This window comes from Schistocerca americana, chromosome 3 (assembly GCF_021461395.2).
Source record: "Schistocerca americana isolate TAMUIC-IGC-003095 chromosome 3, iqSchAmer2.1, whole genome shotgun sequence".
NCBI classification, from domain to species: domain Eukaryota; kingdom Metazoa; phylum Arthropoda; class Insecta; order Orthoptera; family Acrididae; genus Schistocerca; species Schistocerca americana.
In genome coordinates this window covers 529,161,233-529,233,321 of record NC_060121.1, presented here as the reverse complement: position 1 = coordinate 529,233,321, position 72,089 = coordinate 529,161,233, and the positions used below count along the sequence as shown (strand labels likewise).

The 72,089-nt window shown below is 43.3% G+C and overlaps 1 protein-coding gene across 1 annotated transcript; it reads left to right on the top strand.

Moving 5' to 3' along the window:
- The first annotated feature begins 17,262 nt into the window (after positions 1–17,262).
- On the top strand, positions 17,263–59,690 carry LOC124606199 (cuticle protein 16.5-like). The gene is made up of 4 exons (XM_047138168.1): positions 17,263–17,382; positions 22,338–22,581; positions 56,561–56,670; positions 59,387–59,690. Exons 1-4 carry the CDS (start codon positions 17,371–17,373, stop codon positions 59,636–59,638), a joined length of 618 nt encoding a protein of 205 aa, XP_046994124.1. The 5' UTR covers positions 17,263–17,370; the 3' UTR covers positions 59,639–59,690.
- The last annotated feature ends 12,399 nt before the right edge of the window (positions 59,691–72,089 follow it).

Sequence of the window (72,089 nt, the reverse complement as noted above, 5' to 3'; positions counted from 1 at the left end):
GGATTATCCCACTGTCACGTATATTAATATGTTTCTGCAGATAGCTGGTCCTCTGGGCTACCCAAAATGTGGGGGTGGGGGAAGCGATCTCTGCTTTGGACTATCTGCGCTGAATATCAGCCTTCAGCACTAAATACTTTTATGGCCTCGCCTTGCCCTTTTAATCTACTTCTACATCTCCCCTTCCAGCTTATAAGTTTCAGGTCTATAGAAAATAACAAAGGTCTCACCGTAATGAAAGGAGGAAAGGGAAGAAAGAATAAACTGGGCAATCACTGGTAGACCTGAATTTTGTCTGTGGTTATGATGAAGAGATCGACTACTCTGGCCAAGTGGATGAGTATTTAAAATCACGATATATGTAGCATGACAGTTTTAGGTAACTGCCACATAACAGTAGATAACAGTGAGTCACATTCTTCCAATATTCTGGAGAGGCTGAAACGTAGCAGTCCATTGAAACCGATTTAAAAAACACGTGTTTTTCGTCCATAAACAGTAATTTGTGACTTATGGGTGTAGGTAAACATGTACTGGTGGAATGGATACAAAGAAACCAGTTACTATATTATAATTTTATTGAAAGGTGTAGGTCCTGTAATTGGTAGGAACATTCCCCGAACCATGAACCTTTTTTAATTAATAAAAAAATAGTAAGAGTATTGTTAACACAACATATCTGACCATTTATACACGGTTAAGTTATTATAAACTTGTAAATTCAATTTTGTATTTACCCTATAAGAGCTATTGTAGTTATTGAAATGCGTCATTAGTTTTAAATTGAGAGCTTTAATTGTAATTTTGTTAAAGACCCCTTTTTTAACAATACCGAGTATGAGGATTGTTCGGAATCATATATATAGGGGCAGCCATGTTAGCAGAGGAGGTCATTGTATGAGATGAGTTCGTGCACGTAACATGTACGCCATTTTTAACATAAAGTTATCTGAAACAAAAAAATGTAAGTTTCGCTTATTTCGACTTAACAGTCAAGTACAGCGGACAACATGTACCACGGGGTGACTTGCAGCGGCGGATCAAGACATTGAGGATGAGTACACCCAGTTATAATTTATAACAATATAAATTAATAGTAGCTTTTTCATGACAGAAACTTTTCAAGGCACAGATGCGATACCCCTAACAGCACAGTACGGGAAACCACCGGGTATGACTTCAGGTCATAGCTGATAGTGATTGAGGAAACTCTGACGGGAAAAGAGTACGTCACACACCCTGCGTCCTCATACGTCACCTCCCATGCGACGTTATTGTGGTACCACTTTCCAACAGGACTTTGTTCGTCTACACATGGCATGTGTCTCTAAGAACTGTCTGTGTGATTCTGAGGTACGTCCGTGGTCAGTAAAATGGTAAGACCGTCCTCGATAGAACATGTGTGGAAACAGCTGAGAAGCACAAGTCTGCCCCAGTGCCAGTGTCCATGACATCAAGGACCAGTTACAACAGTTGCTGGTCATCTTGCCTCAAGAAAGAAAACAACGTATTTATGACACCCACTCCAGCCGAACTGCTGAGTGCATACAGGACAGAGAGGGGTGTAACGTCATGTTGATAAGTAGGCTCAAACTTCCAAGTTCTCTGTAAAGTGGTCGCGAAAATGTGACCACTGAAATCACACCACCTGTTCTCTAAGTCAGACGTATTTAATTTCGTTTCGTCCTCCGCTTCTTCTCTCAGGAAATTTACAAGAATCCACTTCTCAGATTGACCGCCACCAACACAGCCACAAAATGGACATTGTCGATACACACCACGATCGTGTCAACAACGTTGAACGAGGGTGATCTTAACAGAAGTCAGTGATCCAGCGTTGCAGAAAAGTCTATGAATTTGATCGTCTCCTGGACAGTTAGAGGAGTAACTTTATTTTTCAAGACGGTAATTAAGTTTTTCAGACTACCTCTCGTATGCACATGTCCTCTGCACCCCATTTTGCAAGAGAGCGTTACTTTTGATGTACACTACTGGCCATTAAAATTGCTACACCACGAAGATGAGGTGCTACAGAAGCGAAATTTAACCAACAGGAAGAAGATGCTGTGATATGCAAATGATTAGCTTTTCAGAGCATTCACAAAAGGTTGGCGCCGGTAGTGACACCTATAACGTGCAGACACGTGAAAAGTTTCCAACCGATTTCTCACACACAAACAGCTGTTGATCGGCGTTGCCTGGTGAAACGTTGTTGTGATGCCTCGTGTAAGGAGGAGAAATGCGTACCATCACGTTTGCGACTTTGATGAAGGTCGGATTGTAGCCTATCGCGATTGCGGTTTATCGTATCACGCGACATTGCTGCTCGCGTTGGTCCAGATCCAATGACTGTTAGCAGAATATGGAATCGGTGGGTTCAGGAGGGTAATACGGAACGCCGTGCTGGATCCCAACGGCCTCGTATCACTAGCAGTCGAGATGACAGTTATCTTATCCGCATGGCTGTAACGGATCATGCAGTCACGTCTCGATCCCTGAGTCAACAGATGGGGACGTTTGCAAGACAACAACAATCTGCACCAACAGTTCGACGACGTTTGCAGCAGAAGGGACTATCAGCTCGGAGACCATGGCTGCGGTTACCCTTGACGCTGCATCACAGACAGGAGCGCCTGCGATGGTGTACTCAACGATGAACCTGAGTGCACGAATTGCAAAACGTCATTTTTTCGGATGAATCCAGGTTCTGTTTACAGCATCATGATGGTCGCATCCGTGTTTGGCGACACCGCGGCGAACGCACTTTGGAAGCTGTATTCGTCATCGCCATACTGGCGTATCACCCTGCGTGATGGTATGGGGTGCCATTGGTTACACATCTCGGTCACCTCTTGCTCGCGTTGACGGCACTTTGAACAGTGGACGTTACATTTCAGATGTGTTACGGCCCGTGACTCTACCCTTCATTCGATACCTGCGAAACGCTACATTTCAGCAGGATAATGCACGACCGCGTGTTGCAGGTCCAGTACGGGCCTTTCTGGATACAGAAAATGTTCGACTGCTGCCCTGGCCAGCACATTCTCCAGATCTCTCACCAACTAAAAATGTCTGGTCAATGGTGGCCGAGCAACTAGGTCGTCACAGTGCGCCAGTCAGTACTCTTGATGAACTGTGGTATCGTGTTGAAGCTGCATGGGCAGCTGTACCTGTACACGCCATCCAAGCTCTGTTTGACTCAATGCCCAGGCGTATCAAGGCAGTTATTACGGCCAGAGGTGGTTGTTCTGGGTACTGATTTCTCAGGATCTATGCACCCAAATTGCGTGAAAATGTAATCACACGTCAGTTCTAGTATAATATATTTGTCCAATGAATACCCGATTATCTGCATTTCTTCTTGGTGTAGCAATTTTAATGGTCAGTAGTGTAATTTCTAGACACCGTTTTGATTCAGCCGTACTTTGTAGTGTAATCCTATTGGTGATTTGTGCACGAAATATGCCGTTATATCTTGACACTTTTTTAGCTGCTGAACAGCAGTTGAGTAATATCGGGATATTAGGGAAGTGGGATGATTCAAGTATTCCACCGGTCTACATCTGGTAATAATGGCATAGGTCAGCTTTGACGTCGTCTGTATTGGATAACCCGTTGCATCGATGCTCTGACCTCTGGAATGGATGTACATAAATGTATAGAAGGGAATTACAAGCGCGCCGCCTGGCTGCCGGATATCTCGGGCACGGGTGCGCTCGCGCTGTGTTTCGTGATCGGTGTGTGGGCGGCGCGGCGCGGCGGCGGTGCCGGCAGGGCCGCTGCTCCACCGCCCACGCGCACGCCGGCCGGCCACACCTGTTGCTGCCGGCAGCAGCTGCCGCCCGCCACCGCGGCCGTCGCACGCACAGCACACGCGATTGCGCACGCGCGCGGACCTGCGGCAGAGACAAAGGCCACCCGCGCGCTCGCCTGGGACGCTTTATCTGTGCGTTTAGCTCCGGGTAAGGCCCTGCAAATAAACGATAGAAATTACACTGCTGGCACGTTAGAATTATAACACCGGGACGGATAGCAAATAACGAAATAGTACTAAATGTGCATACGCACTATAGAATGGGCATGGTCAATCTTTGGTGACTCGCAACCTACTCATACAATACAGATCTTTATAGTGAGCTTTCCGATGCAGAGAAGAATTCTGTCTGGATCTCGTGCAGCTCAAGTCACGTGATCTCGGAACGAAGCATTTCAGCCTCTATAAGCTTAGCGTAGTTTGAGTGTTATTGCTTCGCTGGTGCAGACAGATCACCTCGTGTACGTGATTTATAGGCATACACTACTAGCCATTAAAATTGGTACACCACGATGACAAATGCTGTGAAATGCAAATGATTAGCTTTTCAGAGCATTTACACAAGGTTGGCTCCGGTAGCGACACCTATAACGTGCTGACATGAGGAAAGTTTCCAAGCGATTTCTCAAACACAAACAGCAGTTGACCATCGTTGCCTGGTGAAACGTTGTTGTGATCCTCGTGTAACGAGAAGAAATGCGTTCCATCACGTTTCCGACTTTGATAAACGTCGGATTGTAGCCTATCGCGATTGCGTTTTATCGTATCGCGACATTGCTGCTGGCGTTGGTCGAGATCCATGACTGTTAGCAGAATATGGAATCGATGGGTTCAGGAGGGTAATACGGAACGCCGTGCTGGATCCTAACGGCCTCGTATCACTAGCAGTCGAGATGACAGGCATTTAATCCGTATGGTTGTAACGGATCGTGCAGCCTCGTCTCGATCCCTGAGTCAATAGATGGGGGCGTTTGCAAGACAACAACCATCTGCACGAACAGTTCGAAGACGTTTGCAGCAGCATGGACTATCAACTTGAAGACTATGGCTGCGGTTACCCTTGACGCTGCATCACAGACAGGAGCACCTGCGATTGAGTACTCAACGACGAACCTGGGTGCAAGAATGGCAAAACGTCATTTTTTCGGGTGAATCCAGGTTCTGTTTAGAGCATCATGATGGTCGCATCAGTGTTTGACGACATCGCGGTGAACGCACATTGCAAGCGTGTATTCGTCATCGCCATACTGGCGTATCACCCGGCGTGATAGTATGGCGTGCCATTGGTTACACGTCTCGGTCACCTTTTGTTCGCATTGACGGCACTTTGAACAGTGGACGTTACATTTAAGATGTGCTACGACCCGTGGGTCTACCCTTCATTCGATCCCTGCGAAACGCTACATTTCAACAGGATAATGCACGACCGCATGTTGCAGGTCCTGTAGGGCCTTTCTGGACACAGAAAATGTTCGACTGCTGCCCTGCCCAGCACATTCTCCAGATCTCTCACCAATTGGAAACGTCTGGTCAATGGTGGCCGAGCAAATGGTTCGTCACAATACGCCAGGCGCTACTCTTGATGAACTGTGGTATCGTGTTGAAGCTGCATGGGCAGCTGTACCTGTACACGCCATCCAAGCTCTGTTTGACTCAATGCCCAGGCGTATTAAGGCCGTTATTACGGCCAGAGGTGGTTGTTCTTGGTACTGATTTCTCAGGATCTATACACCCACATCGCGTGAAAATGTAATCACATGTCAGTTCTAGCATAATATATGCGTCCAATTAATACCCGTTTACCATCTGCATTTCTTCTTGGTGTAGCAATTTTAATGGCCAGTAGTGTATTAACAATCTGATACCTGAAACTGAAGTTAGCTTAAGTATGTAAGAAGCAAGAGTATCGTACTTTTTCGCCACAGTGACACAGTTCAGATTCCACTTTATTTAGGCTTTTTTCGGTTAGGTGGACATTTGACATGCAACAATATTTTTTTACGTTTCTTGTCCACTGATTCATTCTGTCATATCTATGTTCTAATTAATGACACTGAATAGTGTGTCACGAAAAGACGACGCATTTGGAATTATGAAATTGTTAAAGTAAATAAGAGATTTACGTCACTATTTACAACGCTATTTACACCATTTATTTTAATTTTTGTTTATTCACTCTTGTGATTTTTACAGGGAAGTAAAATGTACAAAACAATTTTCTCCAGCTCATCAGAAACTTAAAACCATACACTCTGCACCAAGAAAATGAAAAATACAAGATCAAACCTCGAATTTTGAACCAATAAAAGAAGCGACAGGCAACAATAATTTTTTTACGTTTTTTATTGCACTTACTCATATTGTCGCATCTATTTTAATGAATTACGTTACAATGACACTGTATAGAGAGCCGAAACGACACAAAAAAAGCTATGAAAAGATAACTTCGTTTGTACCCCAGGGAAGCATGTTGGATCCATTGTTACTCATGTTATGTATTATTGACCTGTCGGACAATATAAACAGTAATCTCAACCTTTTCACAGATGATGCAGTTGCCTATAATGAAGCACGGTCTGAAAAACTGAACAAATATTCAGTGAAATCTTTGATAAGATTTCAAACTCGTGCAAGGATTGGCATCTTGCTTTAAATGTTCAGAAATATAAAATTGTGTGTTTCACAACATGAAAAAATACGATCATATAGGCTCAGTCGTGGGTAAGGCAGGTAGCAGACTTCCTTTTCTTAGTAGAATGCTTCGGAAATGCAATCAGTCTCCAAAAGAGTTTGCTTACAAATAACTCGCGTGACCAGTCCTAGAATATTGCACAAGTGGGTGGGACCATACCAGATAGGATTCACAGGAGTACTCAACATATACACAGAAGGGCAGCACGAATGATAACAGGTTTGTTCGATCTGAGGGGGAGTGTCATAGAGATACTGAAGAAACTTAACTGGCAGGCTCTTGAAGCTGGACGTAAACTGTCACGAGAAAGCGTACTGATAGCATTTCAGGAATCCACTTTGAATGATGACTCTACATATCGCCACCATAGTGATCGTGAGTAGAAGATTAGATTAATTACACCACCTTAGGCATTCAAACAATCACTATTCCTGCACTCTATACGTAAATGGAACGGAAAGGGCTTAATGACGGGTGCAATGTAACATACCCTCTTCCACGTACTTCACAAAGGTTTGCAGAGTCTGTAGATGTATATGCAGGAACTGCATCGTGTATGCACTCTCTGGCGTCTCAAATTCCTCAAATATTTTGTTGGATATTCGATCTGTCATTTTCGGAAGAAAGACATATTCCCGTCTACGCTAACATGTGCAGCAAAAGGAGTCTATGCAACATTACGAAAAGTGATTCGGTACACAGAGTGTACCAGAAAAACAATGTTGTTCTGTAGATGTGTGATATGTCCGCTGTTTTTCTTTGGCTTTACTGTATTTCTGCTGCCAAGACAGTCAGTGGAAGCTCGTTTTATATTTACATACGCCACATCCACAGTCCAGACATGCGTAGCAGGGATCTTAGCCTAGAAGAAAAGGCTTGGCCCGATAAAAGATGTGAAACGATGATTAAGAATAACTTAGTAACGCAACGGATAACGCGGATGTTCATCTGCCAGGCTTGTAAAGGCTTGTGAAAGTGACGTCATAAAAGTGTAGTAGTCACTCCGTTCTCTGCGCTCGCTGGTGATATTGTACTTAATCTTCAGCATTCTTCTGTAGCACCACATTTCGAAAGCTCCTATTCTCTTCTTGTCCAAACTATTTATCGTCCATGATTCACTTCCATACATGGTTACACTCCATACAAATACTTTCAGAAACGACTTCCTGACACTTAAATCTATACTCGATGTTAACAAATTTCTCTTCTGCAGAAACGCTTTCCTTGCCATTGCCAGTCTACATTTTATATCCTCCCTACTTCGACCATCATCAGTTATTTTGCTCCCCAAATAGCTAAACTCCTTTACTACTTTGTCTCATTTCCTAATCTAATTCCCTCAGCATCGCCCGACTTAATTCGGCTACATTCCATTATCCTCGTTTTGCTTTTGTTGATGTTCATCTTATACCCTCCTTTCAAGGCACTGTCCATTCCGTTAAACTGCTCTTCCAAGTCCTTTGCTGTCTCTGACAGAATTACAATGTCATCGGCGAACCTCAAAGTTTTTATTTCTTCTCCCTGGATTTTAATACCTACTTCAAATTTTTCTTTTGTTTCCTATACTGCTTGCTCAATATACAGATTGAATAACATCGGTGAGAGGCTACAACCCTGTCGCACCTTTAACACTAATGAAAGAGTTTCAACACAAATGTTTCATCATCATAGTATCCCTAGGAAAACCATGCTGCAAGGTATGTTGACCAAGCATTTTGACCTTTAAGAGAAAAACACAGGCCATGTGTTATTGGTCTTTTTTCACAATTTTTTTGTCGGACCTTCACCGTTAAGAAGAAATTTTTAATTTCTGTCTCCTAGAAAGTACTGAACGTAGTCACAAATATGATCCCAAACTCGGTAAGGTAATTTGTTCACTAAACTTCAATGTGGAACTGTACCGAGGGCCTTCCGAAAGTCCACGACCACGGCATCAAAATGGTCGCCTCCGCCAAAGGCGTTCTGGAACAGAGCGAGCATGTTTCGCGACATTTCTCATCCATATTGGTTCTTAAAGAGGAGATGTTCATTCACCAATAACGTTACAATGCGTCAGCAAAGAATAAGTTACGTAATTCTACAACAGATTGATGTCAACGATCCACGCATATAATTAAGTATATCAGTTCGGTAATTCTTCTTGAAAAATGGAATGACCTGTGCTTTTTTCCCATCGCTTTGTGCCCCTCCTTGTTCCACCGACCTTTGATAAACCACGGCTAGAAGCGGAGCGACCTGTTTAGCATAACGTTTGTGGATTCTGAAACGAGTCCCATCCCGGCCAGATGCCTTTCCACTATTAAGCGATTGTAGTTGATTTCATATTCCGTAATGCCTCATATCAACAACTGTCATTTCAGCGTTAGCGTGACTACTGATAGGGGGAACATTATTAAGATCTTTTGCGGAAAACAATGTAGGAATACGGAATTCTTTAGTTCGGGCTTCTCTCTCTTATCTTGCGTTTCTGCGACATTATGGTGACGGAGCTATTAAATAGGTCATTTTGTTCTAATTACTGAATTCATGTAAAACCAAACTTCTCAGAATTTTTAGTCAGTTCGGTTGGCAAAACTTTACTTTCGAATTCATTGGACGCATCTTGCCTTGCAGTCCTTCTCATTTTGATTTGGTGCGGCTTTTGTTTGTCATCTAGACTGTGGCTTCACTTAATTCTGTAATGAAGCTCTCTCTCTCTCTCTACTTTCAAAATAACATTCTAAAACAGTTATTGTTTTACGGTGGGTTTTTTTCCAACTCTTACATCCTTACTCGGTACGTACTCTTGACAACACAAAAACAGGCTGGCCGAAATCGCTTCCAGAGTTAAAGCCCGGTATAGCACTAACTTGAGTGAGACGGAATGTCATATTTTTTTGTTTTGCATGGGAGTATACAAAAATGGAAATATATCCTCAAAATTTATAGGAAACCGATTCTGTCAGTAGTCCAGATCTCTTCCAAGAAGAGCAAAATCTTTCGTGCAGTTACAATATGTTGATATTATATTTAAAGTGCATGTTATCTGAGTAGACACAAGTTCCTAAATGGTCACCGCAGCTGAATAAACAACATGCAGGCTTTATACACACATCAAAAAAAGTTTTGATCACCTCGGTTCCAAGAAAATTGGAATAGAGATCAACATAAACATCATTTCCGGCCCTTTTATTGCGCATCAAAACCTCACAGTGCATGTTGTACCACCATACAGGAAAAGCTTCAGAGGTGGTGGCCCAGATTGCTGTACACGCCGGTACCTCTAATACACAGTAGCACGTCCTCTTGCATTTATGCATGCCTGTCTGTATTCGTCGTGGCATACAACCCACAAGTTCATCAAGGCACTTTTGGTCCAGATTGTCCCACTCCTCAAAGACGATTCAGGTGTAGATCCCTCAGAGTGGTTAGTGGGTCACGTCGGCAATAAACAGCCTCTTTCAATCTATCCCAGGCATGTTCGATAGGGTTGATGCCTGGAGAACATGCTGGCCACTCTAGTCGAGCGAAGTCGTTATCCTAAAGGAAGTCATTCACAGGATGTGCGCGATGGGGGCACGAATTGTTGTCCATGAACACGAATGCCTCGTCAATATGCTGCCGATATGGTTGTACTATCGGTCGGAGAATGGCATTCACGTATCGCACAGCCGTTAAGGCGCCTTCCATGACCACCAGCGGCGTACGTCGGCCCCACATAATGCCACCCCAAAACAGCAGGGAACCTTCACCTTGCTGCACTCGCTGGACAGTGTGTCTAAGGCCTTCAGCCTGACCGGGATCTCTCCTAACACATCTCCGGCGATTGTCTGGTTGAAGACATATGCGACACTAATCGGTAAAAAGAACGTGATGCCAATCCTGAACGGTCCATTCGGCATGTTTTTGGGCTCATCTGTACCGCGCTGCATGGTGTCGTCGTTCCAAAGATGGACCTCGCCATGGACGTCGGGAGTGAAGTTGCGCATCACGCAGCCTACTGCGTACAGTCTGAGTCGTAACACGACGTCCTGTGTCTGCACGAAAAGAATTATTCAACATGGTGGTGCTGCTGGCAGGGTTCCTCCGAGCCATGATCATAGGTAGCGGTCATCCACAGCAGTAGTAGCCCTTGGGCGGCCTGAGCGAGGGATGTCATCGACAATTCCTGTCTTTCTGTATCTCCTCCATGTCCGAACAACATCGCTTTGGTTCACTCCGAGACGCCTGGACACTTCCCTTGTTGAGAGCCCTTCCTGGCACAAAGTAACAATGCGAGCGGACGCGATCGAACAGCGGTATTGACCGTCTAGGCATGGTTAACTACAGACAACACGAGCCGTGTACCTCCTTCCTGATGGAATGACTGGAACTGATCGGCTGTCGGACCCCCTCCGTGTAATAGGCGCTGCTCATACATAGTTGTTTACATCTTAGGGTGGGTTTAGTTTAATCTCTGAACAATCAAAGGGACTATGTCTGTGATACAATATCCACAGTCAACGTCTAGTTTCAGGAGTTCTGGGAACTGTTGTGATGCAAAACTTTTCATGTGTATGTGTAAAGAGAATAATGTTCGAATCCATTTGAATTTTTTGTTTTACTATGAGGGACACATTCTTCTGGTTTAATAATTTGTTGTCTTTGCAGCCATCAATTGAAACACATTTCGATGACGCGCAGCTAGTTTCCCACAGAAGATGCGCCGGATTTTTGGCTAGAAATCAGAAGCTACTTCTGAACGACAAAGATCTACCTAGCTTTGGAAATTTAAATTTGCTGCTTCCATCTCACATAATACGTGATAAGTGTTCATAGAGTTTCAAAATTTTTGAATGTCTGGAGCAATAACAGTGGAATTGTAGGCATCAGTTGCAAATTGTAAGATCTATTAAAACACCTTTACCATGGTTTCAGCGTTTATGAAAACGTTTTCTTCAAAAGGAAGTACAGACAATTGGATTACATGTTGCGTCAGTGAGATACAAAATTTGATGTCTGTAATAAATTAAAACACGCGGTTGTTGGAAATTGGAAATTTGTGGTAAGGTCTTATAGGACCAAACTGCTGAGGTCGTGTACTTTTCCTTGACGTTAGTTAATTTTCAGTCATTTTAGTGCCGATCACTTTAGTGTCCCATTTATTACTTGTTTTTCCCCGCATTTTTCCAGGCCTGGCTCACTCAGCAGTCATGCTTTATTTCTTCATTGATTGTCCTCGGTGTCGGCGTACTGCGTTGCTACACGGGCTGAAAAATTGGTTTCGTAATTTTGACTACTGGAAATAATGTAGCTGACAGGTGCAATTATGCGTTTCACAGTTGTTTACTTTTACTGTTCAGAACCCCCCCCCCCCCCCCCCCCCCCCGCAATATTATACAGTTATGTGACCAGTGCACTATTGTTTAACTTTCGATAAGCCTCATATACTGCTACAATAGTTTCCTGTTGAACATCTATGAGCAGTAAGAACCTAACCACATAGTTCTCAGTTCTTGAAGAATAAAGAGGTACATATGGAATAGACGTTGTCATTGTTTAAACACACGGCTTAATTGTGTTATACTTATTTCACAATTAAGATGATGCAATGTTGTAGTTCTAAACAACAAAGGTTTCTTGTCTGAAACTCGGCCATAGACTGACTGTCTCGGGACCAAAAATCGGGCCCTTACATAGCCTCACAATAATAGGTGCTGAAGCTAAACATCGTTTGTAGTTGAATTTACAGAAACTACAATTAAAACTTAACTCATTAAATAAACTGAATACATCAAAAATTGGTTACTTTTAACAGTTTCTTCTACTACAAAGCTTAAGCCGAATTATTTGTTTAAATCATGAAATTAACTTATATAGTCATGCAAACAATACTCTTGACAAAACTGTTAATTACTTTGGTATTAATTAAGGGCTGGTTTTGCTAACATGTTTTCGAATAGAGCCAAATAGATCCTTTAAGAATACCTTTATTTGTTCCTCCAAATGTTTATGACCTAGCTATCCACGGTGAAGGCGAAGAAGAATTACAGGAAATGTCGAATAGAATGAACAGTGTAATGAGTACAGAATATAGACCGAGAATAAGCCGAATAAATACGAAAGTAATGGTGAGAAGAAGCAGAAATGAGAATAACGAGAAAATTACATCAAAATAGGTGATCACGAATTAGATGAAGAAAAATAACCTATGACGGAGGAAGCAAGGACGACATAAAAAGAATACTATCACAGGAAAGGAGGGCATTCCCGACCTAGAGAAGTCTACTGGCATCAATTATAGGAATTAATGCCAGGAGGAAATTTCTGAGAATATACGTTTAGAGCACAGCATTGAGTGGACAGTGAGAAAGTCGGAAGAAGAGAATCGAATTATTTGTGAGGCGGTGATACAGACGAATGTTGAAAATAAAGCGGATCGACAAGGTAAGGAATGAGGAAGTTGTCCGCAGAATCAGCGAAGGGAGACAAGAAGAAGGGCCAGCATGCAAGAACATGTGTTCAGACATGAGGGAATTGCGTTCGTGGTACTAGAGTGAGCTGTAGAAGCTAAAACCGCACAGGAGACGGAGACGAATACATCCAGCAAATAATTGAGGACGTAGGGCGAAAATGCCACTCTAATATGAACAGGTTAACGCACGACAACAGTTCGTGGCGGGCCGCATCAAACCAGTCAGGTGAAATAGAAAAAAGCATATGTGTGCAAACTTGAAGTTCGTTGTTCAGTCAGATAGTCAGCCCATGATGCATATGTTAGTGAATCAGTTTCTCATTAATGCATCCGGATAGCAGGCACCTTAAGTACATCCCACACTAGTTTACTAAATGTTTCCAGGAGCTTCTAACGATCTAAAGTCCTTCTTTGTTCAATTCATTCTTATTTGGTACCCTTGTATGTCACGTGGAGCACATACGGAAAATTTTATTCTTTCTTGTATCAATGTTTAGTGTTTGTGTCGAAATAATTACAAATTGAACTTAAGCTCCAATGATTACCTGGATTCCCGAGTCAGTGACAAATTCAAGTTTAAAGATAGGTCGCATTTTGTGCATTCAGCGTTCTGCGCTTAGAGTATGAACAAACAGCCTTCTTCTGCCTTCAGCGGAAACGTTAGTCAACGCGATGCATAATTTCAATCTGTGTAAACATTTTCAGAATTACAGTCAGCAGGATCCTTTTCCTATTACTTGCACACTTTACCGGTTACGTAGTAAGTTACGGTGCAGAAATTCAGAAACTGCTGATCATATTACGTACGGTGCGATTGTTTACGATCTTCGTATGTCAGGATTTGTGCAGAATGGCGTTGTACAGAATGCTATCATGATCCACCGGCAACGCCTGACAACATGCGTCAGCGCATTGTTAATGCATGTGCGAACATTACGGAAGGCGAACTACTCGCTGTTGAGATGAATGTCGTTACACGTATTGCCAAATGCATTCAGGTTGACGGATATCATTTTGAGCATTTATTGCATTAATGTGGTATTTACAGGTAATGATGCTGTAACAGCATGCGTTCTCAGAAATGATAATTTCACAAAGGTACATTTATCACATTGGAACAACCGAAAACAATGTTCAAACGTACCTACGTTCTGTATTTCAATTTAAAAAACCTACCTGTTACCAAATGTTCGTCTAAAATTGTGAACCATATGTTTGTGACAATTACAGTACCATCTATCACAAAGCGAAAAAAGTGGTCCAACTAAAACATTCATATTTCTTTACGTACTACACGAATATGTAATAAAAATAGGGGTTCCTATTTAAAAAAAAACGCAGTTGATATCCGTTTGACCCATGGCAGCATCATTTAGCGGGCCACCCATAGCGCCATCTGGATTCTCCCTTCAAGCTGGACAAGTTTCGTTCTGTGTAGTTTTCTCGTTTGACGCTTATTTCGTGAGGTATTTGGCCCGGTCACGATCAATGGACCACCCTGCATAGTGACAACAGTGTACACTGGTTGCTAGGCTGGCCACTACAAAGTTCGTAATAGCTAACCTAAATAAAGATAAACACTAGTAGTTAGACGGTGTCTGTCGTTGTTCGCTTTATTCAAATTATACCATGGTGATGTTACAAACTGCCAGAGATGTTGGACAAGGGCGAATGTATCAATCTGAGGAAAGGGAGGATACTTTCAGAGGTGGTTGTACAGAACAAAACCAGAAAAAAATGTGTAGTAAACTTGGGCTCTAAAGTGGATAACTTAAGAACTACGAGGACTTGCTCATCTTCGGTACTGTGAAACACATCTCTTTCAGTGCAATATCTTTGGTTTCTATATTTCTGATGTGAATACCTGTTCATATTCAAAATGGTTCAAATGGCTCTGAGCACTATGAGACTTAACATCTGAGGCCATCAGTCCCCTAGAACTGAGAACTACTTAAACCTAGCTAACCTAAGGACATCACACACATCCATGCCCGAGGCAGGATTCGAACCTGCGACCGCATCGGCCGTTCGGCCGTATCGGCCTAGAACCACTCGGCCACAATGGCCGGCCCTGTTCATATCCCCTACTGTGAAACACAGCTCTACTACAAACAAGTGCCCCAAGCTCTAAGGTATACCTTTCAGAGACCATACTACCATCTCTCAAAGTTGCGTACCCTACAGTCTTAGCAACAACAGTACGGGTACACGGATTCCAGATTTTCGCTTATAACACTCGACTCCGTCGTTTCCCGACCTATGTCCCTTAACTCAAATTGATACATGCACCCTTCTGAATTATCCCTGAAAGTTCGTAACACCATCACAGTGTCACCGTGTATATGGTTGTGCAGATATTCCAGACTTTGAAATTAAAGGTCGTTGATGAAATTGACCAAAGATGGCAATTTTGGATTTATTTTTTATTTGTTAGTACACCTCATGGACAATAAGTTCCCAAAGTTTCAATTTTTAAATCGCATCCGAAGGGCCTGAAAATTAATTAAAAGTGTGACGCGGCCTCCCTGCCACGCCCACGTTTTGAAGCAGCACTTCAATAGCAGCTCAGTGAACAACGATTCTTTGTATAACTTTCAACCAAACGTGTGCGAGATACAACTAGAAGGCCGTGATACATACTCTTTGGTTTTATAGATCATCTTTGGCCGATCCTGCACTTTTCAGAAGGTGGGTTCAAGGGAAAACTCAAAATCCAAATGAGTCTCTAAATTCACTCATATGGAAACGATACCCTAATGACACATTTGCATCTGCTACAGTTGTCCGAATTGCAACTTATAATGCAGTTATTGTATATAATGATGGGAACGTCGGGAGGATGAAGGTATTAGAAAGAATGGGCTTCAAGAAAGGAAATTTTACTCAAGACATCCTGAGAAACAGAGATTAACAGCGCGTCTCTGCAGCTGAAAAGTCAGTTGAAGACCTGGTAAAGGAAAGAAGACAGACAACAAGAAACCAGAAGAGAAGCCTTGAAGGGAAAGACGACGCAGAGTACAAATGTGGCGCCTTCTGAAGAAGTGACATAAGGAAAAAAGTTAGGTTGAACTTTGGTTGGTTCAAATGGCTCTGAGCATTATGGGACTTAACATCTGAGGTCATCAGTCCCCTAGAACAAAACTACATAAACTTAACTAACCTAAGGACATCACACACATCCATGCCCTAGACAGGACTCGAACCTGCGACCGTAGCGGTCGCGCGGTTCCAAACTGAAGCGCTTAGAACCGCTCGGCCACCAGCGGCCGGCGGTTGAACTTTAAATTGCGTTTCCTGAAATGTTTGTTTTTTAAAGCTTATGGTTTTTTTTCTAAGATTCTATGAATGCTCAAATTATGAAATTTTGTACACATATTTCTGTAAAACTAATAAACGTCTCAAAAGCAAATTTTGAAATTCTGATTTAAAGCTGAGATATGTGGCAAAGTGCTTGGAATTTTACATAAATTTAAAATTGCACTTGTGGAATTATAATTAAAAAAAGTATGAAAATCCTTCTATTTGACCTATTCCAAAAACTTCATGAGAGAAGCTTACAACATATAAAGAGATGAAACAAAGAAATTTTTGTAGAAAACTCTTGAATACCTTCTGAGAAAAAGGAACATACATTATTTTTTTAAAATAAAACTTCAAAATTCATTAAAAAGTTATATATATGTAATCAAAGGAGTTTATATGTAAATGTGTTACTTTCATGTAAAGTGTGGTACAAAATTTCATTGCCACATCTCCAAAACTGTGGATTTGGTGCATTTTTCAAATAGTGTGTGTTTTTCATGGACGTCCCCCCTTAACTTCACTTTCGAAGCTGCGAAAAAAAAGTTTTGATAACTGTTTCCATAATTTACAACGCTACGAGCAAATCGTGAGAAATTAATGAACTAAGGCTTTAACGTAAATTTAAGAAACACAGATAAAGTATTACATACGCATAAAACAACATATTACTATCAACTGTGTCAGTCTCAGCAAAACTTCCAAGTAGAAACCCTAGTTAAGTGCCCGAGTCTGCGTAATAGACTCTGAATGGACAACGCCTCTCACATTGAGAAACGTATAGAACAACATATTACTATCAAATATCAGACTGAGTACAACTGATGTACGAGCAAACAAAAACCGCTGAAGGCATCGTATTATGCTTTGTTTGCCGCCTGTTATTGAACAGCGTGCAAGAGATCCTAAGCTGTGTCACTATCGAAAACTACACACATGTACGCTAAGGAGCAGTGACGTGGCTGTCCGGGTTCGACCGTGTATGGCCCACCTGATGGGCGTATCCGGCAAGTGCTCGGCTGATGGCAATGAGGCAGGTCCGTGGTGGGGCCGTGGGCAAGTATAAAAACCGGCGGGAGACTGGTCCCGGCACAGTAGTCGCCAGCCGCTGACATCACCACACCTCACAACATGTACAAGCTGGTGAGTGCCCCCAGAGATAGCTGCTATGCACGTATTTTCATCAGTCCTCTGACTGGATGACATGGCCAGCCACGAATTCGTCTCCTATGCAAGTCTCTTCATCTAAGAGTAACACTACCATCAAAGTCCCTGGTCTCTTTGCTAGTAATTTTCTAACTCTTTCCCTGCAAGTTTTATCCTTTACAGTTTCTTTAAGTAACAGATATTACTCCTTGATGTCTTAACGCACAAAGGGATACCCAAAATAAACCGAACTTATTTTTCTAACTTACTTATTCACATTTATGCACAAACCTTCAATCTTCTTCAACGTACTCTCCACTTGCACTTATACACATGTCTAATCTTTCAGTCCAATTTTCAAAACATTGCTTAAATCCATATTTTGCGATGCTTGACAGCGCGTCCGTCGTTTTCTCTTCGCCTCAGTAACATCATAGAAACGCTTTTCTGTCTAGTCTCTTTTCATCCTAGGAAGAAAAACACGTCTTACGGGGCACGGTCAGGTGAATATGTTGGGGGGGGGGGGGCAAGGAACAGGAAACACACAATTTTTGGTCAAGAACTGTCGTATAGAGGCGGCTGTGTGAGTAGGGGCATTGTCATGATGGAAAGATCACCCACCTCACTGCGAAAAATCAAGCGGCTTCCGTTGCACATTGTTCTGCAATCTTTTCAAAACTTCCAAGTTGAGACTCTGGTTAAATGTCTGATCCTGCGGAATAAACTATGAATGGAAAACTCCTCACACACTGAGAAAACAAATCAGCATTGTTTTAATGTTTGATTTCACTTGATGAGCTTTCTTGCGGCGAGGCGAATTTGAAGTCTTCCACTGGCTTGATTGTTGCTTTGATTCAGGATCGTAAGCATAGGAGCATAAGTTTCGTCACCTGTTATAAATTTTGAAAAAAAGTTTGGCTCATTTCGGTACTCTTCTTTCAAAACTCAGCATGCTTCAATGCGACCTCGCTTTTATTCAGCAGTCAGCAGTCGTGGCGACGAATTTGGCAAACACCTTTTTCATCCCAAACTCTTCTGTCGCAGTTTGCTCCACGGAATTTCCGGCAGCTCTACAATTACTTCAATGGTCCATCGTCAATCTTCGTTTATGACTGCACGAATGTTTTCAACATTTTCATGTGTTCGGGAACTGGAAGGACGACCAGAACGACCGTTGTCATCAACTGACATTTCACAATTTTTGAAACGTAAGAACCACTGAAGCACTTAAGTTTTCCCACAGCATCATCCTTGTACGGCGGTTCTAACATTTCAAGAGCTTCTGTTCCTCTTTTCCCAAGCGAAAAGTAGAATTTTGCTAATAAATAGTTCAAATGGTTCTGAGCACTATGGGACTTAACATCTGAAGTCATCAGTCCCCTAGACCTTAGAACCACTTAAACCTAACTAACCTAAGGACATCACACACATCCATGCCCGAGGCAGGATTCGAATCTGTGACCGGAGCGGTCGCGCGGTTCCGGACTGAAGCGCCTAGAGCCGCTCGGCCCGAGCGGCCGGCTAGAATTTTGCTTCCGCACTCTTTTCACGAAAATAAGCTTTTCCAAAACCGACAATCATACAATACAGTTGTCACTATAAACTCGCCGAAACTAGTCCTGACCTTCTTCAGCGACGTCACTCGGATTACCGACTCTGAAATTTTCGCTCTATGTGCTCTTTGTGACAAAACGCAGTAATATAAAAACTCTGCCCACCAAAAAATTAGTTCGGTTTCTCTTAGGTACCCTCTCGTACGTCCTCTCATCTTGCCTTTCTTCTTGTCAGTGTTTTCCACATCTTTCTCTCTTTCCTGATTTTCCACTAAACTTCCATCTATCTTATCAGTCCATATAATGTTCAACACCCTTCTATAACACCACATTTCAAAAGCTCGGATTCTTTTTTTATCCAGTTTTTCTCACTTCATGATTATCTATACACTGCTGTGCTTCTTCCTCAAATGAAGACCGATGTTTGATTTTAGAAGACTTCTTTTTGCCAGGAATGCTCCCTTTTTCAGTGCTTGTTATTTTTCTTCAATGTAGAATTCTTTCACGTCTTCTGATTCATGGTCACCAGTTTTCTTACGTTAGATTCATCGTTTAACTCATTTCTGCTTCTCCTCCTTATCGTCGTCTTCCTTTGGCTTACTCTCTCAGTCCATAGTCTACGCTAATTAGTTATCACGTCTGCTTTGCTATACTGGTGGTTGGGTGCATGACATCTGTCTGAGAGTCTGATGGTACGTGACAAGATTGCACAAACCAATTTGCATAGCCGTTTGGTTGCCACTTACCCTAGAATATTTAGAAATTCTGAAGGAATGTTACCTATGTGTTCGCGATATTTGATTGTAAACTTTCCAAAACTCTGTTGAACTCTGGTTTCAATACAGGACCGCACATGTCTTCCGTTTCGACTTCTATTTCTTCTCCCGGTACGTATCAGACCTTTCCTCTCATAGATGCCATCAGTGTAGTACTTTCACCTATTAACTCAGCCCTGAGCATTTAATGTCGGATACCTTTAGCACTCTTTATCTTGACGTCTTTGCCTTTATTTCACCTAAGTTTGTTGTGGTTTTCCTAAGCACTGAATCATACCACTGAAACTACGAGATGTTTCATGTACGATCAGACCAATTAACAGACTAATGACCTGAGAATACTGTTTACACTGAATAGCTAATTTTTGTCACATACAATTTTTTTTCATTTACAACTACCTTATACATAGGCTTCAAGGGCATAGAATGTTAAGAATATTTGGAACTGTTGGAATGTCAGAAATCATTTACGTCTTTAATATAACTTTTCTCATCCGAATGTTTGATACCTTACCGTGTATGAGTGTATTAGGTGTTCCTTGTATATTGGCTTACCATCCCATGAAGCGACTGGTCTATGGGTTTATGCAGCGTAGCACATCAACTGTAGCCGGCCGCTGTGGGCGAGCGGTTCTAGGCGCTTCAGTCCGGAACCGCAGTGCTGGTGCGGTCGCAGGTTCGAATCCTGCTTCGGGCATGGATGTGTGTGATGTCCTTAGGTTAGTTAGGTTTAAGTAGTTCAAAGTCTAGGTGACTGATGACCTCAGCTGTTTAAGTCCCATGGTACTTAGAGTCATTTGAACCATCATCAACTGTACCTTGAAACTCAGGATCATTCTACTTACCGAAAGTTTCGCGAGTATCTAAAATGCCGGATCCAGCCTTGATGTAAGTGGGTTTCTGCATTCACAGTCACTTTGAGTGAAATTAATATGGTTACCTATCCGCGCCATCTCGTTGCATATGATGCGATCACAGCAGCACTCGTCAAAAAGGTTGAAATGTTTGTACAATCACTGACCACAAACAATATTGTGGATACTATTGTCATGTAATTAATCTTTTATGATCACTTTCCATACTGAATGTGGTTACATTAATAAGGGCTGCTACTATCTGTGACTCCAATGTCATCTGTGGAGCACCCACATAGCACACTTTTGACCACTTCAGCTTATGATATCGACAACAGTGTTTCCACAGGGAGGGTCGCACCCAACGTTAAAGTGTTGTGTATTGTCAAGATGTTGAGATATCTGTGACTCCAATGTCATCTGTGGAGCACCCACATAGCACACTTTTGACCACTTCAGCTTATGATATCGACAACAGTGTTTCCACAGGGAGGGTCGCACCCAACGTTAAAGTGTTGTGTATTGTCAAGATGTTGAGACGAGTATAGGCAAGCGTCAATGTGACAAAAAAGGACGTAACATTTCCGGTGTGATAACTCCTTGGTCCAGTTCCTTATAAAATTTTGGGAACGGTTAATTCCTTCCGACATATCGCATTTAATCTATTCTAGATCATGCATAATGTAACTGTTGTAGCAACAGGCCAGTATCAGGTGTAACACTAGAATACAGTTCTGCCGCTAACAACGGCTTCATCTACTGTGCGTTGTTACAATTCCTGAGACACTAGCTGATACCGGTTGCAGCAACAGTGTTGTATTCTACTATTAAATCTGAGGTATTTGAACTATTAAGTCTGAACTGGTCATACGACATTTTTCGTCCAGATGGTACAAGGTTAGCTGCAAATGGTTTTATTTGAGTCATTTTGGCTACATTAATTCACAACAAGCTCGTTTCTGAGGAATTACTATTTTCAGCTGTTCCTGTTGAGATATTATTGTATAGTATACTTACATCTGCGTATTTTGTATTTAAGTACAATGTAATATTAAACATGAAATACATAAATGTAAGTATACAATAAGATAGCATCTTAATAGGAACACTTGAAAACGGTATTTCTGCTGAAACGAGCTCATTGTGAATCAATTTAATCAATAGAAATAAAAAAATTGCAATTAACCTTGTACCTACTGACAGAAACAGTCAAATTTTGAGCTGATGCCTGCTGCAGAACAAATAGAGAAAAGTTGTTAAGTGGTTTTAAGAGTTATGTAACATGAGCTACGCCCTAACACGAAATTTTTCTTTTCTCTGCTCTGGAGTGTGCCCTTATATGAATGGTGCTAGCAGATGAAAACGGTGTGCTGCGGAGTGAAAAGTCATCCTGGAAACAATCCCCTAGCTAAGCCACCATCTCTGCTACGTCCATTCCTGCAAGAGGAAGTGCCCACAAGACATGCTGGAAAACTCTAAACTGTGGAAAGTAGGAGAAGAGATAGTGGCGGCAGTGAGACTGTAAGGGAGGGTCGTCAGTCGTGCTTGCAGAGACCTTGCCTGTGAAAAGCAAAGGCCATGTTCAGGTCACAGTCTGACACACAGTATTAATCAGCCAGAGAGTTTCAGGAAATAAACTGTTTGCTCATTGCGTAATACAACAAGATCACTGGCTTCTCCTGTGAACAATGGCGCTATTCTGTTGCACTTAATCGCTGAGAAATGCCGATGAAGAGCTGCTCTTACACACATACCCTTTGGCACTGCAGATCGTCCTCGCCGCCATGCTGGCCGTCGCCGCCGCCGCCCCCGGCTTCCTGGGCGCGCCTGCTGTCGCCTACACCGCCCCCGCGGTGGCTGCCGCCCCCGTGGCCTACGCCGCCCCCGCTGTCGTCAAGGCCGCCGTCGCCGCCCCCGCTGTGGCCTACGCCGCTCCCGCTGTAGCCTACGCCGCCCCCGCCTACCACGCCCCCGTAGCCTACGCCGCAGCTCCCGCCGTCGTCAAGACGCACTACTTCTGAGGAATGCATTTGCTGTCAACATGCCTATTTATTTACCCGACTACTTGCTGACGTGCGCGCAGCAGTGGCGTAAATAAAGTGACTTTTCTTGATAAATTATTGTGTTGTTTATTTATTGTCATATCTAAAACCCATCTTAGCTTGTAGACATTTATTCCACTTCGTACCACATAAAACCTTAAAAACACTTCCTCCTACAAAGTAAATGACACCACTCTTACTCATTATCTCTGTACAGAAAATGCACACAGAGGTTTTGTTTAATCTACAGAGAGTCATGTGATAGTATTAATGACTCTTGTTGTAAGGTTTTGTAACTATAAATAATTTAATAGGCAACACTTTGCTTTGCATAAAGCTACTTTTAACCTCTAATGACTTGCCGCCAAGGCAACGTATGTCTGAGCACTCTTGAATCTGATGAGCAAAACAAGTAAATCAAATAACCGACCTACAGTGGCTTAACTTAGGTTAATGTAAAATGTAATGTGCGTTGATCTTTGTAAGTACTGATGTGCCAGCAGTGCAAAGAAATCATGGGCATCACAAGACAGATGAAGAAGAACTCATCCCACATATTTTACAATAAGAAATTAGATAGCTGATCCCTCCTCTCTATAATTTCGAACTGGAGAGAGGCAACTGGTATAGAGAATCTCAAATATAAGCTTTCAATTTCCTACTTTCTCTTCTTTCGTGTATGTATCACACTTATAAACAAAATGGAACCATAGCAAATACGTATTGTTGAAATTTTTGGCCCTGCGTTACCATACATTATTCTAGTGTCTGCTGCTCCAGGTAATTTTTCACCTACTGATGCGTCTTGGTAGTGCATTCTTTCTGAAGCTGCAGATTAATGTTTTTTCTCACATTAGTGGATCTTTTCCAAATATTTATGAGATCTATGCCGCATAACTGACGAATCCTTTTTCTCTTTTCTAGAATCAGTATAGGAGACCGTTGAAGAACGCTATTAGAAATGGATTTATGACTTGTAAAGTAATTAAATTTGCTTGCCAGCATCTTTGTTATTACATTTTCCTAGCATAGTAATTTTGATTTCAAGCTTCCCGTTATCGTCAATTTGTCAGTCAAGTGTCTTCCACATAAACATATGCAATGGGCTATAAACAGTATCCTCAAATTCCGGATGTCTGATGTGAGTCCTTTTTTGGGAGGTTTTCCCACATGAGCTTTGTTAGTATATATTTCTCACCTTCATTTGCTTTTGTTTATTTCTTAGTACTGCCATTGACTCCATAATTTGCATTTCTCAGCAACAAAATGTCTCAAATGTAGCTAAATCTTGCACATAAAATAAATCTTATATGGCATTATCTGAAAAAAGTTTCAATGCCTCGTATGAAACTTTCATTTTAACTCCAGTTTTGCTTGAACGGTGGTCACGGACAGCAGAAATTTGTACCATCAGGTCCTTCTCAGTTTCGGCAGGGGTTTCTCGACCCTTCTCCCTTCCCCACCTCCCCCCGCTAAAAAAATCACGTCCAATCACTTCAAGCGAACAATTATCTCGTGTTCCTGTTAGTCATTCTTATCATCCATTCTGGGACTATTTGAAACCAAAATGTTTGCTGAGTTTTCCTATGCAACAGTATTAGTAACAATATACGATATAATTTATTATATCGCCCAAACATGATTCGTAGTCTCTCATTTTTCACAGAACAGCTATACCACAACATGCACGGATTCGAATCTTCCGGCTCAATACGTACCGATAATAGCCCAAATTCGATGAGGGCGAGAGCCCAAAAGTTCTTTAAGATACGCTGTATCCAGCTTGTGAGGATCTTGTATCATCGCATGTCAAAGTATTGTCATTTTGTGCAACATTCGAGAGTAAATTCATCGACCGGCTTCAGCGAAATGTCTACGTTGCAGCTAACTCTGGTACTGCCTAAGTAGAATTCCAAAGTAATCACTGCCCATTGATAATGTTTAGAATAATGCCGGGTTGTTGTTGTTGGGCGCGAGCTCTTAGCGTGGTAGTGTAGCAGGGTACAGTCTGAGTTTGCCAGAATAGCGCTGGGATTGAGACGATACGATGGGTCGCACTGTTTGGATTAAATTGCTGATTCGCTTTCAGTATGATTATCCGCGCCGTGTTTGCTCACGTTGTGGTTGAGTGTGGAGAGAAAAATGTTGTATGGCGGCACACGGAATGTTGCTACACTATACGTGTTTAGCTGCTTGTTACGAGCAGCTTTTTCGGCAATAAACTGTAAGCTCGTGATGAGCTTAAATCACTGTTCTTAATCCAACCAGTCACAATTCGCTTCAGTAAATTATAAATCATTGGAAGTCATGGAGTTGAGAGAGCCGGCAACGTCGTCGTATATTGGGACCCAATCGGCTGCCGAATTAAAAGGTGAATCCGCTCAATGCTGATTAAATCCTCTAGAGGCAGCAAATTTTGAGGCTTGACTGCTACTTTTCACCTGATATTCCACATAGCCACAGAAATTTTGATGTGGTAGTGATGTAGTGGGCTAGACGAGATGCAGAAAGATGCTTAAGTGTTCGACAGACGATGATTACCAGTATTTGTGCGATTGTAATCTCTATTTCTTGCTCTCGTATCACCGTTATTTAATTGCTATATTGGCTAAGTCAATGGACAACCAGCACTGTTACGTTTGCATTTGCTGTCTACACTGTCCAGTTTCATTAACGCGACAATCCATCAAAGGCCTGAATGAGAACCTTTTTCAGCGCGGACCACTGCGAGACGAGCAGGAAGTGACTCATTGAGGCTCCGGAAGGTACGGACTCTAGTGTCTTCGCCAGCTGCGCTAGGTTTCTCGGTTGAGGATTCATGGTGCAAAGATCCCGACAGTGATGGTTCCAGAGATTCTTGACTGAGGAGTCTGGTGATCGGGGAAGTACGGTAAACTCATCCAGGTGCTCTTCAAACAATGACGTACGATGGGAGCTGTGTGACACGTTGCCTTGTCTTCTTGGTTGATGCCTTCGTCCCGAGGAAAAAAAAACTGCATGTAGGCAAGGACATGGTTTCCAAAGATAGATGCATACTTGTGTTGATCCACGATGATGAGATCAACCAGAGGATGCCACAAAAACTTTCCCCAGACCCCAACGCTTCCTTATCTGGCCATGATCCTTCCAAAGACTGTTGCTTTCTGTCCGATGGAGCATACGTAATTCAAGTGAAGAGGCTACCTGTCACCATTCAATGGACGTCAAGTTGCGATAATAGCGCGCACTCGTCTCGATTGAACAGCACTAGGTATCGGTGCACGAACCAGGGACCTGCTGCTGAGGGCCATAGACAGTAACTTTCGCCTAACGGTCGTTGAATATATATTGTTGCTAGACCCTTGGTTCGTCTGGTTGGTCAGCTGCTCAACAGTTGCACGTCTATTCACCCCTACACATCTCCGCAGACGTTGTACGCACCTATCTGTCATGTGTGTCCTGTGGTATACCACAGTTGCCTCAGCGCTGGATACTGTCATTTTGCCTTGCACGGTATACTTTAACCGCGGCGCTACGCGAACAGTTTACAAAGTATACAAGAAACGCTCTCATTCAGCAGTAAACAAAAACACACCAGCAACAGTGACCGGAATTTTCACATATTAACAATGCAGTCACAAACACAGAAAAAGTTTATTGACTGTGACAACGGCAGCGGAAGCCTACGTTTATTTGTGAGAAAATAAAACGCCTACAGTCGTCCTTATGATTTTATTTATTTTGTTCCACCCAAAATGGTTCAAATGGCTCTAAGCACTATGGGACTTAACATCTGAGGTCATCAGACCCCTATATTTAGAACTACTTAAATCTAACTAATCTAAGGACATCGCACACATCCATGCCCGAGGCAGGATTCGAACCTGCGACCGTAGCAGCAGCGCGGTTCCGCACTGAAGCTCCTAGAACCGCTCGACCACAGTGGCCGGCTGTTTGCAACCAGTTTCAGCGATTCAATGCGCCATCTTCAGGCTGTATTTGATGCGGAAGGAGTTGACACGATCCCTATATATATATATCGCATCAGATTATCTGCATAACTGGATACGCGGATAATCTGAAAACTTAGACGTCAACGCTCTAAGCTGATGGTTAGAGTGCTGACACCGTCCGTTACCATTCAATGAAGTATAATAATTGTCCTTCTCTGATCGAACTGCACATAAGTTTTACCCTTTCGCTAGTGGTTGTTCCAGGTAGCTGTCCGGAAACACGGAAGCTCCTGATGTCCATCGTAATTTAGAATGCGGTTAAAGAAAACAACATATCCCGACGTGATAGTCGTTGACTGTTGTCAGAATCGTGATATGTGTTCGAACTTCGTCACTAAATATGCAGGTTCAGCTGTACTATCAAAACAGAATTTTAAACAATTTAACATATCTCGCTAGTGGCGGATCGGAAACCACATCACTTCTTGGCATATTCTCCGCAGTTGATGTGGAAAATATTCTGTAACTGACAAGTTCATATATCTAAATTTAGGAGAGAATGACTGGATCGGTAACGTAATGAGTACCGTAAAAATCGTCTTCAAATATCATTATTAACTGCGAAGTCAGAGAAATACAAGGATGAGATGCTTACACATGGCTGATTAGATGCAGAAGAGGAAGAAGGACAGCAAGCATTTGCCTAGTTGCCTCCCGAAACATCATGAGAAGTAACATAATGAGAGGGCTGAGCCTTCCTTTACTTATCAAGATACGAATTAATTATTTGACATTCATTATACAAACTTTTAAAGTGTAACATAAAAGAAAAGTTAAGTTTTAACGAGGTCTCACAGCAACCTCTTGCCCTTAGGGTGAGCAGCTGCATCTAAAAGACGGAAGAATCAGGAATCGTCAATAGCATGACAAATATAGAAGGCAATGGAAATCGCTACATTAAAGACAAGTGAGGTGTATCCCTAGAACATGTGGCCAGAGAGTGAAAATGTGTAATGATGGTCTCTCCAATAATACAAGATTCTGGATTAGTCACCCATTCAGAACTCTGGTAGGGAACTCCCAAGGTGACCGTCATAAAAAGATTGAATAATCAATGGATATGTTGAATGCCAGAAGTTTGTACAAGGTAGGGAAGCTAAAAAATGTGAAAAGGGAAATGCAACGGCTCGGTCAAGGTACAGTGGGGAGGCAATGAAATGTAGTGGAAAGTATTTCTGGTCAGAGATATACAGAGTAAGAGCAGCAGCAGTCGAATATGGAAGAGGGGAGTAGGATTTGTTACGAGTAGAGTTTTAGGGCAGAAAGTGGGTTACTGTGAGCGGTTCAGTTATAGACTTGTTCTCAATAGATTCGACAGCAAGCCGACACCGACAACGTTAGTTTATGTATATATGTCAATAGGTATATATGTAAATGACACAAGCAGAATAGGAATAGACGGAGAACACATTTGAGGATGTTGAACAGCTAATTGAGTATGTAAAGAAAAATGGTAAAGGGAAAGCTAAACGTCACTTGGAACACACAGACAAGCCAACATACCTGGATATCGTGCTGAACCTTTGATTGTCAAACAGATATTATTACGAGAAGATCTACGACCGCATTGAGTGGCCGCGCGGTTCGAGGCGCCATGTGCACATTGCGCGGCCCTTCCCGCCAGGAGTTCGAGCCCTCCCTCGGACATGGTGTGTGTGTTGTTCTTAGCATAAGTTAGTTTAAGTAGTGTGTAACCTCAGCAGTTTGGTCCCTTAGGAATTACCACACATTTGAAAATTTGAAGATCTACGAATAAATTTCCACCAGGAACATCATCTTGAGGACAAAAGCAGACAGTAAATAGGGAGCCAGATGAACTGTATTAAGAGTAACTGCCCAAGCACTTTGCCTTTCCAAGATGGAATATATATACCCTATATGGTCCAAATCTCAGGATGCTAGAAAAGGCTATACAACCTAAATGACCCATACAGGCTAAAAGTAGAATTCATGAAATCCACACCGCTTGGAAAGTTATATAAAGCAGCCACATTCCCAAATGCTGAATCCTGAAGAATTGCTCGTGAGCACATAGAAAAATTTTAACAGACTTTCGATGAACGCCATCCCCCACACGAAGTTTCATGTGGACCTGCCACACATAATTCTCGTAAGAGGTTCCTTAACACCGAGCTAAATGAGCCCTCGAAGGACTACCCTGTCTCAAAAAAGTCACCCATACGTCGAGCTGGAAGATTTGGAGAGTACTGAATCGCATCAGAACTGGTGTAGCGTTAGTCAAAAGAAATACACTCCTGGAAATTGAAATAAGAACACCGTGAATTCATTGTCCTAGGAAGGGGAAACTTTATTGACACATTCCTGGGGTCAGATACATCACATGATCACACTGACAGAACCACAGGCACATAGACACAGGCCACAGAGCATGCACAATGTCGGCACTAGTACAGTGTATATCCACCTTTCGCAGCAATGCAGGCTGCTATTCTCCCATGGAGACGATCGTAGAGATGCTGGATGTAGTCCTGTGGAACGGCTTGCCATGCCATTTCCATCTGGCGCCTCAGTTGGACCAGCGTTCGTGCTGGACGTGCAGACCGCGTGAGATGACGCTTCATCCAGTCCCAAACATGCTCAATGGGGGACAGATCCGGAGATCTTGCTGGCCAGGGTAGTTGACTTACACCTTCTAGAGCACGTTGGGTGGCACGGGGTACATGCGGATGTGCATTGTCCTGTTGGAACAGCAAGTTCCCTTGCCGGTCTAGGAATGGTAGAACGATGGGTTCACTGACGGTTTGGATGTACCCAGCACTATTCAGTGTCCCCTCGACGATCACCAGTGGTGTATGGCCAGTGTAGGAGATCGCTCCCCACACCATGATGCCGGGTGTTGGCCCTGTGTGCCTCGGTCGTATGCAGTCCTGATTGTGGCGCTCACCTGCACGGCGCCAAACACGCATACGACCATCATTGGCACCAAGGCAGAAGTGACTCTCATCGCTGAAGACGACACGTCTCCATTCGTCCCTCCATTCACGCCTGTCGCGACACCACTGGAGGTGGGCTGCACGATGTTGGGGCGTGAGCGGAAGACGGCCTAACGGTGTGCGGGACCGTAGCCCAGCTTCATGGAGACGGTTGCGAATGGTCCTCGCCGATACCCCAGGAGCAACAGTGTCCCTAATTTGCTGGGAAGTGGCGGTGCGGTCCCCTACGGCACTGCGTAGGATCCTACGGTCTTGGTGTGCATCCGTGCGTCGCTGCGGTCCGGTCCCAGGTCGACGGGCACGTGCACCTTCCGCCGACCACTGGCGACAACATCGATGTACTGTGGAGACCTCACGCCCCATGTGTTGAGCAATTCGGCGGTACGTCCACCCGGCCTCCCGCATGCCCACTATACGCCCTCGCTCAAAGTCCGTCAACTGCACATACGGTTCACGTCCACGCTGTCGCGGCATGCTACCAGTGTTAAAGACTGCGATGGAGCTCCGTATGCCACGGCAAACTGGCTGAAACTGACGGCGGCGGTGCACAAATGCTGCGCAGCTAGAGCCATTCGACGGCCAACACCGCGGTTCCTGGTGTGTCCGCTGTGCCGTGCGTGTGATCATTGCTTGTACAGCCCTCTCGCAGTGTCCGGAGCAAGTATGGTGGGTCTGACACACCGGTGTCAATGTGTTCTTTTTTCCATTTCCAGGAGTGTATAATTAAAAGGGGCCTTAAAGGTGAAGCAGACAACAAATGAGACAGTGGTGACTCCCAGGACATGGAACATATTCTAGAAATTCCCAACTGACAACGAGATATAACCTTCACGATCTATAGCTTGACAGGAAAGAAGCATTGGACGTGGACCGATATTGGGCTGAAAAACTTTAGATGAAATATTCTGCACACGGAAAAGTACAGTAAAGGAAATAAAACATAATAATCATGAGGGGTTGGGAAGTTGTAGTTGGGGAAAGAATAGAAGAAATAGAATCGGGAGAATATGTGTTTGGAAGAAAGCACGAGTACGGAGGAAGACTAATTGGCTTCTGCAAAAAAATTTCGTCTAGTAAAAGGGAATACACAATTCTAAATCACAGGATGAGGACACTTACTTCGAAAAGATTCGGCGGCACGGAGGATTCCAGCTCGATTACATAATGTTCAGAGAGATAATCCGAAATCTGATATTGGATTGCAAAGCATACCCAGGAACAGTTTTATACTCGGTTCACAAATTAGTCATGACGAAGTGGAGACTGAAGGTTAAAAGACTCAATTTGGAATGAAGTTTAATACTAAAGTAGTGTTGAATGATTAGATCCGTTTGAAGTTCTCGAAGGATGTGTTTACTACGATGATGACTGCCACAGTAGGTGGTACAGTTGAACAGGAATAGAGATCACTAAAATGTGCAACCAGAGAAGTTGGAAGAACGTTGGAACCTTGGTAATAGAAGAAATACTTCAGTTGATCGAGGAAAGAAGTAATTATAAAAATTTCCAGAGAAATGCTGATCAGATGAAACATTATGACCACCGACCTACTATAGATATAAGGTGACAGCAGCGTCACCTCGCGAGGAATGACTACTAGACACACGCGCGGTGCATGTAGTATCATTGAGCATGCTGTCGACTGAGTAGAATGGGGAAAGCGCGCTGTCTATCTGATTTTGAACGAGGGCTCGGCGCTAGAGTTTAAGACTGCTATGCTTAGTGTCTTCAACATGTGGTGAAACCACGGCCAGGCGTCGTGGGATTCGGCGGACACCCTTCATTACAAATACCGGACGTAGTAAGCTCGTCAGACTGGTAAAACAGGACAGGTGGCGAACTGTGGCGCATCTAACATCAAATCTTAATGCTGAGCAGAATATAAGCGTGTCTGTGGATCCTCCTAACGATGGGCCTCCGCAGCCGACGACCCATGCATGTGCAAATGTTAACGCCCGATATCGGCAACTACGACTAAAATGGGCACATGACCATCGGCACTGGCCGTTGGTGCAGTGGCAGAGCGTTGCATGGTCTGATGAATCCCGATACCTTCTTCATCATGTCGATGGGAGCGCGCGAATCCGTCGTCTTCCGGTTGGATAGCTGCTTAACACCTGTACTGTGGGACGGAGACAAGCTGGAGGGGGCTCCATTATGCTCTGGGAAACATTCATGTGGGCATCCATAGGTCCAGAGGAGCTCGTGCAAGGCACCATGATGGCCAACGAGTATCGTGCACAGGTTGCAGACCACGTACACCCCTTCATGAAAGTCATGTTTCCCGATGGCAGTGACATTTTTCTGCAAGATAATGCGTCATATTACAAGGCCAAGAGTGTGACTGAGTGGTTCGAGGAACACAGAGGCGAGTTACAATTGTTGTGCCGTCCCCCAACTGGCAATATCTGAGTCTGTTGGAACTCATTTGGGATGTGACTGAACGTGGCGTCAGAGCTCATCTATCCCCCTCCCCCCAGCCCCTTTTCCCTGAATTTACGGCAGTTAGGTGACATGTGTATGCCGATGTGGTTCCAACACCATCGAGCGAACTACCAAGGCGTCATTGCATAATGTTCTCGCTAATAAGTGTTCAGTCCATAGCATGTGGTAGAAATGTGCGGGAATAAAATAAATAGGTACTGCAGGAAAGACAAGGCGAAATGGCTGCTGGAGAAAGGTGGAGAAATCAATAATTAAATGTTCGTTGTGTATCATTATATGGTGTGGAGCAGGATTTGGGTAAAGTAAGTGCAGAATGAGAGTTTCAACAATTTATTATTTAAAAACATCTATCAAATTAAATTTCACATACGCAATTTAACATTCCTGAAGAATAAGTTATTACATTTTAAATAAAACCAGTATTTTATGTTCTGTTCAACAAATAGCGGCTGACCTTTTATGCAGTAGCACAATCTGTTCCACTTGGTCCCTTGGTCAATATACAATATGGTTCAGGCCACGGTGTCGCCGCAGCCAGACAATGCATCACAATTTACGTGCTGACAATATGGTGGTCTGTAAAGAAAACAGTATCATCGTCTTGGTGTAGAATCAGTGACCACCAACACCCATTAGCCGCGCGGGATTAGCCAAGCAACTCAAATGGTTCAAATGACTCTGAGCACTATGGGACTTAACATCTATGGTCATCAGTCCCCTAGAACTTAGATCTACTTAAACCTAACCTAAGGACATCACACAACACCCAGTCATCACGAGGCAGAGAAAATCCCTGACCCCGCCGGGAATGAGCCGAGTGGTCTAACGCGCTGCAGTCATGGACTGTGCGGCTGGTCCCGGCGGAGGTTCGAGTCCTCCCTCGGGCATGGGTGTGTGTGTTTGTCCTTAGGATAATTTAGGTTAAGTAGTGTGTAAGCTTAGGGACTGATTACCTTAGCAGTTAAGTCCCATAAGCAGTTAAGGCCCACACATTTGAACATATTTGAACCAACACCCATTGACTACTGTGCTAGCGTTGGCATAACATGCACGTGTACCAAAATGGCCACAATTTCAAAGAACTTTAAGTTATGACCAAAAGTCGTTAGTAGTTACTGACATCAAATCCAGGAGTCCCAACTCTAGCCACAGTGCCTCGTAAGCAAGCAAATAGCACACACACTTAATGTTAAACTATTCTGAAACACTCTACAAAGACCGTTTACAGATACAAATTTTTATTTGACAATTAGCTTTGTAAATTATATTTATTCGACCGGTTTCGGTTGTTTGAACCATCATCAGCTGGAAGAACTGAACAAACAGAAGAAACCATATGTAGTATACATAGATAAGAGCGTTCTCGTCTATGTATATTACATATGGTTTCTTCAGTTTGTTTAGTTCTTCCAGTTGACGACTAAAACTGTCGAAATTCGTAAATATCTAACGACTGTAGCCAGTTACCAAAATTAATTCCTAACAAAGAGCTTGTAAGTGTGTTGCAAGGTATTTTATGCTGAAATTAATTGTTAAAAAAAAGTTCGATACATTGTGCCACTTCCGAGCTAATCAACATTGAATTTATCCAACCTGGCCGTCGTGCAAGCAAATTTAACACGATGGCCAGCGAAAGTGCTGCCAAACGTATTCTTCGTTTAGTTTCCTAAAACCAAACTAGAGACAGATACAAAAATTGGGCATGGAACAGTAACAAGGATCGAACCCGAGCCAAAGGCTGAGCAGTCTCGTGCGCTATCATCCACGATATGAGAGCAGTTGACCCTACTTGTATCTGACAGATCGCTTGAATCTCCTTGCGTGACGCCTTGTTGGCTAACTTCAATGATAATTAAGTTGAAAAACGCACAACGTATCGAATTTTTTCCTTAACAACTATTAAAGGACAAAATTTTAAGGGTTGTAGAGGGTGTCTTGAGGAACAATTTGAGGACAGGAACTCGTGCCTGGAAACGTCATCTAAAGATGTTGGCGACTGCCGCTCGGTCACATCTTCGGCAGTAAACGTGATATTTTACGAAGACGAACCGTGGTCAGAACGTCTCTCAAATTTGTTTGTTAGTCAGTGAGTGCGACTGGTTGCCACGATCTGCAGTGGGGAAGATTGAGGTAGCTGCCACGTACAAAGGCCCTGACTCCAATGAATACGATGGTCTTTTGCCTCCGTGGCTGACGATTTCGGTCACGGTTTTCCATCAATAGTTTATTTTTCTCCCAGAACCTTCTAAAATCTCCAGTGCGTTTAGGTATGAACGAGAAATAAAACTGCGGTTTTAAAAGCGTGTCCCAAGCCACCATCCACCAAGGCAACAGAGCACTGCATTAATGGGAGACAAGGCCTGTCTATGCAGCAGCGAGCTCCATCTCCACTGGCCATAGTGGCATTCAGTCGCGATCACTGATTAAGAAAATCAACATTGCGAGAGATCCCATGGTCCGTCCCATCAGCGTACAAAGTTACGTTTGCTGCCGTATGGGGGGCCCAACGACTGGTAACACTCTCTAATCGCAAAACCAAGCACAGCACAGATTATTAACTGAATTAGCCCTGCACGTACCGTACAGGATCACAGGGTGGATTCTGCTCTGGATTATACAGAAAACAAATGGAAAGTATACTCTCCTGCCATAAAGTCTATTTAATAGAGTTCATGAACCGTTTCCACAGAATGTCCGTCAGCATCATTCAGCTGAGCTGATTCAGTCCTTCATGCAGTCCCAGAAGCATACGCCATTGGTAATGTTACCACTGAGCACAAGCTGGGCAGCTTCCCTTCTAAATCCCAGGAACCACTGTTACACAACAGAACACACGCCATTTTCACCCGGCTGGTATACCAAGGTCCGCCCGACAACCAGCTGACAACTCCTTTGCTAGAAGTCACCTCTGTCCATCACGCACTACTTGGCGATTCTGTGTGCTCCAGCCACAGCTGAGCCATGCTTCTCCCACTGCCTCAGGGTGGCGTTATTGTCCAGCATAGATTACTTCATGTGAAAGACGTGCCCACTCATGGCACACACTCCTCACAAAACTGGATCCCATAGTACACGATATTACCTGTTTCATAAGTCACTGGTTTAACTTGGGAGGAATGAGATCAGAATGTTCTAGTTTTCTCATTATCAAATAGCAATAGGTGACCAGTGTTAAGATCCGTACTATCTCCCAGGGCCCCTTATGACAAGGTAATAGCTTCTTAGTAATTTTGTCCATCGCCTTACTGGAAGAACCCCCTGCCCCCCCCCCCCCCCCCCCCACCACCACCAAAGTTTTGAATCATTACCTGGTCACCCACTTGGTAGGGGTTTGACTGTCGATTTCTGTTTAGCTTTGCCAGTCTTGTTGGTGCACTATACGGATGTTTTTCCTAGCCTTTCTCCATTGAGTAACAAATTGCTGGGGTGTTGTCTTCTCCGACAACAGCCTGTCGATAGACCACAAGTTACCCAGTGGGTTCGCGACCCTAAATTAGAGGAACGACATCATGGGGACAGCCTGGTGACTCTCATCTTTCACAGTGGTGAAGGCTAGCATTAGTCGCTGTAGAGATTGGTCCAACCATGTTGATCTTTGTTGTGGTAGGTTATTAACTCAAAACGCAAATTTCTATTAAAACATTCCGCGTATAACAGGTTTGGGTAGTACAGTGTTGCACTAGGCCAGAGGCCTAGGTCTACATTAAAATTCCTAAATGCTTTCGAAATGAAACATACGGCATTGGGCGTAACTAGCGTTCTGGTAGAATCATACATGGGAAATATATTTTTCAGCATGTACAGAGCTGATCTGGTAATAGCTGAAGGACAGGGGCCGCGTGAATATGGATCCATGCAGATCATGATATAATAATTGCCATCCTTAGATTTAGCTAAAGGTCCTAAAAATCTAATTAAAGCTTTTCAAAGACGGTTTCATCCGGTTTAGATGCTAGCACTCCTACTTTGATGTTCTGTGCCAGCTTACTTTCTACACATATTCCACACACTAAAATTCTTAAGGTCGGCGTTTGTATTACGCCATACTTTCTCCAATATTTTATTTCTAGTGTTAAATATTCCTAGGTGCCCTCTTACTGAAGACTCATGATAATACAAAATTGTTAACTGTACCGTGGCCACTTGTTGATAAACTTCCTGTTGGCTTCTGTCTTTGCTTCTTTGGCCGATATTTGCTTCATTATTTTTCTGACGTTTTACCGGTACTGATGTTTGGCACTTTCAAAGCTTCACTTACCAAGACCAGTAATGCAGGGTGACGCTTTCAAATTTCCAGACACTCGTGCTAGAGAAACGTCAGAAAAATCATCAAATTCATGATAATATTCGAATATGTTTGGTACTAACTTTTGTAGGACAACTATTTGCGGCTTCTTGTCATACTGTGCAGTACAACACCAACACTCCCTGTTTCAATTAATGTAGCTTCATAATTTCTCCCGTTGTAGCCTTGCTATGATATTGCAAATCAAAATTATCTTGATTAACTAATAATTTACACTAACAATGTGAACCAACATTGTTGCCACCTACTCAACGCGTTCACACATTTTGGAAAGGTAGAATTAAATGTTAATCCAGATTAAATTGGCATAACCTGTACTACAATATAGTTTTTAGGACATATGGCAGCACCGGAAGGGGTGACCATTGATCTGGGAAGGCTGCAATCAATTGTTGAACTTCCTCCTCTAAAGAATTGAGAGAAAAGAACAAAAAGTTTGGATGGGGGGAGTGCAACAAGATGCCTCTGAGGCACGTTAAAACAAGTGCCAAGCATGGCTTTCACGTTAGCACTGCCTGATTTCACCAAACAATTTTTGGTGGAGTCACATGGAAGTGTTAGCGTGTATCTCTATTCAGAGTTTGCCAATGAAACCTTGTAGTTTCGAGTGAATTCACATTCTTGTCTTTGACTAACAAAGTAAACTGTGAAGTTATTAAGAATTTTTTAAGTGGAGAAGACCATTCAGATTGACAAGCATGAAGTGAGTCTATGAATGGATGTCGATAATAGCAAAACCAATAGATCTGTGATTCAATACTTACAGATAACATTCCTTTGGAATTTCCAAAATCACTGAGGGAGACGGCAATCAAACAATTACTCAGGTTACCTGTTAAGTGAAGGAAAGGAACGAAGGCAACCTATAGCTCATTTGTCGAGAACAGCCAATGAGTTGGAACACAAATATTCAGTGTATTAAGTCGAAGCGTTAGCAGTTCTTTTTAGCTTAGCAAAGATCATTATTTATTTTGAGCACACTCATGTCCGTTTGGAGACTGACAGCTACTGAACTAGTACTGGGCTCATTGTCAGATGGGCTGTGAGGCAGCTAACATAACGGGAGATGATAATACAATTTTCAGTACTTTGAGATATCAGTATTCTGACCAGTTTGATGTGGCCCGCCAAGAATTCCTTTCCTGTAACAACCCCTTCATCTCGGAGTAGCACTTACAACTTTTCAATTATTTGCTGGATATATTCCAATCTCTGTCTTCCTCTACAGTTTTTGCCCACTACAGCTCCCTCTAGCACCATGGAAATCATTCTTTATTGTATTAACAGGTGTCCTATCATTTTGTCCCTTCCCCTTGTCAGTATTTTTCGCGTATTCCTTTCCTCTCAGATTCTGCGCAAAACCTACTCATTCCTTTACTTATTAGTCCACCTAATTCTCAACATTCTCTGCAGCACCAAATCTGAAGTGCCTCGATTTTCTCCTTTTGCAGTCTATGTTTTGCTACCTTCAAATGCTGTGCTCCAAACGTACATTCTCAGAAATTTCTTCCTCAAATTGATGTCCATAATTGATACTAGTAGACTTCTCTTGGCCAGGAATGCCCTTTTTGCTAAAGATTATCTGCTTTTGATGTACTTCGTGCTCCGTCCTCCGCTGGTTGTTTTGCTGCCGAGGTAGCAGGATTCCTTTACTTCATCTACTTCATGACCATCAGGGTTCTCATTTCTGCTACTGCTCATTACTTTCGTCATTCTTCGATTTTACCTCAGCCCATATTCTGTACTCGCTACACTGTTCATTCCATTCAGCAGATCATGTAATTCTCCTTCAGTTTCACTCAGGCTGGCAATGTCATCAGCGAATCCTATCAGTGATCCTTTCACCTCGAATCTTAATTCCACTCTTGTACCTTTTTTTTCGTAACTGCTTCTTCGATGTATAGACTGAACAGTAGGGGCGAAAAACTACATCCTTTCCCTGCTCCCTCCGAGCACTTTGTTTTTGGTTTTCCGCTCTTATTGTTCCCTCTTGGCTGTTTTACACATTGTCTATTACCCTTCTTTCGCTATAACTTTCCTCTAATTTTCTCAGAGTTAAGAACAGTTTGTATCATTTGCCAGAGTCGAACGCTTTTTCTGGGTCAGCAGATCCTGAGAGGTGTTTTAATTTTTCTTTAGTTTGTTCCTATTATCAATCGCAAGGTCAGTATTTCCTCTCTGATGCGTTTACCTTTCCTAAATCCAAACTGATCGTCACGCAACTCATCCGCATTTTTCCATTCCATTGTGCTGTACCTCATTCTTGTCAGCAACTAGGATGTACGAGATGTTGAGCTCACTGTAAGATGATTCTCGCATTTGTCAGCTCTTGCATTCCACGGAATTGTGTAGATGATGTTTCCTCGAAAGTCAAATGGTATATCGCCATCCTCATAGACTCTAGAAACCAACATGAATAGACGTTTTATTGCCCCTTCCCCCAATGATTTTAGAAATTATGATGGTATGTTAACAATCCCTTGTGCCTTATTTGATTTTAAGTCCTCGAAAGCTCTCTTAAATTCTGATTCTAATGCTGGATCCCCTGACTTTGCTGAATTCTGTTTCTTCTCCTATCACATAAAGCGATTCTTTCCCCTCAGAGAGACCTTTAATATGCTCTTTCCACCTAACTACCCTCTTCTCTACCAACGAAATTATCGTTGAATTTTTAATGTTAGCGTCCTAGGTTTCCATTTCACGGAAGGTTGTTTTGACTTTCCTGTATGCTGAGTCAGTCCTCCCGACTGTCCTTTTCGATTTCTTCACATTTCTTCATATAGACATTTCGTCTTAGCTTCGTAGCATTTCTTATTTATTTCATTCCTCAGCGACTTGTATTTCCGTATTCCTGAATTTCCTGGAACATTTTTGACTTCCTTCTTTCATCTATCACATGAAGTATTTCTTCTGCTACCCGTAGTTTCTTCGCAGTTACCTTCTTTGTACGTATGCTTTTCTTTCCAAGTTCTGTGATTGCCCTTTGTAGAGACGTCAATTCCTTTTCAACTGTACTACCTACTAAGCTATTTCTTATTGCTGTATCTAAAGTTCCTGAGTACTCCAACATCCCACTTTTTTACGTATTGATTCTTCCTGGCTAATCTCTTAAACTTCAGCCTACTCTTTATCACTACACATTGTGATCTGAGTTTATATCTTCTCCTGGGTACGCATTACAATCCAGTACCTGGTTTAGGAATATCTGTCTGACCATGATGTAACCTAACTGAAATCTTTTCACATCTCCCGGCCTTTTGCAAGTATACCTCTTCCTCTTGTGATCCATGAATAGAGTATTCGCTATTAGTAATTGAAATTTATTACAGAGCTCAATTAGTCTTTCCCTTCTCTCATTCCCAGTTTCAAGCCCATATTGTTCTGTAACCTTTTCTTCTTCTCCTTCCTCTACAACTTGATTCCAATCCCCCATGACTATTAGATTTTCTGATGTATTTCCCTTTGAATATCCTCATATACTTTCTCTATCTCTCCATCTTCTACCTTGAGTAATGAGGTTCGAAACCATGATGGGGGCACCAGAATACAGCTACACACGGTTAATCTAATTTGTTTCTTTAGGTAACGGGAACTAGTTCAACTGACCTATTTATTTACTTCAGAAGACCAGTCCCCACTCTCACCCCCCAAAAAAGAGATCACACTGGCATAGCGTCCCTACTAGTACAGTTTGGCTCTGAGCACTATGGGACTTAACATCTATGGTCATCAGTCCCCTAGAACTTAGAACTACTTAAGCCTAACTAACCTAAGGACAGCACACAACACCCAGTCATCACGAGGCAGAGAAAATCCCTGACCCCGCCGGGAATCGAACCCGGGAACCCACTAGTACAGTTTAACAAGTCAATTAACGTATGACTGAATTTTTTAATTGTGGGAAATCTCCGACAGCACCATGTCTCAAAGTCACCTAGCAGCGTCAGTGATCTTAATAGTATAATAACGGAGCTGGTGACCCGCTTCAGCCTGGTTTATTTACGCCTGAGAAATATCCAGTGGAGACTGTAAAGCATCTCAAGGACGCTGCCCCAACCAGCCGGCAGCATACATGTTGGTCACCTTCCACGTTGCTGCCTGTTCTGTATTCCATGTGCACAGCAGGTGCCTGTAGTACCGTTCTCTCAACAGTGTGTTCTGGCAGGTGTTCAACGATTTCAGCCCAGCTGACTCCTAGTTATTGGCGTAAATGTATTTTCAGGGACATATGTTACGTGGTAACTATAAAAAATATACATAAATATTTTACATAGATACAATTATAATTATGAAAGAGAACTGATTACATAAAAGTGCCACACTTTTTACATAAAAGTGTGTTACCGTGTATCTCTATTCAGAGTTTGCCAATGAAACCTTGTAGTTTCGAATGAATTGACAGTATTGTCTTTGACTATCAACGTAAACTGTGAAGTTATTAAGAATTTTGTAAGTGAAAAAGACCATTCAGATTGACAGTAAAGAAGTGAGTCTACGAATGTATGTTGATAACAGGAAAACCAATAGATCTATGATTCAATACTTACAGGGTTCGGAATTTCCAAAATCACTGAGGGAAACGGCAATCAAACAATTACTCAAACTACCTGTAGAGTCAGTTAGACTGGAAGCATACCGTCTGACTTTTGTAAGAACACCATCCATGTAAACTTGAAGATAGACAGCCAGATAAATGCGTAAACTACCGCACAATCAGCTTGTCATCTCAAGAGAGCAAGGTGCTGACAACAATAATGTACAGAAGAATGGAAAAGAAAACTGAGGATCTGTTAGATGAGGATCATTTCTGTTTTACAAAAGGTAAAAGTACCAGAAATGCAGTTTTAACGGTGTATTTGAAAATGAAGGTACGGCTTCAGTGCTTCATAGAGCTCCTTGACTTAGAAAAAGCTCTGGACATTCTAAAATGGTGCAAAACGTTTTAAATTTTCAGTGAAATAGGAGGTTGTAGGGAGAGACGGGACATATGCAATATATACAACAACGAAGAGAAAACAAGAATTGATGACCAAGAACGAAGTGCTGGGATTAGGGTGTAAGAAAGGTGTGCTCTGTTTTACCCCCATTATTCATTATACACATCGAAGAAGCAATGATGGAAATAAAAGCAAGGGTCACGAGTGGGATTAAAATTCAAGGTGACAGTATATCTATGATCAGATTCACTGATAACATTGCTACATTGCTGTCCTCAGTGAAAGTGTAGAAGAATTACAGGATTTGTTGGACTGACTGAACAATCTAATGCTTACAGAATGTAGACTGAGGGTAAAGTAAAGTAAAAAGAAAGACGCAAGTAATGAGTAGTAGCAGAAATAAGATTATCGACGGACATAACATAAGTGGTGAACACGAAGTAGACGAAATTAAGGAATTCACTTATTTTTGAAGCAAAATAGCATATGGTGGACGTAGCATGGAGGACGTAAAAAGGGGACTAGCAAAGCCAGAGTCGGCTTTCCTGGCGGACAGGAATCTACTCGTATCAAACGGAGGCCTTAATCTGAGGAAGAAATTTCTGAGAATGAGCTTTAGGAACAAAGCCATGTGTGAAAGAAAACATGGACTGTGAAAAAACCGACAGAGAAGGAAAGTGATGCGTTTGAGATGCAGTTCTACAGAAGGATGATGTAATTTAGGTGGCCTTTTACGGCAAGGAATGAGGAGGCTCTCCGCAGAGTTGGCATCGAAAGAAGTATGTGGGGATATCTGATTACGGGAAGGGAGAAGATGTTAGAACGTGGGTGAAGACATCAGGCAATAGGTGCCCTGGGACTGGAGGTAACCACAGAAAGCAAAATTTGAGAGAGAAGACAGAGTTGGGAATTTATCCAACAAATATTGGAGAACATTATTTATAAATGCTGGAAAGAAGATGTTGGCTGTGGAGACGAAGCCGCATCAAACCAGACAGAAGATATAAATCAGTTACCCTTTCTACCCAACCCCCTTATTCCACTTCGCTCTTTATGACCTTAACATTAATGTACGTTCCTACCTTTTGTAACAATTTTACGCTGTTACACTGCTACGTTGTAGAAATAGGTACTGGGACATCCTCATTTCTTCATGCAATTTTTCCGTGACTGATGGAGTGTAGTCGAAGAGAAGGACAATGTGGTGCAGGCTTTTGTCAGCAGTCGCCCAAAATTTCGGCGATGTTCTCATGTCCACATTCGGTCATATACGACGTTATTTCGGTTGACGACCATACAGTGTTTTTATTACGTACTCGGTCATCATCTACGGGTCAGGTGGCCCTGACAGCGAAAGTGGAGCTCCAGCGCGCGGCACTGTCCGTGCGAAGACGGGTGAGCAGCTAGCTTTTAATCTGCAACCGCTGCTCACCTTTCGTATGTAGCGGATGGCGTAACTGATCCACAGCTGCAGTGGTAAATTGGGCCTAAGGAAAGAACCAAAGATGAAAGTTAGATATCCTTGTTAGAGTATTTGGCTGTTGGAGAAGCATTTCACTGCAAAAATCATCGCGACGTCATTCTGGAAACGCTTGCCATCCAGTTGTTTCATTATCCGGCGAAAGAGGAAGAATTCACTTTGTCCATGTCTGGACAATACGACTGGAGGCTTGGAGAGGAGGGGAATTTGATAACACAAAGAAGCAGAACGTGGAAAATGGTACGGAGCGTTGACGTGGAGTGAAAGCTCCCTCTTTGAGAACGCCTGCGACGCTTCGTCTTGAGTCTCCTGAAACTTCACCGTGAGATTTTGGTGACAATTTGCACATTATGAGCATAATCTATAAGCACTACACAAAGGCAATCCCACAAAGCATCAGCACCATTTTGCCCGATGATTGGATCTTCGCCGTGTTCCATAGCTTGCTTTGCTCCTTTCTCTCGCAATCGTGGTGATAGATCTGTCACTTGTCCATGATGATTAGGCGGATAAACCAGTCATCTGCATTGGCCTTACACAGCTGCAACACTTTCCCCTGTTGCGTCGATTCGGTGGTCTCTTTGGCTGGGTGTTAGCAGCTGGTGTCACAGCTGGTGAGCATAGTCGTCATATTGAAGACAAAATAGTCATTGTCGCAAAGTTATTTCATTTCACCATGTTTAATCATCATCAGGTTACCTAAAAGGGAAAAGGAGGTTAAATGATTCAAATGGCTCTGAGCGCTATGGGACTTAACATCTAAGGTCATCAGTCCCCTAGAACTTAGAACTACTTAAACCCAACTAACCTAAGGACATCACATACATCCATGCCCGAGGCAGGATTCGAACCTGCAACCGTAGCGGTCGCGCGGTTCCAGACTGAAGAGCCTAGAACCGCTCGGCCACACCGGCTGGCGAAAAGGAGGTTAATTAAATATCATATAAACAGTATGAGAAATGGTTCTAAGCTGCGGCAGTAATTTAATAAAATCGTAACAGTACTCACGTAAAACTCTAATTCACTGCGCCGGCTACCAAAGCTCTATGCCAGCCACATGCGTATAAAACGGTTTGGATGAAAGTACGGTCGTCTATGGGAACGTACACGGAAAATCTCGGGAATCAAACCACAGGCACGTCAAAAACGAGGTCTGACAAACTGATAAAGGAAACCAACCAAGAATTACAAATACCTTTGAACTGTTATAGCAACAGCTAGAGCGCAACGTAGAGCTATGCGTACGTCTTACTGGCCTGGATGCCAAACAGTCTGGCGGTCTAACCGGTAGCGGCACTTGAATTACTAAATGGCGGATGGCCGCTTATAGCTGGGGTAATGAAACGAAAGCACAATAGATGGCGCTAATATCTTAAGCTACACAAAAAACTAATATGGAACGTATTAACGCATACTTGATAAGAAGGGTTAAATTGGATTAAATATAAAATTAAAATGGACTAAAAATTAAAATTATTGGACAGGTAACATGGACTATCCAAACCACGTGCACCACTATGATGGTTATTATATAGATTAGGTAAACAGTATTGTGGTGAACCTCGATAGTATTAAAGTTATCCAGCACGTACGACAGGGATAAAGCATGCAAAAGCAGTAAATCATAAGAAAGCAAATTGCAATAAAACTTTTACAAATCTTAAAACCCTTAAAAATTACATATGTGTGTGTGAATGGCGCAATTCTACGACACTGCACTACTAAATGCATGCTCAAAAACTACACATCTATGATGAAAATTCATACAGGGCAATAAAACCTGTAATATTTGAGTGTCTACGCTATTGTCATGAGATTAAGCCACAATTTACGTCATATAAAACAACAATAAATAGAAGGTTCAGAAGTTGCCGCGCTGGATTTGCCGAGCGGTCTTAGGCGCTGAGTCATGGACTGTGTGGCTGGTCCCAGCGGAGGTTCGAGTCCTTCCTCGGGCATGGGTGTGTGTGTTTGTCCTTAGGATAGTTTAGGTTAAGTAGTGTGTAAGCTTAGGGACTAATGACCTTAGCAATTAAGTCCCATAAGATTTCACACACATTTGAACAGTTTGGCCCAGAAGCAATTGTTACACACTGAATAGGTCTTAGGTTAGAATACGAGAGTACAATGATAAATCATATTACTGGAATAACATTTCTAAGTCAGTGAAGAGACCTTATGACGGGTATCATTAACTCACAAAATATCCAGCTCCTGCTAATCAAGTAGAAGAGTATCATTATGTTCATATATGTGTATAGCAATTTCCACTACATCTTAGAAGTTTAGCTTTTTTTCCCTTTTTGACCGATTGGAGTACTTCTAAATTGCTTAGTGCCGGCGACTGATGGTCACTAAATTTTAGGTGCTCTTCAAAATGCTGAGTGGTGTTTGATCTGTCGTTTCATATTCGGTAAAAGCTAACGAGATCTAGCCTTCACCATCCTACTCCTTTGTTCTACACACATCAAAAAAAGTTTTGCATCACATCGGTTCCGATAGTACAGAAAATTGGAATAGAGATCAACATAAACATCAATCTCGCGCTTTTTATTGCTCATGAAAGCCACACATTACATGTTGTACCACCATACAACGAGACCGTCAGAGGTGGAGGTCCAGGTTGCTGTTAGGCACGTGTACCTCTGATACCCAGTATCACGTCCTCTTGCATAGATGCATGCCTGTATTCGTCGTGGCATACTATCCACAAGGTCATCAAAGCATTGTTGGTCAATATTGTCCCACTCCTCAACGGCGATTCGGCTTAGATCCCTCAGAGTGGTTGGTGGGTAACGTCTTCCATAAACAGCCCTTTTCAGTCTATCCTACGCATGTCCGATAGGGTTCACGTATGGAGAATATGCTGCCCACTAGTCGAGCACACTGGACTCGAGGACGACGGTTCAATCCCGCGTCCGGCCATCCTGATTTAGATTTCCGTGATTTCCCTAAATCGCTTTAGGTAAATGCTGGGATGGTTCCTTGACAGGGCACGGCCGACTCCCTTCCCTAATCCGATGAGACCGATGACCTCGCTGGTTGGTCTCTTCCACCCAAATCAGCCCCAATCTCGTCAAGTGATGTCGTTATCCTGAAGAAAGTCATTCACAAGATGTGCACGATGTGGGCGCGAACTGCCGTCTATCAAGACGAATGGCTCGCCAATATGCTGCCGATATGATTGCACTATCGGTCGGAGGATGGTATTCATGTATCGTACAGTCGTTATGGTGCCTTCCATGACCACCAGAGGCGTACGTCGGCCCCACATAATGCCACCACAAAACAGCAGGGAACCTCCGCCTTGCTGCACTCGTTGGACGGAGTCTATAAGGCGTTCAGCCTGACCGTGCGTGACCTGGTTGCCTCCAAGCACGTCTCCGACGATTGTCTGGTTGAAAGCACATGCGACACTCATCGGGGAACAAAACAAAAAGCATTATTCAACATGGTGGCGCTGCTGTGGGCGTTCATCCGAGCCATAATCTGTAGGTAGCGGTCATCCACTACAGTAGTAGCCCTTGGGCGGCCTGAACGAGGCATGTCATAGAGAGTTCCTGTCTCTCTGTATCTCCTCCATGACGGAAGAACATCGCTTTGTTGCAGTCCGAGACACTTCCCTTGTTGGGAGCCCTTCCTGGCACAAAGTAACAATGCGGACGCGATTGACCGTCTAAAGCATGGCTGAACTACACACGAGCCGTGTCTCTCCTTCATGATTCCTGATGGAATGACTGGAACTGATCGGCTGTCCGACCCCCTCCGCCTAATAGGAGCTGCTTATGCATGGTTGTTTACATCTTTGGGTGGGTTTAGTGACATTTCTGCAGAGTCAAAGGGACTGTGTCTGTGATACAGTATGTTCGGGAGTTCTGGGAACCGGGGTGATCCTAAACTTTTTTTGATGTGTTATATATGATGCATCACGTTTACTGTAATTGATCTTATTCAAGCCTGAGACAGGAAGTTTATCTGTAAAAGTATACGGCTGTTCATTTTGGATATGACGGTTCTGTAGGCTGTTGACCTTAGCAAAAATAACATCTTTACATACATTGTTTCTTAAAAATTTATCTAACTCGTACGAAAGATTCAATACGAAGCCGGTTCTCACGAAATTAGAATTAGTAGGCGTTGCAGTGAATGAGATATTGTACTCATTCTGCGAAGTCTTATCTCCTGTGTAGATTGTAAACTATCAATGGGTTGTAACAGTTCAGAACACAACGTACATCTGATTAGACAACTCTTTTTCTATGGATGCTGGATTTAACGCGAACTTCATGTCCACCCTAATAACGCACTACAACCGCTTCTTTCGTTCTGCGCATAGACCTCCACGTGAGCATCTAAATCTACATCATACTCTGCAAGCTATATAACGGTGTGTGGTGGAGGGCGCTTTTGGTGCCACTAACTGTTTCCCCCTTTTCCTGTTCGACTCGCGAATGGCGCTTGGGATGAATGACTGTCGGTAAGCCTGCGTATTAGCTCTAATTTCTCAAATTTTCTCTACTTGAGACGTATGTATGGGGAATTAATGTATTGTCAGACTATTTCCCGAAAGAGCTTTCTCGAAATTACAATAGGAAACTTCTCCGTGATGCACAACTCCTCTCTTGTAACGGCTGCCACTGGGCTGTTTTGAACTTCTCTGCAACGCTTTCGTACAGGCTAAACGAACCCCCGACTACCCCTGTTATCATTCCTACCTTGCAAATATCCCAGACTGATGAACAAGACTCAACAATCTGCCAAACAAATACCTTATAAGCCACTTCTTTTGCGAATGAGCTACATTTCCATGAAATTCTTCCTACGAATCTTAGTCTGGCGTCTGCTTTTCCTACTATTTGCTTTATGTGATCATTTCAAATAAGGTCACTGTAGACCGTTATATTTTACGGTTGACCATCAGTAGTGTAGTTACACAGCAGTGGATTTCATTTCTTCTGTATGCGCCATACGTTAGATTTACAGTAGTTACGTTGAGCGTCTGCAGGTCATTGTGCAAATCGATACTGTCTTTTGGCATTGATACTTTCATGTCGGCAACCGCTTCACCTCCGAACAGTCTTAAAGAGCTACCGACCCTTTCTACTTGATGATTTATATAAATTGTAAACAGTAACGGTCCTATCACACTTCCTAGGGGCTCTTCGGAAATCTGTGCCAAGTGTGTCAGCACGTTCCACAGTTAGCTGCAGTCTAACTAGAGGTGCCATTACATGTTGATGTTCTTTGGTAATGCTCAAGATACAAAATAAGGTAATGAGGTGTGCGGGGTGCACTCCACACAAAACGTTGGAACCTGATTGTGACAGTGCTCGAAGGGTAATAGAGTAATGTATTGCCAGACGAGGCGCTGAGCAAGTCTCATCAGCCACAGGGGACCGGTGCCGGCAACACACCTTGGAGATGCCCCTGGCCCTTCTCTCAGCCGCAGTTGTATGTCCACCGAGGTATCGGAGCCATCGCGGACTCAAATACAAGTTATCGAGGTGAGCAGAAGCTGGCGTTTGGAAACACTAAGTCAGAGAAGACCAACGGACATGGCGAACACAGGACGCAATTCTCAATGGACAACATGCTGTTTGCCAAAAGAGGGTAGGTCTTCTTCGAATAGCTATCTTGCACTTTTGTGTTTTCCTTCTGCTATGAGAATTGTAGGCAGAACGAAATAGTTTCTGAGGTTGATTTGAAAATGGTTCCCGACCCGAAACAAGTCATCAAGTAAAAAGAAGTGAAATTTGAGGCTTTCGTTGTACTGGTTAATTAGGAAGATGAAAAATAATTTCATTGAAGAGAAGAAGACAATGAGATGACCACTTCTAGTAGGCGGTCACGTCCAGGAAGAGGCCTCTGCAGAACATCTGGAGATCGTCTTCGAGAGACAGGCTTCGGGATTGGAAAAAAAAAGGTCACTTTCGGGGCCAGACTCCCTAGTAGGGCATGCCGACGATACAAACCAGAATAAGGACTTTGATACCGTTCTGGATGGGACCTGGCTTCTAAGGATCACCACGGCTGACTCCGGACATCCAACTCCGACCGCTGACCGAAGGACACGCACCGCCAGCCGAATCACTCCTTCAGCGGGAGTCGTGGCTAACCGAACCCAGCGCACATTCCAGCCGCGCCGCAAACAGCCTGACCACAGACAGATAAATGACTACTTGTATTGCTGCAGTCCAAAGTCCGTATGCCACTCACACTTGTCTCTTAGAAACTTTTATTAAAACCTGGTAATGACTCTCAGATCTATTGTTATTGATAATTTGCGTATTCACATTTATTCCATTAGTAATAACGATGCCTAAAATTTGAGGGGCGAGAAAATGTTCAGTTCGACGCCAGTCACACAAAATCGCAGTGGGCATTGAGGCAATCATCCCACCAACTTACCAGACAGAAGTTACCCATTTGGTACAAAACCTTGTTCTGCCGCACGAATAAGTTCATAACTCTTTCAAACCCTCATCCGACAGGAATCGTTGACCGTTCGAGGCCTTTTTTAAGGGATCGAAGGCTTGATAATCGCTTGGGGATAGGTCACGACTGTAGGGCTGGTGATCTAGTGTATCCCACTTGAGTTGGCGTAACTGCTCTGTTACGACGTTTGGGATATGAGGGCGTCTTGTGTCAAATCGCTACCAGCACAGAACTTGGTGCACCATCGTACAACGGTGGTTCTCGACAGACATGCTGCCTCATACACATACTTCATTATCTGAGGGATGTCTACCGCTGTTTGTCCTTCAGCAGGCAAAAGAATAACACCAGTCCCGTCCTGTTGGATGCATTTGGTAGTAACGTCTCCATAGTCCACATTCGTCCATTTATTGCACCCATTTCATAATGACACGAATGTCACACTGATCTCTTGCTTATATTTCGGCGCATATATACGCGCAACGAGTCGCGCTTCATTGCATATACGCTGCGGCAACGTTCTCAAACAGAAACGTTGTCGTCGCTCGTAAGGTGTAAGAGCAGCTATTGTCATCATTGGTACTTGAATATGTACATGCTTCAGTGAGCTACTTCCTTTGTCTCTCTAACAGTCTTCCCTCAAACAAGTCACATATTTACTAACTGATGTTTTCTGCACTGTCATAACTGCACCATTAAGTGGATTACATCTGTCAGTACGGATTCTCCGTCTTGCGTATACGCGTCCACACTTCACTACCTGACCTGCTGCACAGACGGAAATGAGCATTATCGGCTTGCTCTTGCCACAAGTACTTGAAAGTACTAACAAACCTAAAAACATCTATAATTATTAGTCTGCAACTAAATTAAATACTGACGTAAAGTTGTTAAGTTCAATGTCCTCAGTAACCAATAAAAATATCTTCACCTACACCCCTCACACAGCGTATGTGTATAGCAGTGATGAAGAACGCTTTTGTTTGTAAGAATAAATGTTTGTCACAAATCTAATTACGTTTTTACGGCTCGTGCTACCAACCCGTTTATTTAGTATGCAAATGTCTCTCTCAATGCCAGTTGAAATATTGTTGCTGCCCTCAGTCCAAAGACTGGTTCGCTGCAGTTCTTCATGCTACTCTATCCTGTGCAGCTCTCTTTATCTCCGAGTAACTACTGCAACCTACATCCTTCTGAATCTGTTTGGTGTATTCATTTTTACCCTCCACTCTTCCCTCCACTACTAAACTGGCGATCTCTTGATGCCTCAGAACGTATCCTACCAACCGATCCCTTCTTCTAGTCAAATTGTGCCACAATTCCTCTTCTCTCCTATTCAGTACATGATCTTCCTATCTAATTTGCAGCATTCTTCTGTAGCACCACTTTTCGAAAGCTTCTATTATTTCTTGTCTCAACCATTTATCGTCCATGTTTCACTTCCATACGTGACTACACACCATACAAATACTTTCAGAAAAACTTCTTGACATTTAATTCTAAACTCGATGCTAACAAATTTCTCTTCTTGAGAAACACTTTCCTTCCATAGCCACTCTACATTTTCAGTCCTCTCTATTCCTACCACCATCAGCTAAGACTCATCTACCACTTAAAGTGCTTCATTTTCTAATCTAATTCCCTCAGCATCACCTGATAAGTTTTCAGATAGACTATATAATGGTAAGACAGAGATTTAGAAGCAAGGTTTTAAATTGTAACACATTTCCAGGGGCAGATGTGGACTATGACCACAGTTTATTGGTTATGAACTGTAGACTAAAACTGAAGAAACTGCCAAAACGTAGGAATTCAAGGAGATGGGACATGGATGAACTGAAAGGCTGTATAGAGATTCAGAGAGAGCATTAGGGAACGATTGAGAATAACAGGGAAAAGAGATTCAGTAGAAGAAGAATGGATAACTTCGAGAGATGAAATAGTGAAGGCAGCAGAGTGTCAAGTAGGTAAAAAGACGAGGGCTGGTAGAAATCCATGGGCAACAGAAGAGATATTGAATTTAACTGACGAAAGAAAAAAATATAAAAATGCCGTAAAAGAAGCAGGCGGAAAGGAATACAAACGTCTCAAAAAAGAGATCGACGGGAAGTGCAAAATGGGTTACAATGAATGGATACAGGACAAATGTAAGGATGTAGAGGCATATATCACTAGGGGCAGGATAGATACTGCCTACAGGAAAAGTAAAGAGACCTTTGGAGGAAAGAGAACCACTTGTATGAATATCAAAAGTTCAGATGGAAAACCAATCCAAAGCAAAGAAGGAAAAGCTGAACGGTGGATGGAATATGTAGATTGTCTATACAAGGGCGATGTACTTGAGGGCAATATTATGGAAATTGAAGAGAACTTAGGTGAAGATGAGATGGTACATATGATACAGCGTGAATAATTTGATAGAGCACTGAAAGACCTAACTCGAAACAAGGTCCCGAGAGTAAAGAACATTCCATTAGAATTGGTGATAGCCTTGGGAGAGCCAGCCATTACAAAACTCTACCATCTTGTGAGCAAGATGTATGAGCCAGGTGAAATACTCTCAGACTTCAAGAAGAAGATAATAATTCTAAACTCAAAGAAAGCAGGTGTTGACAAATATGAAAATTACCGAACTATCAGTAATAAGTTGCGGCTGCAAAATACTAATACCAAATCCTTACAGACGAATGGAAAAACTGATAGAAGCCGACCTCAGCGAAGATCAGTTTGTATTCCGTAGAAATGTTGGAACACGCGAGGCAATACTGACCCAACGACTTAGAGAAAGCTTTACACAACGTTGACTGGAATACTCTCTTTCAAATTGTGAAGGTGGCAGGGATCAAATACATGGAGCGAAAGGCTATTTACAATTTGCACAGAAACCAGATGGTAGTTATAAGAGTCGAGGAGCATGAAAGGGAAGCACTGGTTGAGATGAGAGTGAGACAGGGTTGTAGCCTAACCCCCATGTTATTCAATCTGTGTATTGACCAAGCAGTAAAGGAAACAAAAGAAAAATTTGGAGTATAAATTAAAATCCATGGAGAATAAATAAAAACTTTGAGGTTAACCGATGACATTGTAATTCTGTCAGAGACAACAAAGGTCTTGGAAGAGCAGTTGAACGGAATGGACAGTGTCTTGAAAGGAGGATATAAGATGAACATCAACAAAAGTAAAACGAGGATAATGGAATGTTGTCGAATTAAATCAGGTGATGCTGAGGGAATTAGATTAGAAAATGAGGCACTTTCAGTGGTAGATGAGTTTTAACTGATGGTGGTAGAAATAGAGAGGATTGAAAATGTAGAGTGGCTATGGAAGGAAAGCGTGCATTTTATTGATGATCACACAAGATATTTTACTATTAACATCATTACACAGGATGATTTTTAACGGTTGTGACAGTGCAGTAAGAACATAGCTATACCGGTTGTTGTAAATAATTTTATGATGCGTTAAGACAATCAGATGATGGAAACCGGGAATTAATAAGGATTTGTTTATCAGCAGCGCTGAGTAGTGCTAAAGTATGGTTTTCATTGTGATCGTTGCTTATAAAGCTAATGTGTTGCTAATTTCTCTGTAGAATGAAAGAAATGGCATTGGCACACTGAATTAGAACAGCAATATGAGCAATTGAATACAAAGTTCTCGAGTTTCCACCCGCGTTAAGCGATTAAAATTACGCGACCTTTCCTCCAAGCGCTCCTTGGCCATTGTCTAGTGATATGACTGCTGATGAGCTGCTGGTACGCCCTCTTTATTCAACTAGCTGCCGGCTGCGATGTACTCCCAACATAGCCATATACGGGCGTACGTTGACGGGCCTCCGATGCGCCCGCTTCACCCGCGCGATCGCTGCATCCCACGCTGTGATGAGCTGCATGCCACCGTCTCTATGAAGGATATTACCAGGGGTTTATATTTCTATGGCTTCTTTAAATCACAGTCCCAGAAGCCGTTGGTGCGAAACACGACAGAGGTTTCGCCAGATTTGATCCGGTGATAATTTTTAACGCATACTCAGCTAGAGAGGATTTCTCGGGGTGACATAAGCGACAAAACCTGTCCCGCTCCTTCCTTATACAATACATGCTGTTTGTCGAACGTAAGACTGGCCACACTCACAAGGTATCTTGAAGGCCCTAGGTGTTCTGAGGCCTACTGCATGTTGAACTGGTCTCAGGAATTGCCAGATTTTTGTCGACGGCTGAAGATCGATTTGATCTTGTGTCTTTCCAGCAGGCTGCTCATCTGTAACGACACAGAGCCGCGGAAAGGTGAGAAAGCGAGTTTGTTTTCCCTCTCCTCGTTGGTGGTCTTACTTTAGTTCTTGTTTGAAATCATTTATTTGATGAATGTTGTAGCCATTGTTGCTAAAAACTTGCGAAGATGGTTTAGCTCATGAGGCACCAATGTTTGTAATATAGAGAGCTTCTGTGATGAGGGTTGATGGTGTACAATTACATATTTGTGAGCGTAGGGTTTCTATAGCCACTGTGGTCATTAGCATATGGTAAGCTCGAGAGACATTTTATCTAAAAGAAATAGCAAATGTTCTCGTTAACGACTTGAAAGGCCAAATGTTTCACTTATTTCGACTAAATGGTACGATTTGATATTTGTTTTCTTACTGCAGCGTGGTCAGGCTCTGGATGAATTGCACAAACTCTGCAGTCATTGCAGTACTCGTACAGTTCCTGTTCTCCTAAAATTACATGTAACAACAAACTTACTTAAGCAATTTGTCGGTAGTAGTAGTAGTAGTAGTAGTAGTAGTAACAGAAGTCGTCACAGCAGGACAGAGTTGCGTAACTAGTGCTACTGGCGATGAGAACGTAGCAACGGTGATACTACTTCTAGGAACCGACTCATGACAATCAGTGTGTTTCTGTAGTATACTCGAGTTCACATCTGCATTTTCTCGTCGTTAACCGCACACGTGTGCATTCTCATATATATAAAAACACACACACACACACAGAAATTTACAGCGTGATTCAGCTGCCCTAACGATGTCGTTTCGTGCAACCTGCAATGTTATGTCTAGCCTTCAGAAACCACACACACCGTTTCCATATTCGCTCTCTCGCTACACTCTATTATTCCTACAGAAAAAATGAACAGGAGCTTTTTGTAAAAAAACTAGGCTACATTAAATTTTGTTCTGGGGTAAATTTTCACTGGGGGTTATGGTTCTTGGGTTATTCAAGGAAAACGTATAAAAATGACCTTCAAACGCACCACCATCCCTGCACTCCTCCCTCACCAGCCACAATTTCTATGTTGTGCGTGACACTCTCCTCTTGCCACCGTCAGAAACTTGCGACTGGATGAATTATTTCGCATGTACTAACTTTTGTGGTCTTCATTGACTAGCTTTGTTACGTCACCGGCTTAGTCGAGCATTTACAAATTGTAAAACTATATAAATTTCACCTAACAGATTTGTGGATTTTAAGGGCATGAAATAAACAATGGAAATGTTGTATTCGTCAGGCCTTCTGACTTGCGGACGTTCTACTCTTGGAAGGGTTAAGTTTGGATCGAGTTGTCAGAGTAATGAATTATAGCGGAAAGTGTACAAAAGTCGTTTTTTTTTTCATTACTCCGATGGCCGACGGGCAAGTTTAAATTAATAATGTTCACGTAACAGCCCACTATAATTGTTGCATATAGTCAGTTCAGACGAAACTGAGAACAGTTTGTGTACTTGGTAAATTCTGTACAGTTATAGGATGGAGTGTCACGAGAAACATACCAGAAGTCCTAGCTGGTGAGAAATGAATGAGGCGGAGGAGGTGTGTTTAAAGATCACTTTTTTGTACGTTTTTCTGGAATAACTCGAAAACCGTGGCCTCCAGCTAAAACATAGACCAGTACAAAATTTAACCAAGTTAAATTTCATACAAAAGATCCCGTTCATTTTTCTGTGGGAATAATAGTTTGCGTGTAGCGACCGAGAGAATATGAATATCACAGAGTGGTTTTTCAAGGCCAGACATAAGTTTGCGGTTTGCATAAAATAACATCGGTAGGGGCAGCTGAATCACCATGCATACTTAGTTCATTCCTGTCACACAGAAACGAAAACCGCTTTGACTGCTAAATGAATACACTGTTTCTTACGTTAGATTTCGCGCATTCGTGAGCGTGCAGGAGCGTATCAGTACCAACTCACAAACGTGAAAAATTACTTTTACGATTCCGTTATTGATATGCAAATATACATGAAAAGGGAGGAGTGGCAGACAAGCTTGAACCTATTTCCTGCGTGATCAGGGGCATCTGAATACTCTTCTTGTGCTCCATACGCGAATGGAACTGGAAGAAACCTCGTCCCCAGATTAATCAATCCTCATAAAATTTACGGTAGGAGTTGGTAACAATTCGCTGTTATCCTCAATCTGGTATTGTCAGCACAGGGCGTAAAACAGGGCATTATTAGTTTGTATGCGACATACCGTTGGAGACTTTATAATTATAATTACCAAGTGAATAAACTGTAAATTGAGACTCAGTTCGAATAATATATGTAGTAAAATTTACGATGGTTTGGTAACAATGTAAAATTTATCTCACTTTAGTGTTCTACGGTTAATAGAGATACAATGTGAAGTGCCCTCTGCCGTTCATTTCACAGTGACTGCTGGTATTGTTTCCTTGAATATTAAACGCCTGCTATCTTCCCACATAAAAATGTCGTCTTCTAAATGATTGAGCGTTGGATTCAAAGGTGATATTATCACGATCCACATCTAAGAAGGTCATTAATCTTAAAGTATAAAAAATGTGTGTGAAATCTTATGGGACTTAACTGCTAAGGTCATCAGTCCCTAAGGACAAACACACACCCATGCCCAAAGGAGGACTCGAACCTCCGCCGGGACCAGCCGTACAGTCCATGACTGCAGCGCCTCAGATCGCTCGGCTAATCCCGCGCGGCTTAAGTATAAAAGAGGTAAATTAATGCCACATGAATGAATACAACTCATTTATAAGTAACTAGAGAAAATGAATTTCCCCAATTCGTACCAGAAAATTATATCACAAATTTATCTACTCACATGACGTGCTAGTATCCTTTTTATCGACTTTAGGCTACATCGATGGAGATGATGGGTACATAAATATGTTTAATAAAGAGAGATCAGTTATGGGGTGTCTAATAAATGCTACTAGTGGCAGCTGAAGAAGCCAAGTTGCGTTTCACGTGTTAAATACTACAGGGGGACATTCTCGAAGGAACGAGCTGCCGAAAACGTACGCCTGTACGCAACAGCGCAATGGCAGAGCTGTCCGAATTCGGCCGTGCTGTGCCACCTCCCTCCCTCCCTCTCCTGAAGGGCGTACCAGGTAATGCATTACGCGCTGCGGTCAGCTGTTGGCAATGAGGCGGGGCCGCTGTGGGAGGTGCTGGCAAGTATAAAAGGCGCTCGCAGGCTGGTCACAGCACAGTAGCCTGCAGCCGCCGACCACTCCACACCCCAAACATGTACAAGCTGGTGAGTGAACACCTACCTATTTCGTATGCTATTAACAAATGTAGGTACTGCGAAAATATTAGGGGGACCTGAAGTACAGCACTTACCATATTTGCGACTTTGACTGTAGAGCTGACGAAGAACTATTTTCATGTTGATAAAAGTACCTTACCGCTCTCAGTGAAAAGCAATTTGCATTTGGCTTTGCTGCCACAGATAATTTGTTACATTAAAGGACAGCAGTATATTTTTCCGCCATAAATGATCGAGATATTTTCACTTTTTTTAAACTAACAAAGAATAGTATGTTAGTATGTTTGAGGTGATGAAAGAAGTCCAATGTCTCATTTTTGAATCCCCGAAACGGTGCAATTTATTCACGTGTTAAGTAGAACTAACTATCTGTGGCAAAACTTTTCTCGTAAATTTACGCCGAGCATTCATTTTGTGAGACTGCCAAGTGGAGCTAATGGGTTCGACTTCGCGTGCTTCCAAGAGTTATTCCTCGATGTAACGGCTGAAATTGCATATACTCACAACATTGAAGGATTACTGAGGGCTACTTGAACAAGAAGTCCCCTCTTTGTAAAATTTCATTTTAACGGCAGAGGCAGCACTGTACTAACCATATGCGTCATGATTACGTCACTGCCAGCTCAAAAAACCTTGGGCTACTCACTGAGGTCATTAAACGCTTTCATTTCCCTTTATAGCCATAAAATATTTCATTTTTGACAATTGCAATTTCGAATGATTGGTCTTCACCTTCAGATAAGAGTGTCAGATATAAATGAGCACACAGACCTTAGTAAAGACTCTGGTCCATACATCATGTCAGTGTGGTTACATTAAAGTTGATTCCAGAATGGATATTTCGCTGGGCAGCTCAAGTGTATCCCCTTTTGAATCTTCCTGACAGATTAAAATCAAACTTTTTCCTGTTAAGAGCCACATTCATACCGACTAAGCTAATCAGGTACGAGACAGGACACACCTATATTGGTTCAGTTCTGCCAGTACGTGCCTGTTCCTTTGCTAATTCTCTAGCATAACTTCGGGAATTGCAGCTTTCGAAAGAAAGGATATCTTAAGAACTTAGTCACATCTGTGAGACTGTTTCTTGAATTAAACCCTTACTCTGAAGAGGAGAGCAGATTGTTTAGGCTTGCCTTTCGCTGAATGACCGTTTACGAATAAGACTTCCAGATGCCTCTAAGAATTCCTTAACAGCTTCCATTTAAATTATGAGTGCGCATCTCCTTTGTGCGAGAAAACCAGTGTTGAGAATGTTTCCTTTGTTTTCATAGAGCATTCTGTGGAAACCTGGGAAAATTTGACATACAACAAGCATCGACACTGTCTCGCTAAGAGCGTCTGTCGCTTACAAGGCTAAACAGAACTCAACCTTTGTGTTAGTAGATACGTGTACTTTTAAGGAAGAAAACTTTGCCGGATATAATACTCTTATTTCAAGAAACGGACAGGGTGAATGATTTGGAGGTGAAACCCGAAAAATTTCAATTGAAATCTTCATGGTCGTCCAGCCTGATACTAGTGTCAGATTGGCGCAATGTTAACATGACGACGTGTGGTTCACCAAACTATTTTTCCAATGAGATACCAACATCCAGCTACACAAGAATTCTAACTACAGATTGCCCTGCAGTAATATTTACAGGAAATATGCTACAACCGTTAATTACACAGAGTGAAACTGGTACTGTTATCGGTGTTATTGACAGTGGTATGACGAAGTAAATCACACCACTCACACATTGCTGACGCTCTCAAAAATTCAGAGATAGAATGACGCTATTTATGCACCTTAATGTGAGGTGAAGGTAACAGTGCAGGTTCACGTGGAACAGTCGTATGCTCTTTATTGAACACTTTGCAGGTGTTGACAAAATATAGATGTGGAAGTATGCCTTCGAATGGTAGCGCAACGGTGAGTGACTAATCGATTCATCTGCGGAGGGTACGCTTAATTACACACAATTAATTGCTGGATTAGTATCGTCATTCTTAGTCAGCAGCATACATTGATGGGTCATACTATTTTTTGGACAATTATTGAGGTTACTGTGTACTGTTATGTTGTGACAATTTCATTTGGAAACAAAAACAGCAATGGCGCACTCAGCATGGAAGTGGAACTAAATTTAACTGCTTGACTCCAGCGATTTATTGAATGTCTGTTAATTAAAGGCCCAATAAGCGAAGTAAAAGGTGTGAACTGTTACGTATTCAAAACAACATTGTAATTTGAATTTGAATAACATTAATATTCGTAAAGAAAAGACTTGTTTTCCTTCTAGGCAAAAAGGTTAGGTGTCATAGGAAGGGTATTCTCTCCGTTAACCTTGATTTCTCCTTATCCAGTAGCAACAAATAAAACTGTTTCAATTAAGGCTCAGCAAGAACAGTGGGAGGGAAGATTAGAGAGACCTTCAGGTTTCGTATAGTACTGAGCAAGTGAGAGGACGTTTGCCAAGAAGAATCCAAGAAGTACTTTGTTTCTTACTTTGTGCACTCTTTCTTCGTACATCGGCTCCAGATAGGTAGAAATGAGGGCTACACGCAAACATTGTATTGACATAGCTCGTCACCGCCTTGTCAGTCAAAAAACCGACTTTATTTTGCAGTAAGCGCTGTTCCTTGTATATTACTATAAGAACCAACAGCCGACTGGAAGTGAAGACCTTCTTCTGTAAATACGTCCTCTTCGACACTGCAGATCGTCCTCGCCGCCGTGCTGGCCGTCGCCGCCGCCGCCCCCGGCTTCCTGGGCGCGCCTGCTGTCGCCTACACCGCCCCCGCGGTGGCCGCCGCCCCCGTGGCCTACGCCGCCCCCGCTGTCGTCAAGGCCGCCGTCGCCGCGCCCGCTGTGGCCTACGCCGCCCCTGCTGTGGCCTACGCCGCCCCCGCCTACCACGCCCCAGTAGCCTACGCTGCAGCTCCCGCCGTCGTCAAGACGCACTACTTCTAGGAGACGCGTTTCATAAAAAGCCAACTATTTATTTAAGCGGCATCTCGGTGCTATGTGCACAAAAATGAAAAAATAAAATAAAATGATATATCATGAGAAACTACTGTCTTGTTTATTTACCCTCCCCCCTAAAATGTTCCCAATATTCCAGTATTATTTTACACATAACTAGTGAAGTAGAAGTGGATAGTTCCTGTGAATTATTATGGGTGGAGGTTACACTAAACAACCGAACTAGGTTAATAATTGGCTCCTTTTACCGACCTCCCGACTCAGCAGCATTAGTGGCAGAACAACTGAGAGAAAATTTGGAATACATTTCACATAAATTTTCCCAGCATGTTATAGTCTTAGATGGAGATTTCAATTTACCAGATATAGACTGGGACACTCAGATGTTTAGGACGGGTGGTAGGGACAGAGCATCGAGTGACATTATAGTGAGTGCACTATCCGAAAATTACCTCGAGCAATTAAACAGAGAACCGACTCGTGGAGATAACATCTTGGACCTACTGATAACAAACAGACCCGAACTTTTCGACTCTGTATGTACAGAACAGGGAATCAGTGATCATAAGGCCGTTGCAGCATCCCTGAATATGGAAGTTAATAGGAATATAAAAAAAGGGAGGAAGGTTTATCTGTTTAGCAAGAGTAATAGAAGGCAGATTTCAGACTACCTAACAGATCAAAACGAAAATTTCTGTTCCGACACTGACAATGTTGAGTGTTTATGGAAAAAGTTCAAGGCAATCGTAAAATGCGTTTTAGACAGGTACGTGCCGAGTAAAACTGTGAGGGACGGGAAAAACCCACCGTGGTACAACAACAAAGTTAGGAAACTACTGCGAAAGCAAAGAGAGCTCCACTCCAAGTTTAAACGCAGCCAAAACCTCTCAGACAAACAGAAGCTAAACGATGTCAAAGTTAGCGTAAGGAGGGCTATGCGTGAAGCGTTCATTGAATTCGAAAGTAAAATTCTATGTACCGACTTGACAGAAAATCCTAGGAAGTTCTGGTCTTACGTTAAATCAGTAAGTGGCTCGAAACAGCATATCCAGACACTACGGGATGATTGTGGCATTGAAACAGAGGATGACACCCGTAAAGCTGAAATACTAAACACCTTTTTCCAAAGCTGTTTCACAGAGGAAGACCGCACTGCAGTTCCTTCTCTAAATCCTCGCACAAACGAAAAAATGGCTGACATCGAAATAAGTGTCCAAGGAATAGAAAAGCAACTGGAATCACTCAATAGAGGAAAGTCCACTGGACCTGACGGGATACCAATTCGTTTCTACACAGAGTACGCGAAAGAACTTGCCCCCCTTCTAACAGCCGTGTACCGCAAGTCTCTAGAGGAACGGAGAGTTCCAAATGATTGGAAAAGAGCACAGATAGTCCCAGTCTTCAAGAAGGGTCGTCGAGCAGATGCGCTAAACTATAGACCTATATCTCTTACGTCGATCTCTTGTAGAATTTTAGAACATGTTTTTTGCTCGCGTATTATGTCATTTCTGGAAACCCAGAATCTACTATGTAGGAATCAACATGGATTCCGGAAACAGCGATCGTGTGAGACCCAACTCGCCTTATTTGTTCATGAGACCCAGAAAATATTAGATACAGGCTCCCAGGTAGATGCTATTTTTCTTGACTTCCGGAAGGCGTTCGATACAGTTCCGCACTGTCGCCTGATAAACAAAGTAAGAGCCTACGGAATATCAGACCAGCTGTGTGGCTGGATTGAAGAGTTTTTAGCAAACAGAACACAGCATGTTGTTATCAATGGAGAGACGTCTACAGACGTTAAAGTAACCTCTGGCGTGCCACAGGGGAGTGTTATGGGACCATTGCTTTTCACAATATGTATAAATGACTTAGTAGATAGTGTCGGAAGTTCCATGCGGCTTTTCGCGGATGATGCTGTAGTATACAGAGAAGTTGCAGCATTAGAAAATTGTAGCGAAATGCAGGAAGATCTGCAGCGGATAGGCACTTGGTGCAGGGAGTGGCAACTGACCCTTAACATAGACAAATGTAATGTATTGCGAATACATAGAAAGAAGGATCCTTTATTGTATGATTATATGATAGCGGAACAAACACTGGTAGCAGTTACTTCTGTAAAATATCTGGGAGTATGCGTGCGGAACGATTTGAAGTGGAATGATCATATAAAATTAATTGTTGGTAAGGCGGGTACCAGGTTGAGATTCATTGGGAGAGTCCTTAGAAAATGTAGTCCATCAACAAAGGAGGTGGCTTACAAAACACTCGTTCGACCTATACTAGAGTATTGCTCATCAGTGTGGGATCCGTACCAGATCGGTCTGACGGAGGAGATAGAGAAGATCCAAAGAAGAGCGGCGCGTTTCGTCACAGGGTTATTTGGTAACCGTGAAAGCGTTACGGAGATGTTTAATAAACTCAAGTGGCAGACTCTGCAAGAGAGGCGCTCTGCATCGCGGTGTAGATTGCTCGCCAGGTTTCGAGAGGGTGCGTTTCTGGATGAGGTATCGAATATATTGCTTTCCCCTACTTATACCTCCCGAGGAGATCACGAATGTAAAATTAGAGAGATTAGAGCGCGCACGGAGGCTTTCAGACAGTCGTTCTTCCCGCGAACCATACGCGACTGGAACAGGAAAGGGAGGTAATGACAGTGGCACGTAAAGTGCCCTCCGCCACACACCGTTGGGTGGCTTGCGGAGTATCAATGTAGATGTAGATGAGGAGGTATTGAATAGGATTTGCGAGAGGAGAAATTTGTGGCACAAGTTGACTAGAAGAAGGGATCGGTTGGTAGGACATATTCTGAGGCATCAAGGGATCACCAATTTAGTATTTGAGGGCAGTGCGGAGGGTAAAAATTGTAGAGGGAGACCAAGAGATGAATACACTAAACAGATTCAGAAGGATGTAGGTTGCAGTAGGTACTGGGAGATGAAGAAGCTTGCACAGGATACAGTAGCATGGAGAGCTGCATCAAACCAGTCTCTGGACTGATGACCACAACAACAACATGTTACTCTAAACTAAACTCACCTCCAGAACAAGTTAAGGTAGTCATAGCCTCTCAGTAATTTCTTAATAAACAAAATCAATGTACCATTCCGACCATAAATTTCTTATTCTCAGTTTCAAGGCTACATGTTGTGTAGTGCAATCTAATGATTGGAATATGTTTTGTTCGTTTAGCACATCATTCTGAGAATAAAAAATCTGAAAGAATTTTTGTATGTATCAGATAAATAATAAATAGTAATAATTTGTACGAAGTTAGTTGTTTTAAGGGCAGACGAAAACGAAGTTCCTGCCAGTTCCAAGGACAGGTAAGTGATTTCAGTGTTTTGTAATGTGTAAACTACTGCTTAGTTTGGTAAACAGAAAAGCAAGTTTTAACTATGCAATGCGAGCGTCGCCCAGAAAGTAAAGCACCGCTTTTTTTTCCTTCAGCAATTCTTTATTGAACATAGTGAGAACTACACAGAGGAAAGAATGGTGTTTTATCTACACACCCTATTTTTCCACGTAATCTCCATCCCGTTCTATGGTCTTCCTCCAGCACGAAACGACGTCATGTATGTCCTGTCGGTATCAATCCTTGTGCTGGTGGTGGAGCCAGTGCTTCACTGCGTGAATCACCTCCTCATCGTCCTCAAAATGTCCTCCACGAATGGCGAATAACAACATCAGCTCGCAGCAACATGTCAGGTGCGACAGCGGTGCATAATTTCAATGACCGCTGCAAATCGTGAAGCTCCACCGAACCGCCTTCTGATGGCCTCACCCACTGTGCCCGGCGACTAACTGTACTTCTGTCGTCAGCAGATGCTCCAAAGACTTTGCACAAGCGTTTCTGAATATTCCCCAAAGTTTCTTTCTCTGCAGTGAAAAATTCAATGACGTCACATTGCTTGTAACGTACGTCACCTACCGAATCCATTTTAAAACGGTCATGCATCTACGCTATCTGTCGAAAGTGACGGAAAATTGGCGCGCTCACTCAGGAGACTTCAAATATTACATACGTACCCTTTCGCATTCGTAGCATTGTTTTCGGCTCAGAAAAAAAGCTTTTTTATTCCTTCAGGGTGAAATGAACGTATATAATACGCCACCGCTGGACCTAAGATTTACGTAACGTTGTTTACAAAAGTTGACAAATATGTGCGGCGACAGACGCATGTAGTGCGCCCAGAGCTCTTCCCTACTAACTAACGTAACAAAGCGATGTTTTACCTCAGTGCTTCCAAAAGCTTCAAACTTGACAATAACTTCACCAATTCAGTGTTCTTCGGTTTGATGCCTCGTTACTCCTAGAATTTTTAATTACAGTAAGAAAATGCCGAGTACACCTTCGTTTGGAGCCCACCTTAAACTGCAGTTAGCCCTATAACTGGGTGCGTGAGACAGTTCAAAAGTTGTAGAAAGGAACTGGCAAACAATCTCCAGTAGAATCATCCCTAGTGAGCCAAATAGTCTTGAAAGAAACTTTCCGGTTGCTGGTAGTTTAACGCTTAATAACACTGCTGTCACTCAAGCTGCCGAAAGCAATTCTTGTGAAATTTCTATGACAGATGTCAAATTTACCTATAAATATTATTATGACTTATACATAGCCATTTTACTCTCTCCGAGAACCACCATGAACAGACACATCAAAAAAGCACATAAAAAATAGTTTTGCATCACCCCGATTCCCAGAACTCCTGAAGATAGACGTTGACTGTGGATCCCCGATTCCCAGAACTCCTGAAGATAGACGTTGACTTTGTTTATTGTATCACACACACAGTCCCTTAGACTGTTCAGAGATGTCATTAAACGTGCCCAAATACGTGTGTGTGTATGCGTGTGTGTGTGTGTGTGTGTGTGAAATCTTATGGGACTTAACTGCTAAGGTCATCAGTACCTAAGCTTACACACTACTTAACTTAAATTATCCTAAGGACAAATACACACACCCATGCCCGAGGGAGGACTCGAACCTCCGCCGGGACCAGCCGCCCAAATATGTAAACAACCACGTATGATTAGCGCCTATGAGACAGCCCATCATTTCCACTTATTCCACCAGGACACAGGTACACGACTCGTGTTGTCTGTCTTTCAACCACGCCTAGACGGTCAAACCGCGGTTCGATCGCGTCCGCATTGTTACTTTGTGCCAGGAAGGGCTCTCAACAAGGGAAGTGTCCAGGCGTCTCGGAGTGAACCAAAGCGATGTTGTTCGGACATGGAGGAGATACAGACAGACAGAAACTGTCGATGAGATGCCTCGCTTAGGCAGCCCAACAGGTACTGCTGCAGTGGACGACCGCTACCTAAGGATTATCGCTCGGAGGAACCCTGACAGCAGCACCACCATGTTGAATAACGCTTTTCATGCAGCCACAGAACATCGTGTTACGACTCAAACCTTGCGCAATAGGCTGCATGATGCGCAACTTCACTCCCGACGTCCATGGCGAGTTCCATCTTTACAACCACAACACAATGCAGCGCAGTACAGATTGGCCCAACAACATGCCGAATGGACCGCTCAGGATTGTCATCACGTTCTCTTCACCGATGAGTGTCACATATGCCTTCAACCAAACAATCGTCGAAGAGGCAACCCAGTCAGACTGAACGCGTTAGATACACTGTCCAGTGTGCTAATGGAAGACGCCGTAACGGCTGCACGATACGTGAATGCCATCCTCCGACCGATAGCGCAGCCACATCGGCAGCATATTGGTGAGGCACTCCTCTTCATGGACGACAATTCGCGCCCTCATCGTGCGCATCTTGTGAATGACTTCCTTCAGGATAACGACATCGCTCGACTGGAGTGTCCATCACGTTCTACAGACATGAACCGTATCGAACATGCCAGGCTCAAAAAAATGGCTCTGAGCACTATGGGACTTAACACCTATGGTCATCAGTCCCCTAGAACTTAGAACTACTTAAACCTAACTAACGTAAGGACATCACACAACACCCAGCCATTACGAGGCAGAGAAAATCCCTGACCCCATCGAGAATCGAACCCGGAAACCCGGGCGTGGGAAGCGCGAACGCTACAGCACGACCACGAGCTGCGGACGAAAATGCCTGGGATAGATCGGAAAGGGCTGTTTATGGACGACGTGTCCCACCAACCACTCCGGACGATCTATGCCGAATTGCCGTTGGAGTTGGACAAGTGGACCATTAGGGCCTTGATGAACTTGTGGATAGTATGCCACGACGAATTCAAGCATGCATCAATGCAAGAGACGTGATGCTGGGTTTTAGAGGTACAGGTGCCAACAGCAATCTGTACCATCACCTCTGACGGTCTCGTTGTATGGTGGTACAACATGCAATGTGTAGTTCTCATGAGCAATAGAAAGAGCGGAAATAATGTTTATATTGACCTCTGTTCCAATTTTCTGTATAGGTTCCGGAACTCTCGGAACCGAAGTGATGTAAAACTCTTTTTGATGTGTATATTTTCGTAACGTTCAATCATTGTGCATGACCATGTAGAGGATGTTATACTATAACAATTGTAACGAATGGGGTGATAAAAGACAATGAAACAAACTAATAATTCTAATAAAAATACATCCACAAATCAGTGGTTTGCCGGTGCGACGTTTTGTAAATGAGTACATAAACGCATTATAACACATCCAATCTGCAGGTATTCAGTTCAGGACAAAAACTTTACGATAGGTGTACTACATGGCCACCGTTCAAAATTTTCAGGCATTTTTCAAATTCATTCCCAACAATCCAAAAGGATTCCTGGAGTCCACTGTCACTATCAACATTGCTATAATACACCATAGCCTTTATATCCCCCCCTCCCCGACACACACACACACACACACACACACACACACACACACACACACACGGAAATAAAAAGTCCGACGGGTTCAAGCTGAAGATGGGGAGGTCGTGTTATAGGCGAGACACGACCAATACACTTGTTGTCGAAAGTCAAGACCAGCGCGTTTCGTTACACGCTCGTTTAGTTAACACGACAGAGTCACAGAGATGTTCAACGAACTCCAGCGACTGCCACTGCAAGAGAGGCGTTTGTAACGGTTTACTAGTAAAGTTCCGAGAGCGTGGCTTCCGAAGAGTCAACATATACATTACTTTCTCCTACGTACATCTCGTGAAAAGACCATGAAGATAAAAGTAGACAGATTCCATCAATCACTATACGCTACTGGAGCAGCTAGGGGGCTAGTGACACAAAGTACTTTCCACCACACACCGCAAGGTGGCTTGTGGGGTATACATATACATGCAGATGTAGTTTCACCAATACTTGGGTTTCCAGAATGATGATAAAACCAATCGAGGATAGTTATGACTTCGGAATTTGTTTGTCACTTGCTGTTTTTATAAATAAGTGTAGTCCTCGATGTAGACTCACATACCTCCTGGAATATCTCTGACAGTCCCGGTTTTTTAATGCTGTCCGGGTAATATCCGGGGTCGCAAAAATGTCTGGGGTTTGAGAATTTTATGACTGTGAGGATCTGTTTTAATATTCTCTTACAGCCGTACCTCCCTCAGCCGACCGTGAAGCAAGTACAAACGTTGGTGGAATGGCTACCAGTTCTACCTCAACATTTTACTTAGTCGTTTGACAACACAGCAGAGACAATGTGTTTACGTTGTTTTCGTGAGTGAAGCAAGTTATAAACGCGTTTTTTCATCATTTTATCTCTATGAACTTTAGGTCTCATCCACTAGCACTGGGGAAAAGGTCGTGCATGTTTAATGTTAACAGGCAAGAGGAAACTTTTTTTAAATTGTGTAATAGAAAGAATAATAAAGGTGTGTAGCGCATGCCGTATACCGGAGAATTTTCTATTGCACATAATGGAAAATGTAATACTAGAGACCATGCGAAAAAAGCTAAGCGCTGAAGAGACATTAATGTTACTGCTTCACGAAACGTAAGAGAATTCCTTAATCCGAAATTTGGAGAAACAGTGAAATGGAGTGTGCTGCCAAAGAGGCAGCTTTTAAGGTGGCAAAAGAGCGATATTTCATGTTGCAACATTTCGGAAATGCTTGAGTTCACACTGTCTTTGCTGGAATATGTGCGCCAGTTGGGAGAGTTATTACAACTATTAGGAACACCTGGCTATTAAATGTTAAAATTAGTTCAGAAACGTATTGTTGCGAAAGTTATGATGTAAGTAAAAAATCAAACCATTTCTTGACAAAAATCATGCCTTCCGAAATACGCAACTGAATAAAGAAAGTTTAATATTTCAATATCCTGTTAAAACCTTTAAGTAATTTTAGAAATATACCATGGGTTGGACACAAAATGTATAGTCATATGTCTTGGGTTGGATCCAAGAAAAATACACTAATAATCGTGTTAATGAAATTTCGCGAATATACACTCCTGGAAATGGAAAAAAGAACACATTGACACCGGTGTGTCAGACCCACCATACTTGCTCCGGACACTGCGAGAGGGCTGTACAAGCAATGATCACACGCACGGCACAGCGGACACACCAGGAACCGCGGTGTTGGCCGTCGAATGGCGCTAGCTGCGCAGCATTTGTGCACCGCCGCCGTCAGTGTCAGCCAGTTTGCCGTGGCATACGGAGCTCCATCGCAGTCTTTAACACTGGTAGCATGCCGCGACAGCGTGGACGTGAACCGTATGTGCAGTTGACGGACTTTGAGCGAGGGCGTATAGTGGGCATGCGGGAGGCCGGGTGGACGTACCGCCGAATTGCTCAACACGTGGGGCGTGAGGTCTCCACAGTACATCGACGTTGTCGCCAGTGGACGGCGGAAGGTGCACGTGCCCGTCGACCTGGGACCGGACCGCAGCGACGCACGGATGCACGCCAAGACCGTAGGATCCTACGCAGTGCCGTAGGGGACCGCACCGCCACTTCCCAGAAAATTAGGGACACTGTTGCTCCTGGGGTATCGGCGAGGACCATTCGCAACCGTCTCCATGAAGCTGGGCTACGGTCCCGCACACCGTTAGGCCGTCTTCCGCTCACGCCCCAACATCGTGAAGCCCGCCTCCAGTGGTGTCGCGACAGGCGTGAATGGAGGGACGAATGGAGACGTGTCGTCTTCAGCGATGAGAGTCGCTTCTGCCTTGGTGCCAATGATGGTCGTATGCGTGTTTGGCGCCGTGCAGGTGAGCGCCACAATCAGGACTGCATACGACCGAGGCACACAGGGACAACACCCGGCATCATGGTGTGGGGAGCGATCTCCTACACTGGCCGTACACCACTGGTGATCGTCGAGGGGACAGTGAATAGTGCACGGTACATCCAAACCGTCATCGAACCCATCGTTCTACCATTCCTAGACTGGCAAGGGAACTTGCTGTTCCAACAGGACAATGCACGTCCGCATGTATCCCGTGCCACCCAACGTGCTCTAGAAGGTGTAAGTCAACTACCCTGGCCAGCAAGATCTCCGGATCTGTACCCCATTGAGCATGTTTGAGACTGGATGAAGCGTCGTCTCACGCGGTCTGCACGTCCAGCACGAACGCTGGTCCAACTGAGGCGCCAGTTGGAAATGGCATGGCAAGCCGTTCCACAGGACTACATCCAGCATCTCTACGATCGTCTCCATGGGAGAATAGCAGCCTGCATTGCTGCGAAAGGTGTATATACACTGTACTAGTGCCGACATTGTGCATGCTCTGTTGCCTGTGTCTATGTGCCTGTGGTTCTGTCAGTGTGATCATGTGATGTATCTGACCCCAGGAATGTGTCAATAAAGTTTCCCCTTCCTGGGACAATGAATTCACGGTGTTCTTATTTCAATTTCCAGGAGTGTATTTCTCTAGGTAACAAATGTAAGTAATTATCACTGAAAACTGACAGTTTAATGAAACCACGAGATATACCATCGCAAATGTGAAATGCTAGTACATTAATAACAGATGTAACCGCCAGAATGTTGAATACAAGCACACAAACGTGCATTCATTGTGCTGTACAAGTGTCGAATGTCAGTTTTTGGATAGCGTTACAAGCCTGCTGCACTTTGTCAGTCAATACAAGGACAGTTAGTGCTGTTTGTGGATGATGTCCCATATATACTCGGTTGGAGATACAGAACTGGTGATGGAGCAGATCAAGACAGCATGTCGACAGTGTTAGACAACAGCAGCGGTATGTGACGAGCGTAATTATAATGAAAAACACTGCTGGAATGCTGTTCATCAATGGCACCACAACAGGTCGAATCACTAGATTGGCGTGCGATAACCACGAGAGTGGTTCAGCCGTCGTACGCAGTAGCTCTCCAGACCATAACCCCAGGTGTAGGTCCAGTGTGTCTCGCATGCAGACAGGTTGGTTGTAGACCCTAAACTGGCCTCCTTCTAACCAACCCACAGCACCGAGGCAGAACCAGTTTTTGTCAGAAAACGCAACAATGAACTCTCGCTTTTTACCACTAAAGTTGGTGCTTTGGGATCAATGGACTGCACGCTACAGGGTGTCTGGCTGGCAGCTCTCATTGAAATAACCCATTTGTAACAGTTCACTGTGGCAGTGGGTGCCAACCTCTGCTCAAATTGCTGCTGCAGCCGTAGTACGATGTGGCAGAGACATACGCAGCACACGATGGTCTTCCTCTGGGTAGCACCACGCGGTCGTCCGGAGACCGCTCTTCCAGCGACCGTACATTCCTGTGACCACAGCTGCTAGTAATCACGTAAAGTGGCTACATTCCTTTCATGTCCATCTGCAATATCGCAGAAGGAATATCCAGCTTCTCGTAGGCCTATTGCACAACCTCATTCACACTCAGTGAGGTGTAGATAATGGTGCTTTTATCACTGAAGGAGAATTCTTAACTCTCACCACGTCCAATTTCATAGGCAACTAACGCTCACAACCTAATTTGGATCCTCATAGTGGCGCTACTAGAGCCACTCGCACGCTACTGGCACAAAGTTTGAATAGACATAATCTTTCAGACATAGAACCACACCCACCAACCTTCGTTTGTGTCGCACAATTCCTACTTGCTGTTGTGAAATATTCCGTCAGTACATGTTAAGTCTTCCTAGATGGTAACCGCATCGCAGTTGAATTGGTCTGTGACAGTGTCGAGTGACAGCGGCAGGCGATACGGAGGCCTCAGTTGTTCAGTTGTGTCTGCTTGAGCGAAGGCAGCTTGGCACACATGGTGGCGAGTCTCTTTGAGCCGGGCGAGACGAGACGACATGGAATAGGCGGCCAGGCCCCTGACTACCGACAATGAAGTGCCACTGAATGTGGTGGGGCCCCGACGCCACAGCCATATTACCAATCGTTCTAAAATGCACTGAAGAGCCAAAGAAATTGGTACATCTGTCTAATATCGTGTAGGGCTCCCGCGAGCACCCAGAAGTGCCTCAATACGACATGGCATGGACTCGACTAATGTCTTAAGTTGTGCTGGGTGGAACTGACACCATGACTCCTGTAGGGCTGTCCATAAATCCTTAAGAGTACGAGGGGTAGGCATCTCTTCCGAACAGCAGGCTGCAAGGCAGCCCAGATATGCTGAATAATGTTCATGTCTAGGGAGTTTGGTGGCCAGCGGAAGTGTTTAAACTCGGAAGAGTGTTCGCGGAGCCATTCTGTAGCAGTTCTGGGCGTTTGTGGTGTCCCATTGTCCTACTGAAATTGCCCAAGTCCGTCGGAATGCACAATGGTCATGAACAGAGGCACGTGATCGGACAGGATGCTTACGTACGTCTCACCTGTCAAAGGCGTATCTAGACCTATCAGGAGTCCCATATCACACTAAATGCACACGCCCTTCACCATCATAGAGCTCCACCAGTTTGAACAGTCCTCTGCTGACATGCAGGGTCCATGGATTCATGATTTTGTCTCTATAGCAGTACATATCTATCCTCTCGATACAATTTGAAACGAGACTCGTCCGACCTGGCAACAGGTTTCCAGTCATCAACAGTCCAATGCCGGTGTTGACGGGCCCAGGAAAGGCGTAAGGCTTTGAGTCGTGCAGTCATCAAGAAAGGGTAAACGAGTTTGCTTTCGGCTCCGAAAGCCAATATCGTTGACGTTTCGTTGAATGGTTCGCACGCTGACACTTGATGTTAACCCAGCATTGAAATCAGGAGCTATTTGTGGAAGAATTGCATTTCCGTCACGTTGAACGATTCTCTACAGTCGTCGCCGGTCTCGTTCTTGCAGGATCTTTTCCCGTCGTCGATTTCGTTTGCTGCAATAAAGGGAATTAGAGAGCAGTTTGGTTGTATTATATGTTTCTAAAGTATCATATCATTAATGCTTCCTCGAAAACTGTTACCGACGGGCAGCTGTTTAACAAGTGCTTATGAACCTTTGTATGCGCTGTAATTAATATGATGGTGATGCGAACAGTACGCAAAATAATTCCTGTAATTCTATCAGCGGGTACCTCTCTG

What these genes read in the sequence shown, in the direction of transcription:
- LOC124606199 (XM_047138168.1), top strand. An exon ending in CGCCGTCGTCAAGACGCACT is followed by an intron (nt 22,582 to 56,560) that starts ACTTCTGAGGAA and finishes GTTGGCAATGAG; the next exon opens with GCGGGGCCGCTGTGGGAGGT. An exon ending in CCCCAAACATGTACAAGCTG is followed by an intron (nt 56,671 to 59,386) that starts GTGAGTGAACAC and finishes TCGACACTGCAG; the next exon opens with ATCGTCCTCGCCGCCGTGCT.